Source organism: Sinohyriopsis cumingii, chromosome 5 (assembly GCF_028554795.1).
Source record: "Sinohyriopsis cumingii isolate HCF-2022 chromosome 5, ASM2855479v2, whole genome shotgun sequence".
NCBI classification, from domain to species: Eukaryota; Metazoa; Mollusca; class Bivalvia; order Unionida; family Unionidae; genus Sinohyriopsis; species Sinohyriopsis cumingii.
This window is the reverse complement of record NC_142965.1, coordinates 64,500,705-64,562,074: the sequence shown is the minus strand read 5'-3', so window position 1 is coordinate 64,562,074 and position 61,370 is coordinate 64,500,705. Positions and strand designations below refer to the sequence as shown.

General features: G+C 34.9%; 2 protein-coding genes across 6 annotated transcripts; both read right to left on the bottom strand.

The window, feature by feature from the left end:
- Positions 1–10,953: 10,953 nt before the first annotated feature.
- Positions 10,954–48,176, bottom strand: LOC149799324 (uncharacterized). 5 transcript variants are annotated; one of them, XM_089958633.1, is made up of 2 exons: positions 48,150–48,176; positions 10,954–11,947 (listed from the first exon to the last, which is right to left on the bottom strand). In XM_089958633.1, the coding sequence occupies exon 2, from the start codon at positions 11,939–11,941 to the stop codon at positions 11,057–11,059; it is 885 nt and encodes a 294-aa protein (XP_089814759.1). In that variant the 5' UTR covers positions 11,942–11,947; positions 48,150–48,176; the 3' UTR covers positions 10,954–11,056. The 5 variants fall into 5 exon arrangements, with proteins under 5 accessions (XP_089814759.1, XP_089814762.1, XP_089814763.1 ...); XM_089958636.1 differs by lacking the exon at positions 48,150–48,176 and adding an exon at positions 19,996–20,427; XM_089958637.1 differs by lacking the exon at positions 48,150–48,176 and adding an exon at positions 18,852–18,876.
- Positions 38,792–39,673, bottom strand: LOC149799325 (uncharacterized). The gene has a single exon (XM_089958181.1). It carries the CDS (start codon positions 39,671–39,673, stop codon positions 38,792–38,794), a length of 882 nt encoding a protein of 293 aa, XP_089814307.1.
- Positions 48,177–61,370: the final 13,194 nt, after the last annotated feature.

Below are 61,370 nucleotides of genomic sequence, written 5' to 3'. Positions count from 1 at the left end.
ATTGTCTGTTGATACATTCATGATCTCCGATCGGATTGAAATTCCAGGACAGCCATCGCAGTATCATTTTGGACGCTGGAACCGTCCCGGGGACAAACCAACACGTTGATTATTTGTATGGGAGGAATTGCAATTTATGCACGCGAGTACACACTTACCATCATGATTTATGTTGTGAACTTCGCCTGTCAGTACGGATAAATAATGATTCCATCATTTGGTATCTAGCGGGGACAAAGTCACCTTGATGCAATTGTATATATCGATACTATGTTTCTTTGATCAAATAAGTTTGGATGGGTATGTAAATTTACATCGTTGCTGAAGAAAATCCTCCATGTACATGTCGTTCTTGCACAACAACCCGAGGGACCTCTTAAGCTTTCTTTATAGTTTTGCTACTCTGCTATCTGAACACAATCGAGTACCTTTTGGGTTGCAGTTCCAAGTATTTCTCAATAGACCTAGCGTACTAATCTTTAGATTTCCCTACGACTTTCTTGTTGGTGTTGGTATTCGATACTCGCTGGTTTCTAATTAGTTTAAAGTGATGTTACGCCCTTGCTCGCACATAAATCGCATGTTTTAAGGTGCACCAGCAACGAGTCTGTGTCCGTGTATAGTACTTTGATGTTGTCGCCGTACCGTGGATTGATTCTCTCATAATAAAATTCGTACACGAGTACCTCTGACAGATCCAACACGGACGCACGAATGTAACTAGGTTTTCTCAACTTCAGCTTAGCTTTCTTGCTATGTTTAGCAATGAGCCCCTATTGAATATCTTTCGTGAGTCAAATGCTGGGTCGGCAATAAGCTATGAAGAGTCTGTTGATTCCTGTCAAGGACGTCAACACGAATTCATTGTAGCAAATTCATTGTAGCAAATTCTCCATGGTTATGAGTCTATCTTTCTCGAACTCGTTTATGACGGCCTTTCTCTAATCCGTATTCATCTGGATGTATGTAGCTATCAATGCAAAAAGACGAAATCGTAGCACCTGGAGAACTTTACACACACGTACTCCTATCCGTAGAAAGATCTTAATTTGTGTTCGTGGACGAGATAGTGACTTTGGGTGTGAAATTGGAGGTGTGATTTCATAGGTAGAGCTGCTATCTTGGATGCATAATTGTAGGTCTTGGTAGGGATTTGTATAATCAGTGTGATGCTGTCCGGGGTGACGTTGGCTCTAGGAAAATAGTGGTTTTCTCGTGGTGAAGGACCAAAGTTTCTGGAACAACTGGTCTGAAGTGAACAAGCAAGCTCTTGAGAAATCCTTCGGCAGACTAGTAGGGACGGAACATGCGTGGTGGTGGCTCCTTGATCATTCGATAGAGCGGTGTGACTGAAGTTACTCTGAGATCTTCAACTGGAAGTCACTAGCTGTATATTTTGTATCTGAATTTACCAGTGTTTTTTTTTAAAGTTGGCTATCACTATCTGTGTGAGAAACATATCCATTAGCACATAATATACTTGTGGATGAAAAATCATTCGTATTTGTACAAAATTCGTACTTTATTTGAGTTTGGTGAATAATCACAAAACATTCATAGTTATATAAATCTATACTTTTGATACCCTTGCTGGTAAATGGAACATTGCTCTTTTTTAATTTCTACAATTTTGATCATTCATAGTGATAGATCCAAAGGTTATATTTGTTTATAATCTCCATCACTTGATTCTTGTTGATTACTAATTTAACATACATGCTATTATTTGTTCCAGTTCCTTATATCATTTGCCTTATATTGATTGTTTAATTCAGTTCGGATCATTTTGTTCAATGCATTGCTAGATTTTATGAGCATAAGTAGTTTGGTGTCAGATTTAAACATTCTTCAATCACATTATAAATAATTCACGAAATTGCTTTTAGTGTCTTTACTATAATATAATCCCAACCCGGATCATCTGGTTACACGCATATGTAAAGCGTTTGATATGCAACATTTGTATTATTCAATGAACGATATTCGCCCCTATTATGATGCTTAGTGTTCAAAACAGGAAGGAACAGTGTCAGAACTCGTCACAGATCCTGTTAGATTGACATTGAATTACGACAAATCAAATTTTGAAATAATGTACATTTAGCTTGAATAGAGATGGAAGTCACACGTTTATCATCAAGACAACCTGTCTCAAGAAGAAACATTACAAGCATGTGTCTTTCATCATCTGTTTCATAATATTAAGTAACTTCAACCACAACAAGGGTTTTATGAACAACTCTCCTCAGTATTTTATGGAACTACATTGTTGTTTTAGCATTTTATACCGTTATTGATTCTTTGAATGACTGACCTTAGACTGATAACAAGTTTCGGAAGAGTGCACCGCTCTGAATATAATACCAGATATCTGGATTGGAGCCTTTATGGCAGCAAACTGACTTGATTAACAGTGATTATGTGTTGACAAACAAAATTAATGCCTTTGTTGTATAATTCTCTCTCTCTCTCATTCTCTCTTATGTTCAAATTAAATGTGTAAATAGGAGAAAATGATTGTTTTACCAACTATAAATTTGGTAGCGACTTTACACTTTATTTTGTAGAGTGTTTTGTAGAGTGTTTTGCATCAATCTCAAAACAAAGAATAGTATATAAAAAAAGTTAAAAGACCCTACATATCTAATTTAACCGAATCGATGCCCGTATGTATAGCTACGGCACTGACGATAGTGCAAGAGCCTAGACGTTCTGTAATTTCCAATATTAATTACATGGATCAAACTTATTTATAATAGTACATATATATGCAAACACGGCTATTACGGGCGGAGCAAATAGAAGAGTTTCTAGAGGACGCCTGTAAAGGGGATAAAGTTCTAATAATACTTGCAAACAGTTTGCTCCTTTGCATTGTTTTGATGCTAATAATAAAAACAAGCTTTAATATTAAACTTCTATAACAACTTACTTTTTCGGTCGCTTATTATATATTTGGTATTTCAAGGTATCTTGTAGAGGTGTTTTGTGATTCTGATTGCTACTGTACATTCAGCGCGAGGAAAGTTTTAAACAGTTGTCTCATACCCATGTGGCTTTCCGTGTAAAACTTACTTGAAAAAAGACTATTGGAGTATGATACCACAGTTTTGGTATGTAGGCTGGTCTGTTAGAATAATCTAGGTGTTGATTTGTTTCGTGTGTTTACATACTGACTATTGCTTTAATAAAATATAAGGAAAATGATATCGTCCCTACCTGTAACAAATATACCATATGTAATGTAAACTAGTTATCAATCAAGGGATGGAAAGTAGAAACAAATAGGACTTTAGTAGCTACAGCAATGGATAATCAATATTTTAGAAATGAATACAATTAGCAATAGTACATCTATCAACAAAGGAATCAAAATATGGCTTGACATAATTACGAATATGTTGTTATTATTCACCATGGTAAATAAAATATGATGCTTGTACAATATTTAATCCACAAGTAGGTTATATGCAAATATATATCTTGTTTACTCAAATAATGATACTGAACCTAAATGATAATAATGATAAGTTCAAAAACGGAACATACAACTAGTGGCATCCAGTTGACGACCACATAATATCTTCAGCCTCACTGCTCGGTCGGAAGATCGTGGAGCCGCCACGCATGGTTTGTCCCTACCAGTCTGCCGAATGATCCATCATGACACTGGTTATACAAAACCTCACCGAGTACTACGACTATGCATCTATAATATCAGCTCTACCTATGAAATTACACCACCAATTTCACACCTAAAATCACAATGAAATTGCTTGTTATATAAATCAGAACTTCTATTGAGATTATTATTATAATAATTATTTTCGTATATGAGTCTGTATCCGACAAGAATAATCTCACAAATCTATAAGAGCTCGAACATTATCTCATCCTCTAACACATGCAACATTTAAATGAATTCAATTCATCATTGAGCTGTAAAAAATTAACTTGAAAACAGACTATAGTGTATCTATTAACATTGTGATATAGGGGATATGTCAGACTACCTGTCAAATTTAAAATAAATATAGGAAAAACAAATATATCAAACAAGTACATCACATAATACGGATAGAAAAAGAGGATGCAATTGTATATTTCGCCTACCGCTACAGGTGAAGATTGCTCTCATAATGAAGACAGCTTTCTGACAAAATTTGTGTGTGACGTTACTGTATAATTCGAGTTTAAGTAATCCGGTTCTGGTGGAATCCACGGACAAAAGTTCATGTTATCGGTTTTTCATTGCAAGCACATTGCTTGTGTAATATTGGTTGAACCGAACTCAGTATTGTCAAATAACTTAGGACGTAAATAAACCACTCTCGGGTAAAGCTGAACATGGAAACGAAACCCGGGCACGTTTTAGTTCAGGTGAGTTGCGTTATTCTGCGAGGAATGAGCAGCACTCTCTTTTGTCCCGTAAGGGAGAGTGATTCACACTTCCACCCCGCACTTCATCTGTAAATTCCGCAATATCATCTTAGCGTGGATGTTCCAGAATCCGTCATGTATATGTAATGATATACTTTAAATAGAAACACCATGGACGGTTAAGTACCGTTTTGGGTAAATGTCGAGTCCTTCGAACTAAATTTAATCTCCGGTCACTAATGACCCGGTTTGTCGACACCTGCAATTGGTGACAAAAACAACAAGATGCCTCACGTAATTTTGTGACATTACCATCCTATCCAAAAGTGTTACTTCCGGTTAAGATAAATACATATGTTCAGGACTTGAGCATCGTTAACATGTGATATATAGGTCTATCAAAGTCAGTTCCAATGACGAGAAAAATGTCAGTTATTTGCTAAGATTATAACGTCGGTTTCTTTCTTTACTTCACTGGTAATACATCTTGAGGGTGGGTTCGTAAAATTACTGCGAGTATTAGCGAGGGAAGGGCTGATAGCACTTGGGCGACATTTCCATCCACGTATTGCTTCATACCCGCATTGACAACATGGATACAGTCTTTGATAAAAGTAACAAACGCATCAGAGACTTTGATTCCCTGGTTTTCATTGGTTTCAGCCAGGTTTGCAAACAATATTGTTAATGCCCCAGTTTTACAGCTTGATCACCAACAAAAATCTGACTGCTTAACTTAACCATCTCGGCTTTGGAAACAATCCTGGTCAGATTCATATGAGCACTCGTCTGTACATGCATACAATCCAGTGTTGTTTCTAGCTGACAATTCAAACTCAACAAGTAAATGAGATGTAGCTGAATGAACATTATTTCCTGAGTCCATGCAGTGCTATAAGAAGAAGATGTACATATACTGGATCGTTCATCCCGCAACTTAAAATAAAAAATGTTTCTAGGCGTTACCATGGATGCAACCCAGTTCCTTCCAGGTCTTGTTGTCGAATCCAAATTTACGATACGTTTCCTCACCTCCTCGCTTTTCAGCTTAGACTCCGATTGCATCCTCCATAAAGACACATATTAACGTGTTGACTGGCTCTGTCATGTTGAATAAATCAAACTTAGTAAATGGACGCACTTTCATAACTGTAGCGAGGCCACAACCGAAGAAGTTTGCCAGTGGTTCTTTTGCCAGTTGCCCAGGTAGCATATGACCTCTTCCCTTTCCAATGGTCCCTGGTAGACTAGCGATGGAGTTCATTACGCCGGCTCGGTAATATCAATCCGCGTATGAAACGCGATAACAAAAATAAATATATTTTCATATTCGTGTAAATATAGTCGATGTTGTGACAAAAGCACAATCTGAAGCGTGATATCACAAGCCAAATTTCTAAAAACATCGCTGTCTAAAATTATTGTAAAACGTAAGAACTTCTTTATATCGATGCAGTAATGCAACTTGTAAATGCTTTGGCACATAACACAGAAAACCATAAACATCTACTTTTTTGTGTTGACGAATATATAATAGAAAGACAATATACATTTTCTGAGTAAATATACTGAACTATTTTACTTGTGAGGTGGATACATTTTATATTGTTACTCTTGACATGGCGACTCGTGCCGATAGAATGTTTCTGCTTCAGTAATGAAATAATTCTGCATATCAAGTAAAACACGTAGATATCCTCCGTACATCTATTAATAGTTTCACCACTGCTGCATTATGTTGATTTAAGATAAAACAAAATAGTTCTTACATTGCTGAAATTAAATGATATCAATAAAAGGTAAAAACGAGAAAAGGATTGTCCGCACAGATCAAAATATCAGAAGACCCCAAATGTGCCTGTTGGTAAATGATATGGAAACGACAGATTAAATTCAATTTGAGAAATTTGTAGTTAAAGCAGAACACATATTCTTCATTCTAACATTTTTGCACACTCAATTTATTCTGACATAGTTCATTTGAGTGAAAAACTTTCACATTTGGTCTGTTCCGGAGTTGTTTTGTTTTTGTTTTGGTATTTAATATTGACCACTCTAATTACTTTGTGTTCCTTCAGGTTAAAAACCAGAATTAATCGTGAATTTACATATTGATACATTAAACATTTTGTTTTAAAAACATAACCTTCTGACACATTTTTAAAAGCCCTGTTATTGGAAACACATACTTTTGTTTTACTTAGCCTTAAAAAACTTTGGAATGGTTAGAATAAGAATCTCGAAGAACCATTGCTTTTCTGGTACAACTTCCTGTCATTTGGGTTAATTACATCTATAGTTGGTTTCAAATGACATCAAAAATTGTTCACGGAATTAGATCCAAAAAATAAAAATAAATGATTTCACCACAAGCGTTCCTGTTACAGGAACTGAATAATTTCACAACGTTCTTTTCACCGTTAACATGACCCCTGTTTTTCCTTTCAAATTTGCTGCCATGTTGGCAAATATTTATCAAGAGGTTGAGCTGACTCCGACCTCTCAGCTGATTTCCAGTCAATAATTATTTCATTGATTTCTCGTGAACATTTCCTTTAGTTTTATAATAAGTTTCTCTTCTCTCTTGAAGATTATGTTATTTAATTATTGATGAAAAAGCTTGCAAATTAAGTAACAGACTACAGTGGCATGTGATTATTATAGAGTGGTCACCTGTCTATGGTTAGATCGAACATTTAGCCACTCTTTCTCAATTGTCACAAAATTAGTTTGCTAAAGTTTTGAAAGGGTGAATGAGACATAACGCGTATGCTGTATTCTAAGAAGTGTTATTGCTGGATTATAATGCAATTGCATCATGTTGGGAAATCATGCCTTAATGTTTTACTACCCCGGCTCCATCTACTAAATATCAAACGTTCTCATACATACATTTCCAGTCTACAATCGATCATGATAGTGACCACCTTAAGGTTTGAGTGCCTTCATGGTCATTATTCAAGGTACTTTGAATTAATTGTAGTTAGTTCTATCTGATAGGACTACCTAGAATTCATTGTTGTAATTACAAATAATTAGAAATATTTAATCAACTGCCTCTAAAACCAGCAACTTGTTTTAACTTTTCGAAACTTTATAAAACATTGGCCAGGTGCAAAAGATCAAACTTTTGTTTTGAATTATCCCTGTAAACATGCAGTTTTAACGTTAAGACTAATCATTCATCAGTTATCAATCTGGTTTGAATAAATGAAAGTATGGTGTGACGACATCTATGCATGTGCTCTCATGTACAATCATTGGGGTTGTGTAGAAATTGTTTTCAAACGTTTTCGACTTGGTCATTTTTTGGTGCAGTATAAGAAACTAACAAAAAATAAATTGCATGTTTAAGTGGCAATTGATATAATAGGCTTACATTTTTGCATTTACAATGTAGGTACTTCAATCGGTAATATTAAGTACAATGTATGGTTTCCGACGTACACATTGAAAGTCATATGATCAAAGCATATGATGTAACGACAAAGCAGGGCACCTAAACCTTAATAAGGAAAAGAAAAGTAAAAAAAGAGATCCATTTTTCATGATATTTGCAGTAATATGTTGTCAGCTGCAGCACCAGTTACCATTCGAGAAGTTATTTAGTTATTTACTAGCACGTCGGAACAAGTTGCACTGTATTTATAGGTTACTGCATTTGTATGGGAAAATATGAACGAGTTTTGGGATGGAATACTTCACGACCTTGGGAGTGCAGTATATCCTTCCGACAAAACGAGTTCATATTTTCCCTTACAAATGCAGTAACCTTTTTATTAAATGCTCTTTTTTATTCTACCCAAGGTTTAATTATATAAACACAATACACTACAAGAAACAACGTAAATGAATGTATGCCGCATTCCAAACTAAATACACAAGCGCATATTCATCATTACTAAAATCAATATTATTACTGGGCACATAACTCCGCCTAGATAATTTTGAACTTAGTGGCGCGCTCGACATAACTTTCGAAAGAAAATGGCGTGTCCAGTTAAAACTGAAATTTGGAGTCATATTATGAATGAATGTGCATTGCAACAACTTTTCCATTTGATCTGGAATGAATAGATTTTGGTATTTTTCTCGATTCTAGGAACTTTTGTGATTATTGACTGGATTTGTAGGTGACGATTCCACATGAAATACATGAGATTTAATAAGCTAGGGAGAAGCGTGTTGACATCTGCAAATGTGTTTCTGTTTCTGTCATTGATTGTTTGAAATCATAATGTGAGAAAAATATGAAGTCTTTCAATTGCAATTATCAAAAAGACGCTATGGAATTTAATGCTTATTTCAATCTGAGTGCAGTAAGGAGGATGCAATTGCACTTATCATCGAAATTACAGCACAGTTTCAAAATATTTAATCCAGATCGAAAACCTATGACATGGCTCATGTAATTAGGATTTGCAGAATTAAGAAAATAGATTTTGATGAAATTCAGGATGTAACACTGCAAGTATATTTTATTTTGCCATTCTTATCACCAGCTAAAGAAGAGAGTATATGACTTGTCACTTGTATGCTATTTGTAAGGACATTATCTTATATAATGCAGCTAGCCTAAATCCGTTAACATTGTATCAACGCTGAATGTGCCAAAGCAGCTGGTATGTGGCAGTCCACGAAACATCTGTTTTAGTTCATTCAGAAATAAATTTAAACAACCAAAACGTAAAGAGCCTCTTACGCGAGTGTACATGAATCAATAGTGCTAGCATTTGCGTCCATTGTTTGTTTACAATAGAAAGTAGTTCCTTTATGCACGTGAATGCTATATGTGTATTGTCGCGCGAATTCAGTATCGGGGAATACTGAACAATTCTGACAATGTAAAGTTAACGGGAAAAAAAATGAGCATATAATAAAAACATTTAATGAAGTCTTTGTTTAAAATTGTCTGTTGAGACTGCTTAGTTAGCTCATGCTATTTCTCAGTTCGTTTCTTGACCTTTACCGTACAGTATCCTTGTGAGTAAACAACTTGGTCACCTTCAATTTGACAACATTTATTAATTTATTACCTGAAGTCAAACAGCAGTTGAATAAACATTAAATGGATATATTCTAAATGGGCGAAATATATTTGTTTTCGCGCAGGCTCCTCGTCTGCCATCTTCGCACTTCTTAACTGCGCATGCTCAGAAGACCAGTTGTTATTCTTGGGTCGATCGATTTTATGTAACAATCTCACCATTTCATAATCATTAAACATCGTTAACTCATTAAAATCTGAATATAACGCTTCATTCCACAGTAATAGAAGGGAATTTATTACATTGACATGTATATACATACGTCTTCTAGGACAAACATAAGTTAATTTATCCAGTATATCCATAACTCGTATTCTTCACATATAGAGATGGTAAGTCGTTCATTGAAAAAAACGGGTATAGAACGTTACATCTAAATTATACGAATTACTCATCTTCTGATCGAACGTTTATACGATCTGAACACACTATGTCAGGTTCTCGTATTAGATCACACCATTTTCAAACAAAGCCGTCTAAAGGAATCGTTATTTATATTATTAATTCCGGTTTTATTCCTCGAGTTATGCAGTTGACCGAGATATTATCTGATGTCATGAAGCACGTAAATTTGGCGATGAACACTACACAGTTCAAAACATAATCATATACCCCTACCATCATTAAACATACACGAGTAATATAAAAAGCTGATCTGGAAACACAGACATAAGTAAGCAGTGTTGATTACGGCGATTTGACTTCAATTTATCAATGTGGATTATCTTAAAGTTAGAAAGGACAGTTTCTCATGGTAAGGGTTCAACGTAAAGATTTGATGTATTAAAATAGCATTCTACCCCTGAATTGTAACTTAGTTTAAAGAATGTATGTTTTGCTACTCATTACCCTGTAGAATGATTGACTTACCACTCAAATCCAGCCAAATTATATGGTTAGTTTTTCGTTGCCTCGGATAAAGAGGGAATTGATTACCGTATCTACTCGTTTATAAATAGAGTCCAACAGCAAACAACATTTGTGCAGGTAGACCAGGGTCTATGTTTCTTGTTCCATTGATTATTCCTAGCAAACTGCATAGATCCAGACCTGCAAACTGCATAGATCCAGACCTAAGGGCGCATTTTGCTACGGCATGTCTAGATCTGTTAGAGATCACAAAAGTCACATTTTATGACTTCAAATAGGATAGTAATTGCACTTTTAAAAAAGTTTTATTTAAACGTGTCTTTACGGTCTTTTCAAAATATGGGCTAAATATCATTCTTATAAATTCAAATCATTGATGTGTGGAAAGTGATGTCATTAAATTTGGTGCATTATTAGCCGAAAGGTAATGAAACAGTCTCAGTTTCAATTATTTGGGATAAAATCATAATCGTGACACCCCGACATATGAAACATTAAGGTTTAGCCTCTTTTAAAAAAGCGCTGTTACCATATCCTGCACATTGCTTTCCGAATTTCTCAATAACCGGGCTACATCCTTGTTTTAAAGTAAAATCTTCGATGCAAGGAAAACAGATGACATTGAAATTGGTACATTTAAGAAAAAAACACCATGCAGATGTTACGTTTTATATTTGTAATGTATTTACATTTTTCTACGGTTGCTTTAGTAAAGAGAAGCTAATACTACATCCAAACACATATATTTACTTTCGGTGTCAGTCTTCGTTTTCATTCTTCAGTGCATTTTCGATATGTTCTGGTATGTTCTCCATCTCGTTGGATTCAACTTGTACATGTTGCTCTGTCCAGGACTCAATTTTACAAACCCCATGGCTCGTAAACTTGATGTTTTCTCTGATTCTATTGACATCTGTCAGATGCTCTTCCACAACATCAATGTTGTTTTTTCTCCTGAATTTTTCGTCAAAGATTACAGGCAGTTTAGTTATCCAAAAAACCCATACAATTTTATCGTCCTTCTTTCTTCGGATGGCAACTGGAAGATGTCCTCGTGGAAGCGATACTGTTGTTTTAACTTCAAAATCGTACACCTTGTTTAACTCGTACACACATAGGGATGCTATGGCCTTATGCCAAGGTTTGACTCTGACTTCAGTGTTGACTTCCCATGTCAGTGCTTTCTCGAAGGTTTCACCCGAAGTTTTAGTGACGGAAAGCGATTGGCTGAATCCACCACCGAGTGTTCCAAACGCACCAAGGTTAATCTCCAGATTCATGGAGCCTTCCAGAGTGTAATTATCCTGTACTTCTACGGAAGCCGATGAACGAGTCTCACGAGTGGCGGAAAATGTGTATTGTTGAGTAATTGATGTTTTATTTTCATAATCAGATTTATAAAGATTCACCGCTTGTGTTTTAGGAACTCCTGATGTCGTTTCATCCCTTAGATGAAAATGGGTGGTTTCATGTTTGAACTGTAGGTACCCCCAACGGACGTCGACATAATGCTTCTTTTTTGAAACTAGGAGACTTCTGAAGCATCCCCTATTCTCCCTGAATCTCTTCCAGGTATATTGCTCTATACAGTTCTTAAGATCAATCGAATACAACTTTTGGTTACTGTCACTAGAGGACGACATTGTGATCTGGAAAAGAAGATTGAAGTTAGATTATAATAATTCTCGTAAACAAGAAAGCTATAAAAGAATACATGCTAATTTTCACTTGCTTACTCTCGCGAGCGTATATAGTGTATGTACACTCTTTTGTGCATAAAATTAGGCTCATCAAAAATTATATTCTTTCCAAAGTTTACGCATAAACGAAAACTTCGCAAAATGCAGACAATGAATAGTCATATATAATAGACTTGATTTGATTCAAATGTCAGATAAAGTACAACGTTTGACGTAGTTTTGGACGTGTAAACATGTTAATATGTCAGTGCATCATTTTGTGTCTCTGCTTTTTAAAGGTGAAGCTTAGAATATATACCACCTTTATTATATAAGCTCATAGGACTGTGAATGTTTTATTTTTGTTATTATGTAATTCACTGAACAATAAAGCCTACATAGCGTCCCTTTACACGGTACTTTACCCAAAACTGAATCGGGAGATTTCGTTTAATTTGGCTAATGCTTCTTCTCCATATTATAACAAATACTTACATTACAGTGAATCATTTCCACTAAAACGTACTGAAAGGAAAGTTTTACACTTCTTATTTTAGTTTTATTAACATGGTTGAGTCTGATTGACTACAGCTGAGCATATTTGCATGTAACACAGGGTCAGAGATAGATTGTATAGATATTATAAGTCTTAATACTTCCTTATGCCGTGGAAGACGTTTGGCATGATTTACTTTCTGAAACAATGGATGTGTTTGGTTTTTGAAAAGAAAACTAATCAGGTGTTGTTTATGTATTTTGTTTAAAATTTTTTATTTCAAAACACGCGGTTTTGGATTACATGCATTCGATTTGTAGTAGCTACCTACATTTGTTGTTTTTTTTTTTTTGGGGGGGGGGGCATAAAACCATATTGTATGGACCCCATGCATGATCTTTATGATTCAGCAATTATAGAAAAATTGAAACAAACTTTTCGATAGTATCCGGCCATACCTAAAAATCACACCAGTTGCTTTTGATTAACAGGCACGGGAAATTCAGAGATAGCCTTGACTTTAGCATATATAGGTTTAACTTGTCCATGTCCCACGATATGTCCTAGAAAAGTTACACTAGCACGACAGAGCTCACGTTTAGATAAATTAATTGTCAAACTTGCATCTGTGAGTCTGACAAAGAATTTCCGGATTGTTGCTAAATGTTCTTTCCAGGAGTCGTTGTAGATGATGACATCATCGATGTAAGCATCACAATTGTCTAGACCAGAGGTAATCATATTCATGAGACGTTGAAATATACTTGGCGACCTTTCATCCCAATCGGCATTACTTTATATTGGTAAAGTCCATCTCGAGTCACGAATGCCAACATTTCCATTGCTCCTTCCGTTAGTGGAATTTGCCGAAATCCTTTCAGAAGTTCAAATTTGGTGACATACTTGGCATTCCCGATCTTATAAATACAGTCATTAATTCTTGGTAAAGAATATGAATCTGTTTTTGTCACACTGTTCACCTTTCTGTAATCATTTTACATCCGGAAAGTTGTATCTGGTCTTGGAACAAGCATGCATGGATAACTCCTGTCACTTTTACTGGGCTCTATAAAATCATTCTCAATCAAATATTGAATTTCTTTTTTTCAAGTATTCCTGTTTGAGTGGGTTCATCCTGTGCGGGTGTTGTTCGACATGTTTAGAATTTACAATTTTAAAGTCATGGAAAAGTTTGTTAGTTCATGTATGAAGATCTGGAAATAAGTGCTCATATTCATATAATAACTGTTTAAGTTCATTTCTTACTTGCTCTTGCAAATGTCAAAGTTTCTTGTCCAGATCTTTCATAATTGTTTAATTCCAAAGATTTGTCACTCCAATATCAGTAGAATCCGATGACATTCATTCATTTAAATCTTCACTGAGCGGGACAGGTACAACTAAATTAATTGTATGTTTTACCTGGCTATCTCTTTCAATATACCCTTTTAGCATGTTTATGTGACAGAGTTGTTTTCGTTTACGCCTCGCAGGTGTATTTATGATGTAATTTAACTCAATTACTTAATGGTCTACAGGTATTGGTTACCTGACTTGGTCTCAGGTAAGGGAGCAACACAATCTACCATAATTCTACTAAATGGTTTGTCAAAGGCAGGAATAGGTTGTAGATGAGCCTTAGGTATTTTCTGAGTGGGTTTTCCTACTATTGGACAGGTATGACAAGATCTACAGTATTTACCAACATCACTTTTGAATTTTGTCCAGTACAAGTGAGTCAAGATCTTGTAATACGTTTTATTGATCCCAAAATCACCAGCCAAACTAATTTCATGGGCCAGACTAAGTATGTTCTGTCTGTAAGGTTTTAGAACTACACTTTGATAATTCATTGACAATTTGTTATCGGCAGGGAGTTCGGAAGGTCTCAATTTTCTCATACCAATTCCATTTTTAATGAAATAGCAGTCAGGAACTTCACTAGCATCAGTTTCACTACTGGCCCTTTGAAACATAAAGGAGATCTCAGGATCTTTTTCCTGATCGACGACAAGTGATTGTCGTTTAAAATAAAGAGAATGAGTTGTTAAAAGAGGATAACTGTGATCAATACCTTCTGATTCCTCCAACAAGGAGTGAAAGTGACCTCATCAAAAGCCTGACCAATACATGTGTCAGCTAAAGGAATACGTTCCTTATCTACATCATTCTCTAGAGCTTTCTTTGCCATAGCTCTGGTAACTGCACAAGCTGGAAAAATTCAGGGAATACTTTTCAATTGGATCGAATTTCTGATCCAAGCAAGGCTCGTCAATAACAAGTGGATTAACTACAACCTTGTCTCCAGCTAGGTCGTTGCCTAGTAATAAATGATTGCCCACAACGGATAAAACAGAGACTGTTCCGACCGTCACGGGTCCTCAGATTAAGTCTGATGACACATTTACACAATGGAGAGGAACTTGAACAAAGTCTCACTCTACTCCCTGAATAAGAACACTCTCATTAGAAGAAGACTTCTCAGAAAAAGGCAAAGTACATGTCAATAAAAGACTCTGAGAAGTTCCTCTGTCCCTTAAAATTTTAACAGGGAAAGGATTGGCCGAATCACCCATGAGTGATATAGAACCCTTCGATATGAATGGTTCATAATTCTCCATAATAAAATCAGACTGGGGTTTATTAGACCCAACAAATGTATTGCTTTCAATACATGACCGTGACCTTGACCTCTTAGAAATAAGAGCATTTGAAATAGGTCTGTCTTGATTCTGATGCCTATGTTTCAATTTGTAGCAAGCATAATTAACGTGTCCTTTTTCTTGCAATAGGTAAACGTAGGAAGAGACAATGATCTTGAATCAAGCTTATCAGAAGCTTGATTTTTAAAAATTGTGCCAGTTTGAATTTTAAAAGGGTTGTATTAGGGTGAAATACTTTTCTGCCAGAAGACTGTTGAGTAGAAGTCTTATTTACCAAAGAAACTTTATGAGTTAAAGAATACTCGTCAGCAGCTCGAGGAGCATTTTCAATGATTTCAATCTGATGCTCGTCAAGAGAAAACTTAATGTCACTATGGACACATTTTTTGAAGTCTTCAGGTAATACAAGTTGTTTGAGACTTTCATAATCTCGTTCGTATTTCTTGGGTAAGGATCATCTATCAAATAACTGCTCTTTTTCTCTAGCAAATTCGACATGAGTTTGTCCAGCTTCTTTTCTATAGTTTCTGAATTTTTGCCGATAAACTTCAGGGACTAACTCATAACCCATTAGGATACATTCTTTAACCACATCATAGTTACCACTTTGGTGAACTGACAGTGAATTGTAAATATCACTAGCCTTACCAGAGAGTACACATTGTAATAACTGAGTCCAATGATCCCTTGCCATTTAAAATTTTCAGCAACTTTTTCAAAACGAGTAAAGTATTTGTCTACTTCTTTTTCTTTGAAAGGGGGCACTAATCTAATATTATTTGCAAGATCAAAAGCTTATTTTTGGATTTGAAGTGTGAATATCCTTTTCACTTGCCAGCTCATTGCTTTCATTCTAAATTGATATCCCCTCTCTTTCTCTTGTTCTTCCTTATCTAATTGCATTTGGATTTGTTCTTTTGTAATTACATTTTTCTTTCTTTCTCTTTTTCTTCAGCTTGAAAATGCATTTATTTTTCTTTCTCTGTTTCTTGTCTCTGTCTCTTCTTTCCCATATTGTAACTAAATATGTCAATCTTTCTCTTTTGCTTCTGCTTGTATATGCATTTATTTTTCTCTTTCTTCTTTCTGAAGTTCCAGCTTCCTTAACTCCAATTCCATCTTGTATTTTAATTCTAATTCCTTTACTTTTGTGTCAGAGTCTGATACAGACTTATTGATCGAAACCAAAGCACTTTCATCCAAAACATTCTTTTCTACCAAGTACTGAACCAAAATATTTCTTATTTCCTGTTTTGCTAAGTAAGCCTTTACCTCGCAATGATCGTATTTTCCGGCAAGTTGAATCAATTCATCTTTTTTGAAAAGATCCAATTGTTCCTGGGTAGGATTTGAAAGAAAGATTTCCACTTTTGATGAGATTTTAGAAAAAGCTTGACAATTTCACTAAAGATTTCAAAAACTTGTGGAATTCAAATTTCAAAAAACAAAGTTTTCTGAAATATTCTATCCAAAATTCAAAATTATCCTTAGGACGAGCTACCCAACTCTTATGTTACATGTTTATAATCGAATAAACAGTAACATAAGAAAGAGTTAAAACAACAAGCTTTGAAAACTATAAGAATTTATTTCCCTGGAAAAAACTCTGTAAAAATGAAAACAATATGAACTTACGGTTTTAAGAATCAAATAAAAATATAATCCAAGAATAATGTTAGAAGTCCTAATAATAAAATGTTCTATTGATTTATAGTTCAAGTCCCGACGAAAAATCCAAGGTTGAAGACGATAACATATGTTGTATCTTATAGTGTGTTGGAGTCTACCGTTCCTTGTAGAGACAAGAAATATCACTCCGGTTTTGGAAATCCGAATAAATTTTTATAAGAGCTGTCTTTGATTCAAGTCCCTTCATGACCTCCACAACAACCAATCATTTTAAAATAAAAATAGAACTTATTTACGTGGCTGCTACTAATTTTGAATCAAGGTCAAGATCTAGGTCAACATTTGGTGTTTATTAAAATGAACAGTCAAGTCAAACTATTTTTAAAAAAAATGTACAAGTTCCTAGCAAGCAGAACTACATTATTTTGATATATAAATAAATTTTAAAAAAAATAAAAAGATTTTCAAACTTACAAACAATTCAATTAGGTATAATTAAATCAAATGTACATAACAATGTAAATAGGTATTGCCATTCAAGTTTTATGCTGTATGTTGATAAGTATTTCCTTTTAAAATTTTATGCTGTACCTCTATAAGTATTTCCTTTTCAACGTTTATGCTGTATGTCAATAACTATTGCCTTTTCAACGTTTATGCTGTATGTCAATAAGCATTGCCTTTTCAACGTTTATGCTGTATGTCAATAACTATTGCCTTTTCAACGTTTATGCTGTATGTCAATAAGTATTGCATTTTCAAATTGTATGATGTATGCCTTTTCCAAACAGCACTATTGTCTTTATCTGTTTTGGACAATTAATTCATAAAATACGGGTTTTCTACGGAAGCATTTTATTTCTGCCTTAACAATATTCTTTTCCGTTTTGCCATCCTCTGCCACATTTTAAGGTACCATATGCTTCCTATCACTTCGGGCTAGTATATTTCTACCAGATGTTTCTTTTATTTATTAACTCAAAGGCATATAATTCTACTTTTCCTTTGTATATACTAAGAATTTAGTTTAACCAACTTAGAAATTATAGCAATTTCGTTGACTGCTATTTTTGACTTTACGCCACCTCTTATTTCGTGTCTTCACAGCTTGTACATTCGTATTCATCTCATTCTTGTCCGTGCTGTAGCAGATAGTGTCTTTTAATTTGCATTATTCGACCATGTGTTTAACCTTCCATGCAGACCCATGCGTGCGTATACATATATACACATATGGTCCCTAACTTACGAACGAACTATATATATATATATATATATATATATATATATATATATATATATATATATATATATATATATATATATATATATATGTGTGTGTGTGTGTAAGTGCATTTTTTTGCAGTTTTACATCGCACTGATATTTGATACTCCGACGACTATGAACCTATTATTATATCGTACATGCCCTTCCTACAAAAGCACTGGCCACGTTTGTGTTGTGTAAACGCTTATATACACCACAGATAAAACTTTGAGATAAATATAACCATAATTGCTGAGTCGTAAGGCTGCTTATTGTGTGGTTTAAGTCTTTCTTTGACGGGTGAGACACTATTCATTTCAAGTGTATGCAGACTTATTCTCCAACCTTCATGATAAATCACATGATACTATTTCTACCAGCGATATACAACTAATGAATCAGTTGGGTAAATCTGAATAGCAGTATAATATGTAAACTAAATGTATATCATAAGATTCTGTTTTGATTTGTGTACTGGAATATAATAGATGATACAATTTCTTTCTTACATGTACCAATCCGTAAAATAAAGAAAGATCTCAGATCTAATGTGCAATAGAAAATGTTAACACTCTGTACAGATACAAATAAACAAACGTCAATTTAATGTCATATTAAAGTTATACTTACCTCGAATAGATAATAATCATGAAATGCTTATATTTCCTCACACTCTCTCAGTCCTGTTTTCATGTATCGTATAAACCACCTTTTTTCTGGTATCAGGGAACATTAATTAGTTATTCCTAACTTATTGGCCGTTCAGATCATGTGACCTGATGTGACACTAATGGAAAATTGTCAGATCAATATGCTTACCGTTTATGTATAGTCCCTTTATGTAAGGTAGATAGACGGTTGGAATTTACGGGCGGGAACATAGTGTACTGTATAGACATGAAAGGGAGTAAGCGTGTTAGTCAAATATCTAGAAGACTATGATTTGAAAGAGAAAAAAATATTTGACCTAAACATAAAATATAATCATATATATGGTTCTGGTTTATTTGACAACAAAGATGGCACACGATCGGTACTTTCATATCATTTAAAAGTTGTTGCTGTCATGGATCACATTATTTACTAGCGACAGCACTCTTACCGGTATTATGTATTTGGAACCTAACGTGCCCTAATTTTCGACGTAAGTAACCACATACACTTGGTGGTAATATTACTTGTATGCATAAATGTCGACTGTAGCAGGGAATACCAAATATAAATTTTTATTCTAACTTCGCTTGGGTTTTAAGTTTTCATTACTCCTACTTCGTGATAAGTGAACTGTCATTCTAAAAAGATTTGATGAGTGTACTGTTTCAGACAATTGTACATTGTTTTTCAGCTACCGGGCTTCTGCAACACCAAACTGAGCACCCAGAGTAAATGAGAGTGTCTTGTTTTTATGTTGTGCAAGCACATCTTGTGGGAGTGTTTCTTTCCGTAAGAGGAACCCGTGGATTGATACACACTTTAAAATTAAAATCACATTTAATCCACATACCGTTAGCTTCGCTTGCATACCATGCTAATTGTAAAGGTACAAGTGACACATGATAATAACTATACCTTTAAATATGACTGTAATGTGATATCAGTTAGACAGATGGGGTATGCTGCCGTTAGACCAGAGAGAGAGAGAGAGAGAGAGAGAGAGATGATGATGATGATGATGATGATAACTGATGGAAGATCTAACGACCAAAATGGTCAAACCTATAGACACTTTTTTTTTGTCTTAAAGTACTCTTTCAATAAACGTTCTTAATTGAAGACCATAGTTAACACGAACTTTCCAATCAGGTCGGCAAGAGAATGTTAGTCGTTACAGTTACGTTGTGATCACCAGTAAATTGTTTACATGCTAAGTTTTTAATTCTTTTCGCCACCCAAACAACATTTAAAATTTTAAAATTGTCTCTAAATACTGCAAAGTTATATTTTCAGCTATTACAGTACTCACCTGACTTGTGCAATCCACAATCAGTTTCTTGCGGCCGCCATAAAGAAAGAAAACAGTTGCACATTTGTATTGTGGGAACTAAAGAGAGCCATGCCCCTCTAGCACGCTAACTAGCTTAATTACTTTGTTAAGTCCTGCAGGTGTATGACCCATAGAATTTTGAGATCCAAACCTGGTTGGCTGGCCAGGCAAAGGTCTGCGACAAAACGGATCGCTGCCAGCTAATGCGATACATGTTCATACATAGGCACTATTGTTTCTTTAGTTTTTGGATGATGCCGCAAAAGTTTTCACACTGACAGGCCATTTGGTGTCAAATTACCCATGACGGTTATATTACTTTTCTCAATGAATTCAGGGTAATTTCTAATCCCATTACATCATATTGTGGACTATTTGACAAGGCTGAAACTCGTCTCTTTTGCGCAAATCAAATAATTTACTCTTGTAAAACTACAAACTAACGTGGAATGCCTTTGCAATATGCGTATCGAATATGCCTTTATGCCTAACTAAATTGCTTTCTATGGTTCTACATAATATTTTTTTATTTTCATTTTAGACGTGTTACCTGTACCTTGAAATCGTTAATGTTTCAGTTGCAATCCGATGCTTGATCAAAACAAACCGACATATTATATTATCTTTCTAGTTCCGGTCTTATTCTTTCGGGCAGGGAAATAAAATTTGAAGAAATAATTCTGAAGTTATTTACATAAATTCTGAATATTTTTGCAAAACTTTTATTAAACGTCTTGAAATTTTGAAAGAAAGATAACTCTTCGAGAAACAAAGGGACGTAATTCTTATACTTTATTAAAGTCGGTTATCTTTAAAGAAAAGATGTATTTTGGAAACAAAGGGATGCAATTTGTACGTTATTTTAAAATTTTGATTGAATATTTGTTATTTTGAAAGAAAAATGTTTGGAAAGTGGACACAATTCTGATATTTTAAATACTTTTAATACTGTTTTTAAAGAATGTAATTATTTTGTCATAAATTTGTTATTAAAATTGTTGATATTTTTAATATAAAGAAGAAAATAAATATGAATAGTAGTTTAAGGAGAATATAACAGATTTCAAGCGTAAACATTTAGCAAAATGAGAAATTTAAAGAATGCACGGATGGCAATATTGCATTTGATGTATCATATATCTAATGTATGCAGATTTATTTGAATTTAAATGTGTGTGTATTTTTAATGTAGCTTTAACAATCTGAATCATATCGCTACGATGTCTGCAGTGCCTGTCTTGCATTAGAGGCGGACGCGCTAACCACTTAGGCCATCGGTTAAGTGATTTAATTTTTTCTCTCTGGTAATATGACTTTATATTAATTTTTGTTGCTGAAAGAAAAAAATCAGTATATGTAGCTACTTAAGTATATCATATATGTAATGTATTAGTGTTCATTTTATTATTTAAATGAGAAGATAGCATGCTTATAAGATATTGTATTTAATGGAAACTATATCATACTCCATATCACATATAACTAAATCATGCATTTCATTAATGCACCAAGGATACTATTTTATTTTATAGATCGTACATTTTATTATGCACAACTATTTAAAGAAAAGGTTCTGTCGGCTGTTATTTTATATCAATATGATTCAATTATTTTCTTCTTATATATAAAACGAAACGCTGTTCTTTCTGATTAGATAAATACAATATTTGTTCACAATAAACCGATCTAAAAGTAATATTTCATTGATTGGGTGAAGATGCTTTTTGCAACAACGGGATGAAATATATCCATTATTCACTCGTAGCAAGCAAATTTTCTTTTATTTTATGCTTAAAAACGTATTCGCTAGCAATATTTATAACAAACGTCAGTATAAGATTTATTTATGTATCCCTCGCGATTATGTCAGCGGGTTACAGTTTTCTGTTGTGTAATGTGAACATTAGCACACAAAACATATGTTGTAAGTTATTTCTCCTTCCCAATTCAAGGCAAACAGTAGGATACATATAAAAAAGAATTAAAAAAATAAAAAATCACTTTGTTGGACGTGAATCGAGATCGTCAGTATGCATAGCGGGATTATTCTTTTTAACCAGTTGAACAATTTCAAATTTCTTGGTTATAATTTTATAAATGTATATTGATGGGCAATGAGCACAGTTGTTTTTGCATTTCAGAGATTATTTTTCTCCGAAAATCCATTTATTTAGTTCTTAGGGAGCAAGGGACAGTTTTGCACAACTTTAATGTTGCATTGATAACACTATCTCTACAAATATTATTAAAATGCAACTAATGATTTGAAGAGCAGAGCAAAAGGGACAGATAACACTTGTTTTTCGTTAAGTACAGAAGCGGAGTTCATCAAATGGAAAAGTTGAAAAATTGCACATTTTATAAATTTAATAAGTTATTAAGTTGAAGAAAAACAACAATAAATAAAGCCTTAACCATGTCGCGACATCTCAGAATTACTATATATGATCCTTGGGGCGACTTCTCCAGGCGAAGTGGGGCGACTTCTCCGAACCGTTGCGAAATTTGTAAATATATACAATAGCCGAGTCGATATCGACAGAAGCATCTTTTCGGAGGAAAATGGCGGACGTAAACAGTGCCAATTATTTGCCTATTGAGCTATTCAGTCACCTTGACGAAACAAATATGCCCTTGTTGTGCCATTGATGAGAAAATCAAGTTCAGCGAAGTATAAAACTTCAGTACTCGTCATATCTGGTGATGGCTCAGGAAGCCAAACTTGCTTCGTAGTTAGTGTTATCAATATTTTTTATTACATTTACATCTAAAAATGAAACATGCGTACTAGATGTAGTATAAGTAAATTATTATTTAGGCGATCAATAATTTTTCAGTTCAGTTGAATGCTTCCAGATCATAAATATGTCACCTAAAAATCTGAACCAAAGAGATGGATTAAACTTTTCGTTTTGAATAAAATCCTTTTCTAATTCACCCATGAAAGGGAAGACCCATTATCTGTATGTAATTCGTATTATTAAATTGAAAATAATTATTATCCAAGATAAGTTTTTATTATTTGACAAATATCTTCGCTAGATAGTCTGCTGTTATTAGGATTGTTATCAAGAAAATATTTGCACGCTTCAATACCATCTGCATGCGGAATGTTGGTACATAGCGATGTTACATCTAATGATACCAGGATTGAAATTATCAGATAGATGTAGAATAGACTTCGACTTTTATTGAAAGTAGTTGTATCTTTAATGTATGAAGGAAGTGATTTCATTAAAGGTTGTAAAATACTATCAATAAATTTTGATAGGTTTTCAGTATATGAATTACAACCTGATATAATGGGTCGTCCTAGAAAATTTAAAGGTAAATTATGGTCAGGATTTTTATGAGTTTTGGGTAATATGTAGAATTGAGGTGTACGTATGTTATGAGGGAAAGTATCAAATTCCTCATATACGGAATTTTTATTTTTGAGGTGTACGTATGCTAATAGGGAAAGTATCAAATTCCTCACATACGGAAATATTATTTTTAGCGATCTCATTAATGCATGTTGACATTTTTTATTTAATTTCTAATTGACGTTCAGCTTCTAAAACATAATCATTTTGATTCACAATAATAATAGTGTTTGACTTATCATCCTTTTTAATCACTATACTGCCGTCATTCATCAGATTATATACAGACTTAATTTCGTCCTTATAAATATTACTATGATATTGCTTTAATTTAGTGAATGTCTCTTTTGTGATCGCGCATATATATATATATATATATATATATATATATATATATATATATATATATATATATGAATCACGTAAAAGATGATTTAATTCTGTTATAAAAAGGTTATTTGGGTGACAAGTTTTGGGATGACTTCTCCAACCAATTGGGGCGACTTTTCCATCCACTCTGGGGCGACTTCTCCAGATACGGGGAGGCGAGTTCTCCATGGGGCGAGTTCTCCGCATACCGACGTAACTTAAAGATGTGAAAGCAATGGATAAATGCTCTCGTTTTCTGTATCTGTCTCAACGTTGTTTCATATAGCAAATATTGCTCACCAATATCGTCTGGCATATATTTTAATGTTATCACGCCCGCCATTTTCACAGAATGTTTGTCGGAGGTTAAGAGGTTGTCAAGTTCGGTAGGCGGAGCGATCTACCTTCTGGCGTAAGGTCAATACCTACAGCGATAAGGAATCTCCACAATACACCCATTAAAGCGTATCGGTGCTCGCTTATGTAAGTATTAACTTGGTATCGATGATTAATAGATATCCGATAGTGGCAGGCAAGGCTGTTGCCTTAAAGTTGCAACGGATTCAACTTACATTGATATAAATTTGCAACCAAATCTCGATATACTTCCTGTGTTAAAACTGACTGAACATTCATTATCAAACTCAACAACACCGTATGAATTTGTTCCATGTGGCCACTGGAGAAGTAAAGAAGAAACGATACGATCTCCGCAACATCCTACTAAGTATCATGCAGCGCAAGAATATTTTCGCAACGATAATTTAGCTAAAATATCAAAGGCGCTTTCGGTTAACGATCCGGTTGATCGTCATGAACTCGTGTATCTGAATGGAGGTAAAACAATACCGGTCATTGAGCAGCTTTCAAATTTCGCTGATAATGTTGTAGTTACAATCACGCACATATCGCAAGAAATAAAGAAAATAAACAGGTTAAATCACAAACTTATAACTGTTTCTTCAGATGGCCATGTGACTCTGACTGAGATGTAGCGAAAATGGGAAATATATATAGTCCTCGTGTGATAACATGGGACGAAATCTATAATGCGAAAGAGGCCATGCTGAAAATGTTTCTGACATGAATGAACACCAGGCCGGTTTGTGTGTGGGAATAAAAGACAACCACATCCGATTGCTGGCGAATCTCCACATGATTGGCTCCGAGATAATGCAGATTATTACGAAGCAGCATTTGATGATTTTCGCTCCGAAGAAGAACCGCTAAAACAACTAAAGGTCAGAATGCGTTTTAAATCTTCATGAGTGCAGTTTCGAAGATTTGCGTATAGCAATCACCGAGATATCTTAAAACAATTGTTTCGCCACGTGATCGTCTGATGATTTAATCGTGGTCCCGCGTAAACTAATTTGTGACAAGCTTCAGCAAGAATTATTTGAAATTCATGCGAATATATTTCCAAACAAACTTGCCCCGTTGATATATCGTCTATCGGATACTCGTCTTCAAAACAATTTAGGAAAATACCTGGATGCTGGCGACCCCAATGAGACACTAAAACTGGTTTTTAAAGAGATAGTTTATATTTCGCTTTGTAAAGTTGATCACGCGTTGCGTCCAGGAGATGGCAAGTCACATTGTTGTCTTGAATACGAAATGACGGTTCATAGTTCACAAGGATTTTCGATAAAAATAATCCCAAATTTGTCTGACTTATCGATGGTCACATCGAATGGTCAAATCTTGCATAGCTCGTCGTATGACAATTCGAATACATATCACAACTGTTAAGAGTGGCTTTTGACGAAGACATCAATGACCACAAAATTTCACCACAACAAAGCACACTGATGGCAATAAATATAGTATCATACGACCTTTTTGACGAAAACAACGGCGTAAGTGTAGATAACATTTTTGAGTTATACAATAAGGAAAACAATCGATGTGTAAATGTAACGTCGGAATGTTATACGATTATCCTGCTGATGATTCCTGACAATTTATTGTAGATCGTATTGATAATCAATTTTATCTTCTACGTGGTAACGTCATGCTGACGTGCCCTGAGTGCATCCGTGGTTGAGGCGCTAGCGCTTAAGCGCTGCTTCATGACCCACGCTTGCAATTTCTCCCGGACAAACCCAAGTTTAGGTGCTGGTCCTCCAAGATAATATATTGCAATTGCGTTGCTGAGACGGTCAAAAGTGAAATTTTATGCGTGATCAAACTCCAGATAGGATCAGTAGGTCTTCTTGTTCCACCTTATATTTCTCCGGACGCGTATACAGACATAAAACACAATTAAGTTTACTATATGTTCCCTACATTTGTCTCTCAATACTGGCCTTTCCACTGTGTGAAAATCAATACAAATCATATGTTAATCTAAAATACCTTCAAAGTTGACTTTCACGGTGAAGTTCTTGTCAAAGGTTGAGCTGCATTTTTTTGAGAGGCTGGACTGTCAACAAAGCAGCATGTAAACAGGACACATATTTCACTTCCGGATCATCACCAAGGCTTTATTACTCACTGTGCAATGTCGCCGAAATACACACAGGAAACCAAACCCTGTACTCATATTCTCAAGAACAAACAATTACCTTTAAATCCCTACCAAAAAAGGTATAAATATAACTCTTTTGTCACCAACAAAATGAGAGAGGATTTGTTTTCTAAAAATAGATTAGAACTAGATTCGTTAGTACTGAACTGGAAGTACTAATTGTGACCCGATTCCTGACAGGGTTAGAGAATTTCACCTCCATATACAAAACTTCCATCCATGATAAAGTCAGTGTTACTTAAATACTGCTGCAAAGTTTTAAGTAATTTCATCCATGAACAGGACAGTTACAGGCTTTTAGATGACACCACTATAACACAAGCACAAGCCAATTCCAAATGGCCGAATGTCACAAATGCACAAAACGTAAAATTTAATTGTGATTTTGCTAATCAAGATTAACACTTCAAATAAACTGTAATTAGGTTTTAGCCCCAACACCAATCTGTAAACTACTAGAAATTAAACTTGGCTGTTCAACTTTCCTAGAAAATTCAATTTAAAAACAATGATATATATTTTTGTATGAAAATTTAAATTTAACTTAAATTTTAATGAGCATTTAAAACCCGAAGTTTACAAATTGTGTTCTGTGGCAAAGTCTCTCCATTCCTTTGTCATGAACATCAACGGTTTTCCTTATCAGGTGTGAAGCAATTAAACCAGAGCCTGTCAATCAAAGGTAACACCTGAAATCTGGTAGCATCTAAATACGCTAGCCAGTGGTACTAACCAAGTACATGACATTATTTCCACCCATGAAGGGGAGGAGTCCTCATATGTTAGGCTTCCAATAGTACTGAAGAGTTGGTGTAGTTCTCTGAAACCAAGGTAGCATGCCTTTTCCTAATTATATAAGTGCGAGAGAGAAAAAACTTCTTATATTTTACATACAGTTATTGTAACTGAAACCATGAAAGGATTACAAGAAGAGGAAGTCAACTTTTCTAAAACCTGGATATATTCCACATAACAAAGGAGTCACATATGTGACTGATAATACTCTACCAAATTCCAGTGCTGCATATGTTCCAGTGACCATAATAATGGATGCAGATAAGCTCTCTCTCATAGCAGTGACAAAGCCGACAAATGGCGGTCTCCAGTCAGTTCAGGCAACAGACTGTAATGGCACACCTGGGTCTGCAAAAATTCTACGACCATCATCCAAATCAAAACTGGACCTGAAAGAGACAGAATTGAATGAGCACGATGGGACACGTATGATATATTTGAAAACAAATGTTGAAATGTGGAATGATATCATTCATTGCCATGGTAATCAAGTCAACATATGTGGCAGACCGGAGTTCCAAATTGCTAATGAGAGAAAATGGGGACTTGCTTGGAAGCATACTATGATGTGTAAAAGCTGCAGCTTTAAGTTACCAAAGTATAAGTTGTATGAGGAAATAAAAAACAAATAAACCTGGGCCAAATCATGCTGCTGTAAATATGATGTTTCAAGATGTACAAGATGTACCAATGGGCAACACCAGGGCTAGATACTTGCTTGCAGCCACTGACATTACGCCACCTAGCAGAACATCTGTGCAACATTGTAGGCAAAGCAACTGTGGAGGTGAATGAAATAGATATGACAGACAAGCTGAAACTTGTCAGACAGGTTAATGTCATGCGTGGTGTTCAGCATCCTGAGCAAATAAATGTTGCTTTTGATGCAAGATACAATGCCATTAGCTTTGGAAATGAAATGAAACCTGGTCAAAGTTCATCACAAGCTGTTGGAATTGCCTGTGAAACTGTTACAGAGAAGTAATACATTGTGGGGACTACAGTAGAAAACAAGCTGTGTTGGACTGGAGCATGACTGAAGGGGAAAGGTTTTGATGTGCCATGTCCAGGAGGCCATGTTGACTGTACAGCAAATATATCACCAGTTGCACCACATTCAGAGTATGAAATGTCAAGGAAAATGGGAAAAAAGTTTGTGCTGCAAGAGATTTTCATTAGAAATACAACAATATATGGAGATGCACAGGCTGCTGCTGGCTTCCAAGATGCTTACAACATGCTGCAACCAATGTGGGAAGTAGAGAGTCTGTAGAACTCCGTCCATTTGGGTAGTTTACAGTTCAAACGGTGTAATTCTACAACCTTTAGTGAAAACATGTTTCCAGGAATAAGAACCAGAGAAGTAAAAAGGCTCAAACAAAAAATTGTCAGCCAAGACATTAAAGTACGTTGCGGTTTGATCTTCAAGCAACTGATGGAGTACATAGTGGTGATGTTACAAAAATTAAATGTCAACTTCCTCAAAGGTCTGTGGGGGAGGAAGTACTAACAGCTGGTGAATGCGATCAGCATACCTGGGCCCTCATCAAGTGACTCATCTTAACTTGACAGAAAATGATAAAAATATCATGCTAGAAGTTCTGAAAATGAAACTCTCCTGTGATGTTGTAGAAAGACTGCGACTGGAAACAAACACACAGAAATGTGAGGCTGTGAACAAATCAGTCAGTGTTTCATTACCTGAAAATGTGAACTATCCCCGAATCTTTGAGGCAAGAGTGCATTCAGCAATACACAGACTCAATAACAGATTGGGATCATCACTGAAAATAAAAGTGACACACTTTAGAGCTAAGCGTTCAACAAGGACTCAGATCACAGGAGACAATCGATAAAGACTGCACTTACCATCATTTGTATCAAAATTATCCACAAACCAGACAACGTATTTTAGCAAGACGAGGAAATATGATACAGGCCAATCTGAGGTACAGGATACAGCAAGAAAATAGGAAGTCTGACTACTGCAAAGGACTGTTAGACCCCAAGGGCGATCACTCCAATGCACAGGATTAGCAGGAGCCTATAGACACTGCGGATAGAAAAGATTATTTTAATTCCATGTGCAAAATGACAGTGCTCAAAGTCATAATGAAGAACACAAGGTACATAGGGGAAAACTGTAGTGGGAAAATCCGTAGTTGTGTTACTTACATCATCTCACTCGCCTGTTCGATATATGTATGATTACGTCATTGCTGACAATATATACTTATGGACAATTTAGACTCGAATGTCGTTGCACAATTCAGTAACTTTAATATGGTTTTTATTTTCAGCGACAGCCCCCCACCCATCAAATGCCACGCTGTGTTGCTTAAAGACTCACGGTACTAATTCAGTTCCCATAGCAAACCTATACATACACCATGATCCTAAAACTTCAATAACTTAAAATGTTTGAGTGCTCATGATCAAGACTATATTTATCAGTATAGATGAAACCTGGATGTCAGTTTCTGTGTTGAGGAAAAGATATGAGCCACGACGTTTTCTGGACCTGCATGTGTTTGAAACATGTGCTTTCAATTCCGCACCCAAGAGTCTGGTGCTAATTTTAATAATGAGTGTTCCAAACTCAAGATTGTTAAATTACTGAAATTCCATCAATAAAACAATGTCTGTATTTTTGTTTCATTTACAACTAGGATATGCTCTCAAAAGATTCTTTTTCCTGAAACAAAATTTACGTTATTAACCAATTCTGGTCAGGCAAACCCATTTATACTCTATTTTATGTTCACCCATTTCCAGGCTGGTTCCCATTCTTCCATGTCATTAGTACCGTGTGTCCTTAATTCGACAAGTGCAATTATTACCGTATACGTCGATGCCATGCTGGTAAACATCAAATCCGGCATTTTTTTCTCTGGATGACACAAAAACTCCGACGCAATTATACACAAAATCCCTAAAGTTATCTGGGAAAATGCTAACGCGTTAATGGTGTTCACGGGGATTGACGAACACACACCCAGAAATATTGATACAACATGGTGTTCTGGCTATATGGATCACAGTCGTATTCTGGGTTTCATTCGCACTCTCAGGTGTATCCTTACGGATTCGTCACCATCTCTTTTTTGTTTGCTATTAATATTTTGCCGCAAATATTCATCTGGAATTTAAAACAAAAGTAAATTTGGTCGCTAAGTATACTAGGTATAAAGGTAAGTCACATGCATTTGATACATGGTCTCATGCAACTAACAAGTCCGATAATGGTCTGCTTACTACTTTTCCTAAATCAATAGCCAGCATACACTACGGGAAGAAAATAGCAATTCTGAAACAGTGAAGCCATATAAAAATACCTTAAGGTAACATTAAATGTTCCTACTAGCAGACAAGTAAAACGGAAGAGAATATAAGGCATGAGACGATGGAAAGCTGCGGGTTAAAATTTGCCTCCGATTTCTAAAAGCAGATGTGATCACAGTCTTGTGAAGAGATTATTAAAATAAATTAAGGTACCTGGATATGGTCACGATGAAAACAACAATATACATTGAGATTTCACTATTGCTCTTTGGGAAGGGAAAAACTTATACAGAGAGAGGTGCGTAATGGCTTCCATCAGGTCAAGTTAGATGTTACTGTATTTCACCAGCATTTATCCTCAAAATATAGCGAACTTCAACTAGGTCTATAAAGACTTACTAAATGTACGGACAAAATTAGTGCTTCAGTAACTGTTCAAGTTCGGAAATGAAGCTGCATCACAATTTTAAAAATAAACATATAAATAAGTTTGATGTTGAATATTATCTTGTAAAATGAAAGATAATGGAGGCAGCAACCAAGGTAGACTCACCATTTTTTAAAGGTTTACGCGGGTGGATGGAGCGGGTAAGGGTGCAAACTCACTTTGGGAGTGTGCAGTTCCAGTTCGAGAGAGCGTGTATTAAACGGATACGTTGGGTTTAAATGCAAGTTGCATGAATGTTAGGTGCGCATGTGGAGTTTTCTGGCGGAAATTCAAATTAGAAACGTTTCACATTATGTATAGAATGCCAAATGCAGATAGTTCAAACGACTGATGATCCAGTTGATGAAAAATGTGAAGAGCGAAATAACAAGCGACAACGTACTCAGCAACTTGAGGTCAGGTGTGGCTGAAATGGCCGAACAAGAATCGACGCATATGAAAACTTAACTCCACTCCTTCAGTAAAATATACCGTTGCATAATTATTGTTGTCAAAGGTAATCGATTTAAGTCAAAACCGATGTGGATACACTTAAGATCATTGGATTAATCCCCGAATAAAAAAAGAAAAGAAAAACAAAGAGGGTATGTAACTTACAACTAAGGAATTATACAGACTATCCACTATTACCTCAAAAATCAAGAGGCACCATCTGGCCGAGTGGTCTAAAGTGCTCGCCTTTACCGATCACTTCCATATCACCTCTGTCCGTATGGATTCCTTTGCCTCGGCCAAAATGTGTATGTGAGAAATGTTGCTGGTAGATTCCCGTGGATTGATGGCGCTTACCGGCTTTTTCCGGATTATTCCTCCACCAAGTTAATTTACTAAAACAACCGACATAAACCACAAGGGAACTGTTGTTATCGCATGTTTATCTACATCGGTCTTGATGGGTTTGATTGATCCATGAACTTCCTTGCTGATCGTGTTCGTGAGCATGGTTGTCCAATTCAATGGGACAAAATGTGGGGTTGGTTTGCATTGAAAGTCACCATATTGAAAACCTAACATGTCAAGTAACAAGCTCGCTGATGATTCTATTAATTTATCTTTGAGAGTAGCTTTTTATTCGATAGAGGGAAGTTGTTTAAAACAGTGTTCTGGCTATCTACAGGTCGAGGTTGAACGAAGTGGATCGATGACCCACGGCTAACGAAAATCTGACCGCAAGCTGGTGCGAAATGCATAGGATTTGTTTAGTTGTAACACAGTCAATCAAAGTTTCAGGTGATTCTTAGAGTAATAGAAACTGGAATGACTAGAAACAACAAATCCATATATCAAAAGTAAAGGTATCCACCATGTTAAGTGTGATCTGATTTGCATATTGAAATATGTGACCTTAACTCCTATGACTTGTAACCATTCGAATGTATGTATGCATGTACTCTCCGTGTACATGATAATACCCTTATAGAGACAAAGCAATCACTCTTGCTAAATCATAAAATAATCGTGGTAAGGTTTTGTCTTTCTTAGAATCCTGTGCTTTTTCAATAAAATTATTATCATTAGGTAAGTATTAATTATTATATTTATTTTCATGACTATTGATTATGTCGTGAATAATGTACAAAAGTATTTTGAAAATGTCCGTTCCTTTAAACCATCCGCTTTCGTTATGCCATTGCGTTCATCATCATGCCTTCTTGTCTTGCATTATCATGAAGAACCTTTAGCAAGCTGCTTTCGTTATTCCATTGCGTTTATCATCATGCCTCCTTCTCTTGCTTTATCATACAGAACATATAACAATCTGCTTTCGTTATGCTACTGCGTTCATCATCATGCCTTCTTCACTTGCTTATCTTACAGAACCTTTTATAATCTGCTTTAATGATCATTCATTCTTCTCTTGCATTATGATTCAGAACCTTTAACCATCCACATTCGTTATGCCACTGCGTTCATCATCATGCCTTCTTCTTTTGCATTATCATGCAGTATAGTAACAACGTGCTAATATATTATCCCACATTATGATATGGTACAGAAATCTTGCATACTCCAAATATTTTTTAACCCTTGTCAGATATTGGTCTTTCTCTCCTAGTTTGAATCTCCCTCCATTTACTTTGATCACTCATGTCAACTTGATAGGAAAGTTACACTAGTTACATTGATGGGTAAATCTAAATGCAGATAAATTGTTCATGGTTCAATTTGGAAATGCTTTAGTTACATGTAAGCATTGATATTAGATACACATTTATATGCCAAAAAGGAGGGGATGCATTCTTGAATCCGACAGGAAACTTCGTGTCAATATAAGTGAAAATACATAGAAAATCTTTATTATCTCTATGAACTATGCTTGAGAGTTATAATTTGTCGCCTACCTCGAATGTAACTATGAAATCTAGCTCCAAGTTATGGTAACTCCTCTCTGTTTGTTAATGTCTGTCTGTCTGTCGCATGCGCTCACCTCTGTTTATGTTCAGTGTGACTTTTTATACGTATATAAATATGCAGATTTTCATATTACAGGTGAGACGGCAATTCTTCCTTCTTAATAATCTAGTAATTTTCCTATTCATACGAGTGTTTTGCTCACGTTGACATTTAGGAATACATAATACTTTTCAACCTATGCACGTAAAACAAGATTTCTAATCCATCAGTGACTACTATAGCTATGTTATTTGTAACATCAGTGACTACTATGGTTGTCTTATTTGTAACATCAGTGACTACCATAGCTATGTTAATTGTAACATCAATGACTACAATGGTTTTCTAATTCGTTTTATTAGTGACTACTATGGCTATCTTATTCCTAACATCAGTGACTGCTATGACTATCTTATTCATAATTGTCAGTGCTGAATAAGGCTATCTTATTCGTAACATCAGTGACCACTGTGGTGCTATCACACCCGTGCATGGATTGGGTCAAAATAGTTTTGACATATTTTAGGCATGCTTATTTTCAGGAGAAATATTAGTAACTAATAAAATTAATTTGCTTGTTTATGTTGATTAAGCATGTTTACTTTTTTTAATTACAACATAATGCAGGTGCTTCTATTAGTTCGACTCAATTATAACGTATAATTTCTGCGTGTTCCCTAGACAAAATATATGGTGTAATGAGCTAGAAGGGCAACGAAACCTTCATGAGGAAAATTCAGTAAAATAAGAGATAGCTTTATTCGTTGTTCATTTACATTTGCATAAATATCTTGTCCGTTGCAGCACAAGTTATCGTTCACAATGCCATGCTGAAAGAACTATATTTAACGTTCTTCATAATATGACTTGTACTGGACCTTCTGTCTCTAAAAGTATTTACCTGGCATAATTATGTATTCCCTATATAACGTGCAGATTTCAAAACAAACTTTCCTCCATCCAAGCAAACTGTTTCAAGTTGGTAAAACACAGTTATGAAAAGAAATTACAATACGAAAATTATTCTCTTTATGGAGAAGGGTCACCTTAATGTACATGATGAGATAAAGGGGAAGAGATCACATGGACCCTTGAGGAGGCAAACATATCAGCACATATAGAGTCCATAAAGTGTTGCACTTGGGATCCTAACGGCACAGGCTACAGTGTCTCCCACTCTTCACATTTGGGGGACACAACATTTGTATAGGACAAAAAGTGAAATATTAGTCCATAATGCACTATAAGTGTACAGATGAGTCGAGATAATCTTATTTGCATTTGAAAGTTCTGCAGCCTAAACTTTGTGGTTTGCACTGTACTATCAAATTTCATATGACCACTTACATTATCGTTTTTAAATTCATGCTTTGTTAAAATAACTAATATTTCAATGTAAATGAAATATATCGTTATGAAAGGAGTGTATGGTGTGCAGAGGTTAGTGTTTAAGTGCATATAAACCGAGGACTGTTAGTCCCGACCAACATAAATACTTCAGCTTAACAAAAATACTTTTTGTCACTATTTAGTAACCCCTAACCAGACAAATATACCCGCGAGATCAATATCGTAGGTCACAGAAAGGCACTTTCACTTATGTTCTACAAGATATCAATCTGAAAGGGTTAGACGTTAAGCTTAGCCAAGGTAATGTATTGACTCTGTACAAGAATGTTTGCTACAGCACCTATTTTTCATCCTGACAGAATTTAATGCTAGAAAAATATTGGCCTAACACAGGTCTTCCACAGTAAACAGCTACATTTAGGCTATTTCCAAAAAATCTGTTGCATTTAGTTTGTACGGAACAGTAGAAATTGCTAATATTTGGCTTGTTCAATTTGCAAAATTCTATTTTCTATAAAGTAACCAAGATCATCATCCCACCAGGCCTAAAAATGGCATAGTGGCTACCTTTCTAAGATGGCTAATTTGAAAGAATTATTTAGGTATATATTAGCAAGTCTGATCAGCTCGCACTGTAGATGCATTTAATAATGTCTTCTTATACAATTACGTCTTGCGCTCAATCAACATTTTCTTTCTCTTGAGAATTAGTCTTTGTTACTCGTCTATTCGTTTCTTGACCTTGAGTGTCAAACGAACTTGAGCCTTACCATGCAATATCCTAGCAAACATCTTAAATTTGACAACAACATTTATTAACTGAAGTCGAAGACCAGCTGTATAAGCATTACCTGGACGTTTGGTGTAAAAGACGGTATATATATATATATATATATATATATATATATATATATATATATATATATATATATATATATATATATATATATCTTCAGGCTAGTAAGAAAAACGTAATGAATACATATTTGAACAGGCTCATCGTCCGCATACCTAAAATTAAGCTGTCGCGATTCTCTGGTCGATCGAGTTTATGAGACAAACTTACCGACTCAAAATCATACAGGACCGTTACCTTAATCTAATATGAATAAAACACATCATTATTCCACAACATTAGCAGGGAATCCGTTACTTTGTCATGTATATACATATATCTCCTGGACCCAATAGAAGTTAAATTATTCATTGTCTCCATAAATAAGTCTTCTATTTCAAAACGAGGTTTATTTGAAAAACTGATATATAACGTTACATTTATATACTAAGAATAACTCATCTTCCAATCTTAATTTTGCACTATCTGTAAATTATGGCGAATTTTATCACATCTTTAACTATGTTAAGTTTCAGGTTAGCTTCATTAAATGTAGCTAAAAATATTTAATTCTTCAAACTTTGGCAAACACTCCCAAGCAGCCCCAGTTGAATCAAAGATTGTAAACAAACGTAAACGTAAGAGTAACGCTTGCCATATTTCCAGGACAGAACATATCCAAGAATATCATGCATATAAATCTCTCCACAGTCATTACACACTTCATTAGACTGATCTGTGTACTTTACCATACCGTTGCCTACCATAGAACCTGTTTCAAATTTGAACTGCTTAAAAGTTAAAAGCTAACCGTATAAATAATATTAATTTCTCAATGTTATTTTCACATGACATCCATCGATTAAAGAATGTGATAATACAGTAATACTATCAAATGATTCTGTTTGTATTTTCTCATGCGTAGAACGTGGGGTTTTAGAGTCAACTGGGCTCTCCATTGCCCTCATTAACATTATTGATGCTCATGATGCAATACTTGCAACAGGTAACAATTATATTATTTTTTCTTTCTTGATTATTTGCTGTGCAAAACCTGATGACCATTATATAGAATGAGAGTCAATAATATCACCTGATGAATACTGTGTTTTGAATCTGCTAAATATATTGCAAAAGAGCAGAGAAATTTTAATTGAAATGGAACAAATTGGGCGAGAAAATAATCTATGTCGGTGTTTGTACCGAGACAAGAAAATCCCAGTCGAAGGGTTGCATTTTTTCGGCCCCCTGGGCGGAGCCTCGTGGGCAGTCAAATGATGTAATCTCTTCACTGGGATTTCCTTGTCTCGGTCAAAACCCCAACACAGATTCTATTAATCTCAAATCATGAAGAGGATAAACGTTGAGATGGACTGCACAAATATCAAAATATAATAAGGTACCTCTACCTCGATTAAACATACACGAGTAATTAATAAAGTTTACCTAAAATACGGAAATGGCGTTGGGATACAGTGATTTGACTTCCATTTATTAACACCAGTCGATAAATAATTCTAAAACTAATTGACCTATTCACTGAAGCGTTCCTTCAGAAATTTCACTTGTGTAGATCGTACATATTCTTTAATTGTAAAGTTCCTCTGGGTTTCTGAAATATTTATTATTGTTACAATACATTAAGCAATTAATATTATTCGTATTATTAGCAGTAAACAATTCGCACTATAACTGATGAAAACTGCATGGATAATTTCCATTATCACAGAGCAACATGAATATAAGCCTTTCTCCAGAAATATTCCCTTTCGCTTTCCTTTCACTTAATTTCCTGTACGTGTGCAAGTATGAGCCACGTGACTGCGCTGCACTGGGGCAATACATCGAACATACGTTGATTGTCATTGAGGTTTTCTTTTCTGTTTTTATGTAACTCCTGCTTAAAGTCCTCCTGAATAATGAGATGATGATGTGTAGGTATACAATACGGTCTAACCAAATCTTCTTAGAGATCTCTCGTCTTCAGAGACTGCATGTATTCAGAGAGCACACAACTGTATTTTAGATTTGTTCCTTTAGATGTTTAAATAACATATATTAAATGACCTTTACTGCATAAACCACAATGTTTGGCCCCATATGTGGTCTCTTAAGAACTTTTAACTACAAGTTTTCATCTCCCTTTGGTTGTCTTCTTGATTGTTGATGTTTGTAGTGAAATTGTTATTGTTGCAACTCGAGCCTTAAGAAAGACATTCCAAAATTCTAATTTGAGAAAGAACATTTTAGACCTTCAGTGACATTTCAGCCTTAAGACGAAATATAAGGTAAAATTCTTCGTTATTAGGTTTATGAGAGTGCGGTTTTAGGTCTTCGCTCTTTACTTTTTTCTATATCAAGAAAACTAAACAAAGTCAAAATATCTCCTTCAGTGTTCAAAGATTGCAGTTTGGTTTCCGGAGAACTGATTTGTAATTTACATAGGATCTCACAATGAGTAAATCAAAACACAACAAATAATGGAAGCTAAGTGACAACGTAAGTTATCTGAAGCTAGAAAAGGTCAGTTTCTCATGATAAGGGTCCAAAAGTATAGACTTGATGCAAGCCGCATTCTCTCCAAAAATTAATTGTGAATTATGTATAGAACCTACGCGTTGTTACTAATTACAATGTAGTACGATGGACTTACCAGATCGTCTAGTTAGTTTCGTTTATGTCGCAGACTAAAATAAAAGTACTTACCTATATTGTTGCTTGTAAGAAGAGTCCAACATCAATCTGCATAATGTGCAGGTAGATCAGTGTCTATATTGTATTTCGCACTGATCATCCTAACAAACTGCGTAAAGAAATGTCTGCGCATTATGGTACGGTTTAGCTGGGTCCATAAGGGAAACAACCCTAAGAGTCACCTGACTCAAAACAAAGCTAATAATGGTGCTTTAAAAATATATCAATTTATCTCATACATTTATCCACAGCCATTTAAATAAATGGGCTAAATCACTTTAGAATATTCAAATCATGGATGTAGAGAAAACAGATGGAGTTAAATTTGGTGCATCATTGGAGAACGCGTAAAGGAACAGGTCTTCATTTCAATTATTTACGACAAAAGCATAATCCTGACATCCATCCAGACACATGACATGTTTGGTTGTGCCTCTTTAAAAATGCTATCACTATATCCTGCCCATTTCTTTCCAGGCTTTTCTATAACTAGGCTAAATCAGCGTTGTAAATTCAAATCATATATATACGGAAAACAGATGACAATAAATAGGTACGTGAAAATAGAAACACCCATAGCAAACAGTATGCAGAGAAAACGTTTTTTCTATTTCAGTTTTTTAGTTTGTTCACATGTTTCCATGTTTTGTCTTTTAGCTTCTATCCAGAGAAGCTATGTTGCATCGAAACACCTATAACCGATATCATTGTCAGCCTTCTTCGTTCTCATTCTTCAATGCATGTTTGATATGTTCTGGTATGTTCTCCATCTCCTTGGATTCCACTTTTACATGTTGCTCTGTCCAGAAAACAATTGTACAAACCCCAGGTGTCGTAAACACGATGTTTAGTCTGGTTCTGTTGACGTCTTTCAGAGTCTCCGGCACAACAGCAATGTTGTGTTTACTCTTACATTTATCAAGTATTACGGGCAGGTTTGTTATCCAGAAAACCCATATAATTTTATCATCTGCTTTTCTTCGGATGGCGACTGGAAGGTGTCCTTGTGGAAGCGATACTGTTGTTTTGACTTCAAAATTGTACACCCTTTTTAACTCGGAGACACATAGGGATGCTATGGCCTTATGCCAAGGTTTGACTCTGACTTCAGTGTTGACTTCCCATGTCATCGATTTCTCGAAGGTTTCGCCCGACGTTTTAGTGACGGAAAGCGATGGGCTGAATCCACCACCGAGTTTCGCAATCCCACCAAGGTCAATCTCCAGATTCATGGAGCCTTCCAGAGTGTAAGTATCATGGACTTCGACAGACGCCGATGAACGCGTCTCACGGGTAGCGGAAAATGTGTATTGTTGAGTAAGTGAAGTTTTATTTTCATAATCAGAGACATAAAGATTCACCTCTTGTTTTTTCTGAACTCCTGCTGTCGTTTCACGCCGTCGTTCAAATTGAGTTTTGTGTTCGAAGTGTAGGTACCCCCACCGGACGTCGACATAATGCTTCTTCTTTGAAATTAGGAGACTTCTACAGCATCCCCTATTCTCCCTGAATCTCTTCCAGGTATATTGCTCTACGCAGTTCTTAAGCTCAATCGGGTACAACTTCTGGTTACTGTCGCTTGACGAAGACATTGTGATCTGGGAAAGAAGATAAAAATTAGATTATAATAATTCTCGTAAAAGATTCGCATCAAATAAAGAAATCGACGAAAAGCATATGATAAAATTTAACTGGATTAATATAAATTTTTTATCGTTATTCGGAACTATAAAATCCTTTAGTAAATCAGTTGTACATTATGCATTCTGAGCATATTGATAGCTGGTACTGTATCATATTTAGGTCCTAAATACACAGTATTTTTAAGTTGCCAAAATTGAGAAATTATGCCGACAATCTTATGGAAATGTTGAATGACTGGAGGGTATTATTTAAAGAAAACTTAAGAGAAGTGCTGGCTCACTTGTTCATTTAAGTTGTTTGATACTGTGTGTGTGTGTGTTTCTCCTATGTACAATAATAAATGATCATTTCATAAATTCCAAATTCCTGCATTTCCAATATACAAAACTACTCCAGCACAGTTGTTTAATTGTTACCATCGCACATTTTAAAATATTACCATCTTTTCTTCGCAATACATAAAACGAGTTAGTATGTAGATATTCTAATTTGTTTTATTTAGTTTTTTACTGATATCCGCGCCATCGCTAATGCACACAAAGGTCATACACAGCTATCACAAAGGACATGAAAGACAATGAATGAAGCATCACTAGGACACATTATTGCTGTGTTACTGGGTGATTCATTTACATAGCATGTTACATAAATGTTTTTAATGTAAGTGTTCTCAAACTAGATGCACGCATGAAGTGATACAATACATCAAACATCTCTTTAAATGTTATCATGAAATCATTTTTCTTGATTAAATCGGTGCATGCTAGATTTAGTCTATGAGCGATACAATGTATTTGGATGTATAATGGTGAATACTTGCTCTGTATTTGTTTTCCAACACCTGTATGTTTGACTATCACTGCCGATGCTTCAACAGTATCCAGATTAATGCTTGTTACAATTCCAATGCCCATGTTATCATATATATGTGCAACAGACTTAAGAATAGTAGGGGAGCAACTCTTATCACTTGAAACATTGCACAACATTTTGATTATTGGTTTCAATGTTTGGCATATCAAGCACAAATAGTGAGCCTTTTAGCGAAGTGACGTCAGAACTATCATCAAGGATAATAGAAAATCCTAGAGGGGAATTAATGGCAGCATTAAAGTCATTTGTTAAAATGTGGACTATGGAATTCTACATCTCTGTAATGGTGCCCCAGCTTAAGTTTAACACAATTAACACAAAAAACATTCTTAATCTGTAGCTCGAGAACACCATTAATCGTGTTTACAAAGGCAGTTCAAATTTTGCAGTGAAAAGCACAGTGTTGAAAACGATTTTGTCTTCTTTAGTGACAATGAAAGGGTCATCATCATCATCAGGATCAGAAATCAGAGCAGCGTCTCCCATTTCTATATAACCCTAGTTTCAAATCATTTTAATCTTTCTCAAACGTTTCAATTTTATCTATGATTCATAAACACTGCTTTGTACGATGCCTTAATTACTAGTAGCATCTCAAGCAACATATTCTTTCGTATCTGTTTTAGACTTTTACACGTATGTCGTTTTCAACGTCAGCGTGTTTCTTTCACAACCTCAACGTGTTATATATTATTAAACTCAGTGAGTTAATTTCTTTCTCAACGTCAGCGTGTTATTTATTGTTCAACTTCAACGTGTACTTTCTTGTTCAACATCAACGTGTAATTTCTTGTTCAACTTTAGTGCGTAATTTCTTGTTCAGTTTCAGTGTGTAAAAATGTGTTCCTCAATCTCAGATTGTAAATTCCTTGCTCAATCATAGCGTGCTATTTCTTCCTCAATACACGCGTGTTATTTCTTATCAAATTCGCTGAACACATCATTTTATCGTTTTGATCTTGTCATTCAAACAGTTTGAAAATACTATACCCTTTCCTAACATCCAAAGTGGAATCTGTCTTTAATTGTGTTCATTGTACATATACAATTTATATTGCTTGTTGGCTTTGTTCTTGACAATATGGTATATATTTTTAATCTGTATTGTGCGATTGATCATTATCCACACCTGAGGCTAGGATTTGGGCCTAACTGACTAAAGTCTTGTTATTTTATAAAGAATATATCAATACCTAACTTTTACTATGATATTAGATTATATATTAATATATTAATTATCATGATTATTTGAAGGCAAACATGTTCACCTGTATCTAAATTCATGACACTAGTATTTACATGGGAGAAAACATTGTCTATCTGCCCCTTCCCATGTAGCTTGCTAAAATCTAAGTAAAGAGATCTGTCGTTGTTTACGAATGTGATGGAAAATTCCATTAATATGAGAATTTTTTGTATAAATGTTTCATTAGAATTACAAAGTTCTCATTAATTCGTTTCGGACTAAATCAATATTTTGGGAATATTGTGAATTCATTCAAGGACATTTTGGATTACATCATTGTGATACGTCAAGCCTGTTGGCACATTAGCATATTCAAAGCTTCTGGTACATCAACACTGTCAAGATTGGAATTCACTCAGAATGCCACTGGAATGTATTCGGAATACTCTATATTCTTGCCCGTGTGACATAACTTTAGGGACTATTTGGGATTTAATTCAAAATACTTTAAGTTCTTTAAATTTTCACTTTTTATTCTAGGGAAATAAATTATTTGTTGAAATCACAAAACTTGTTGGTTTTCATTATTTTTGTTACTTTGTTTAAGACTATAGAGTAGTAACACTGAATACCAATTAATTTACTTTAATATAATTTGTATTATCTTCTATCATATTCTTGTACAGAATCTACTAGATTGGCAAAAGGGTTATTATCGAGGTACGTCAGTTTTTGTTTCAATGTTTAATAGATCATAACGAGGACCATAAGAGACATTTATAAACTCATTACATATATGGTCTACTGAATTTCCTTGAAACATACTTAACAGGCTGACACTGTCGATCTGATACTGATCCTAAATCTATTTATACTAATCCTCTGCAATAGGTTTTAAAACACCATCAAAATCGTATAAACAAAGGCTGCGTGAGGAAACATTAATAGGTAAAGACTAGAGTAAACACGAATAACAGCCCTAACAGTAATTACTGGTGATTTCGTCGAGCAAAATATGTAATTTTGTCGGCTTAAAAACCTCAGTACTAAGTTGGAGTCAGAAGATGCCCGTATAGTTCCCTAGCTATTGAATCCTAACAATTTAGCATTGTAGCTGGTGATAGTCAATGTGTAATTGCTACTCGTAACAAGTCCCCGTGCATTCAGTGAAAGAAACTTGTAGTGTAAAGAAATGGGTAGTATCTATCAAAGCAAATAACAGTTAGACGTTATTTATGAAGTCCTTTGTATTTTCTTCAGTGTTGCAACTTCAATAATAGCATAGTGATTGTTCATGTGTAAATAGTCATAATGGTGGACGCCTTAGCACTTAATAAAAACCACTTTGAGTGATTTCGTTGTAGCGAAAATAACAGAACGGACATATTGCGTAAGTTTGTGTGTATGTGTGTGTGTGTGTGTGTGTGTGGTAAAGGGAGCTATAAAAAAACATGCTAATTTTCACTTGTTTACTCTCGCGAGCGTATACAGTGTATGTAGACTCTTTCTTGCATAAAATTAGGGTCATCACAAATTTAAATCTTTCCAAAGTTTAGGCAGAATGAAAACTTCGCAAAACGTAGACAATAAAATGTCAGATATAACAGACTTGATTTGATTCCAGTGTCACATAAAGTACAACGTTTTACGTAATTATGGACGTGTAAACATGTTAATATGTCAGTGGATCATTTTGTATCTCCGCTTTTTAAAGGTGAAGCTTAGTGTATATACCACCTTTATTATATAAGCTCATAGGACTGTGAATATTTTATTTTTGTTATGATGTAATTCATTGAACAGTAAAGCCTACATAGCGTCCCTTTACACGGTACTTTACCCTAAACTGAGTCGGGAGATTTCGTTTACATTACAGTGAGTCAGTTGAACAACAACTTGCTTAAATGAAAGTTTTATAATTCTTATTTTGTTCTTATTAACATGGTTGAGTCAGATTGACTACAGTTGAGTATATTTGCATATATCACAGAGTCAGAGATAGATTACATAGGTATTATAAATCTTAATACTTCCTTATTCCGTGGGAGACATTTGGTATGATTTATTTTATGAAACAATGGGTGTGTTTGGTTTCTGAAGAAATACAAACGAATCACGGATTGTTTATGTGTTTACTTCGTCACTTCTGTTTCAAATTTTTTTAATTTAAAAACACGTGCTTTTGGATTATATGCATTTGATTTGTAGTGGCTTGTTACATTTTAAATCGACCGGTATTTTTTTTTTTTTTTTTTTGGGGTGGGGGGGCATGAAACCATATTGTTTGGAACCGATGCATTAACATTTGAGTGGTAAGCTCAGCATCATACAACAAAAATACTCAAGTACACGATCAAAGGTCCTTTATGGAAAACAAAGGCTCCGACAATTGGTGTAAGTCACCAATTTGTATAAAGAAAATTCTAAATTCTGATGTATAGTTTCTTTCCTTCTTTCCTTTCTTCCCAAGAGCGCACACCTTTGCAAGTGTACGTGAAAAATTGGATACATTTCTTGTCTGGCGTATCGATTTCTGCTGCTTTGTGAGACAGACTTATTTTTATAGTAAACTTATATCATTTGCAGGTCCAGGAAGCTCGGCTAGTGGGTCTTTTTATAAATATAAACATGCAAACTGTCACAGTACTAAATTAACTATTCCAAGCCTCTTTACTATGGTCATCACCCACTTCATCCACTCAAAAATGACTTCTACCCCACGTTTGTTATCAAATTCAACAGTGACATATTCAACCTTAACTATCAAAATATTACATAAACTTCTCTGAGCCAGTTTACCATGGCCATCACCCACCTCATCCGAGCTTCCATAGCTCCTGTCCTACGTCTGTTACCAAATGTAAGAGTCATGTATTTGCTATAACTGTTCGCATTAGGCTCAACAGAGAGAAACAGCTTGCAAAGACCTTTCATGAACCGCATCTAAAACAAGGCTACGTACGTCCAGTAAAGCTATAGCGAAATACGTCACAGATGGAAGTTCCAGATGGTAAACCATAGCTGTTGTTTCTTTCACCAATAACGACCCTCTTCCACGCTATCTTAAGGACACATTTTGACGGTCATGTTATAAAGTTTGTCTAATTTCACATATTGCCACCATTCAAGTCTAAACGCAATAAAAGAACGACCATAGATGCAACACGTGCGGCCTTATCTGGCATACAGAGCATGGGTTTCTGGAAATGTTCAGCTTTCAATAAATATGTTTTATTCACAAATTACATTCAGCACTGTCCGAAAAAGACTTTTCTTTGTATTCCGATATTCTCCAGCCAAGTCCATTGCACTGAGTTCATACTATTACCCTTAGCTGGAAATTATGTGCAGGGTCCGAAAATTGTTTCCCTCTAAATAAACCTGCTCATCATAAGCCATCATGTGCAGCAAACGCCGGATCCGCTGCAAACAAACGTAATTTCCGCTCGAGCTTTCGAGGATTTGAACATTGTCACCGCGTTACATTTAGATTGCTATAGTGTGCTTTAAGCTTCTCTGTTCGCACCTGGGTGACGTATTACCCCATTTTCCATATCATTTGCCTTTCACTTACTTAGATGCTTTTTAAAATAATATGTTCATGATGTATTTTTTCTCCTGCTGCTGGTTTATGCTATCTTTCAATAGGTATTTCCTTTTCCAGATCAATGTTATATGTCAGTAAGTATTGCCTTTTCCACTTTTATACTATCTGTCAGTAAGTATTGCCTTTCAAGTTTTTATTTTATCTGTCAATAAGTATTGTCTTTTCCAAACGGCAGTATTGTCTTTATATGGTTTGGACTATTAATTCATGAAATAAGGGCTTTCTACCGGAGCATTGTATTATCTGCATTAACTACAATTGGTTTGTTTCCGTTTTGTACCATATGCTTCGCATCTCTTTGGCTAGTATATGTTCTGTTACTTATTAGCTCAAAAGCATATAATTCCACTTTTTCTTTTGTATATCTTAAGGATTTAGTTTTAGCAACTTAGAAATTATAGCAATTTTTCATTTTACATCTTCTGTTGTGTCCTCACAGCTTGCACGTTCATATTTACCTGGTTCTGGTCCAGTGTTTTTGCAGATAGTTTCTTTTAATTTGCAGTTTTCGATCGTGTTTTTAACCTTCCTTTCAGGCCCATATGTGAGTATACATATATAAATATATGCTAATTAACTAGCTAACGAACTAACTTGTGTAGTTTTACAATGCACGGATATTTGTCACTCAGACTACACTGACCGTATTGTTATATCGTACATGCCTTTCCTACAAAAGCGCTGGCCACGTTTGTGTTGTGTAAACGCTTAAATAAACCACGGACACAATTTTGACTTTAATATAACCATAACTGCTGAATCATAAAGTGTATGCAGACTTATTCTCCAAATTCCATGTTAAATTACATGATATCATTTCTGCCAGCGATCTACAAGTAATGAGTCAGTTGGGTAAATCTGAATAGCAGTATACTATGTAAACTAATAAACGTATATCATAAGATACTGAAATTTGTGTATTGGAGTAAAATGGATGATGCAACTTATTTCTTACCTGTACCAATCTGTAAATTAAAGAAACAGTTCAGATCTAATGTGCAATAGAAAATGTATACACTCTGTACTAAGACAAATAAAACAAACGTCAATTCAATATGTCATATACGAGTTAAACTTACCTCGAATGGAAATCAATCCTTAAGTACGCCTATTTACTCTCGCTCTATGAATCCTGTTTTCATGTATTGTATAAACCGCTCTGGTCTTCTGGTGTCAGGGAACATTTACTAGTTATTCGGAACTTATTGGCTTTTCAGGTCATGCTGTCCGGTGTGACTCTAATGGAAAATATTCAGATCAATATGCTCATCATTTATGTATAGTCCCTTTATGTAAGGTAGATAGACGGTTGGAATTTACAGGCGGGAACATAGTGCACTGTATAGACATGAAAGAGAGTGAGCGTGTTAGTCAAATATCTAGAAGACTATGATTTGAAAGAGAAAAAAAAATATTTGATCTAAACATAAAATATTATCATATATATCACATGTGTCAAACTTAAGGCCCGCGGGCCACATCAGGCCCGGCGTACAATTATATCCGGCCCGAGAGAGAATTTTAGGCAAAAATATTTTTAATGGCCCTGCGATATAAAGTGCAAATCAAATTCCCTATTAGCAGCCTTGCCAAACATCCAGCTCTGACAAATTGGCATAAGAGCGAAAATGGGTATGCCAATGATTTTTTATTATTAAAACTTTTTTTCTGTTTTAATTTATATTAATGTTTAAAAAAAGGTTTAATTTTCCGCTTATTGAATGTTTATCCTGTTCGGCCCGCAACGTTACGTGTGATTTGAGTTTTGGCCCGCTGAGCGATTGAGTTTGACACCCCTGATATATATGGTTCTGGTTTATTTAACAACAAAGATGGCACACGATTGGTACTTTCGTATTATTTTAAAGTTTTTTCTGTCATGGATCACATTATTTACTAATGACAGCACTCTTACCGGTATTATGTACTTGGAACCTAACGTGCCCTAATTTTCGACGTAGGTAACCACATACACTTGGTGGTAATATTACTTTTATGCATAAATGTCGACTGTAACAGGGAATACCAAATATAAATTTTTATTCTAACTTCGCTTGGGTTTTAAGTTTTCGTTACTCCTACTTCGTGATAAGTGAACTGTCATTGTAAAATGTTTTAATGAGTGTACTGTTTCAGACAATTGTATAGTTTTTTTTTCCTGACGCCGGGCTGTTGCAACACCAAACTGAGAACATAGAGTAAATGAGAGTGTGCTGTTTTTATTCTGTGTAAGCACATCTTGTGGGAGTGTTTCTTACCGATGGATTGATACACACTTTAAAATTAAAATCACATTTAATCCTGATACCGTTAGCTTCGCTTGCATATCATGCTAATTGTAAAGGTACAAATGACACATGATAATAACTATACCTTTAAATATGACTATAATGTGATATCAGACTGATGTGGTATACTGCCGTTAGACCAGAGAGAGAGAGAGAGAGAGAGAGAGAGAGAGATGACGATGATGATGATGATTGATGGAATATATAACGACCACAATGGTCAAACCCTTGGACACTTTTTTGTCTTAAAGTACTCTCTCAGTAAACGTTCTTAATCGAAGAGTATAGTTAACACAATCATTCCAATCAGGCCGGCAAGATAATGCTAGTCGTTGAAGGTACAGTTGTGATCACAGAAAATTGTTTACATGCTTAGTTTTTAATTCTTTTCGCCACCCAAACAACATTTAAAATTTTAAAATTGTCTCTAAATACTGCAGAGTTATATTTTTAGCTATTACAGTACTCACCTGATTTGTGCAATCCACAATCAGTTTCTTGCGGCCGCCATGAAGAAAGAAAATAGTCGCACATTTGTATTGTGGGAACTTTAGAGAGTCCTGCCCCTCTGGCACACTAACTAACTTAATTACTTTGTTAAGTCCTGCAGGTGTATGACCCATATAATATTAAGATCAAAACCTGATTGGCTGGCATGGCAAAGATCTGCGATAAAACGTATCGTGTTAACTAGTACAATACATGTTCATACATAGGCACTATTTTATTTCTTTAGTTTTTGGATGATGCCGCATATTGATCACATTTACACGTCATTTGGTTTCAAATCACCCATGAGGGTTATATTTGTACTTTTCTCAATGAATTCAGGGTAATTTCCAATCCCATTACATCATATTGTGGACTATTTGACAAGGATGAAAATCGTCTTTTTTTGCGCGAATAAAATAATTTACTCTTGTAAAACCACAAACTGCCGTGGAATGCCTTTGCAATATGGGTATCGAATATGCCTTTATGCCTAACTAAACTGCTTTGTATGGTTCTACATAATAGTTTATATTTTCATTTTAGACGCGTTCCTGTACCTTGAAATCAGCTGCACTCTGATGCTTGATAAAAACAATCCAACATATCCTTTATTGTTCTTGTTCCGGTATTCCTTTCTCGGGCAGGGAAAGAACGTTTGAAGAAATAGTTCTGAAATTATTTACGTAAATTTTAAATATTTTTGCAAAATGATTATTGAACGTCTTGAAATTTTAAAAGAAAGCACTCTTTGAGAAACACAGTGACGTAATTCTTATACTTTATTAAAGTCGGTTAGTTTTAAAGAAAAGATGTCTTTTGTAAAAAAGGGATACAATTCGTATATTATTTAAAACTTTTGATTGAATGTTGGTTATTTTCAAAGAAAAAGTATTGGAAAAATGGACACAATTCTGATATTTTAAATACTTTTAATAGAGTTTTTAAATTTTTTAATTATTTTGTCATAAATTTGTTATTAAAATTGTTGATATTTTAAAAATGAACAAGAAAAGCAATATTAATAGTAGTTTAAGGAGAATATAACAGATTTCAAGGATTTTCTCATTTAGCTGAATGTTAAAGAATGCGCGGAGTGTCAGTCTTGCATTAAATGTGGACGCTCTAACCACTTAGACCACTGGATCGGTTAAGTGATTTAAAATGTTTTTGTTTTTGTTCTCTGTTAATATGATTTTATATAATTTTTTGTTGTTGAAAGAAAAAATCAGTATATGTAGCTACTTAACGTATATCATATATTTAATGTATTAGTGTTCATTTTATTATTTAAAGGAGAACATAGCATGCTTATAAGATATTCTTTTTAATGGAAACTATATCATACTCCATATCACATATAACTAAATCATGCATTTCATTAATGTACCAAGGATACTATTTTAATTTATAGATCTTACATTTTATTATGCACAACTATTTAAAGAAAAGATTATATTGGCTGTTATTTTATATCGCTATAATTCAGTTATTTTTTTTCTTAAATATTAAACGAAACGCTGTTTTTTCTCATCAGATAAATACAATATTTGTTCACCATAAACCGATTTAAAAGTCGAAAGAAAAATATCCAAATAATATTAATCTTTTCCCATTGAATTTTTTTATAAAGTTTCTATACTTTTTCACCTGTTTTCAATATGTCAAACGTATGTTTAATTTTCAGTCCGAAATTTATAATATAGTTCAACAATACATTTCAAAGATATCCGATATTATACGATCCGAGGATATCGGAAATTGAAAATATGACACTGATACTGTCTGAGAATAATTAAGTTAAAATAATTAAACGATAAAATCAGAGATATTCAAAATGCATAATATGACGTAACGATAAAACCCGAACACATCCAAAATTTATTCTCTGACTTAATGATAAAATTTGAATAATTCGGAAATTTATAATACCAGTTAACAACAAAAATTAGATGATTTCCAAAATATACATGATTTTATGATAAAATCCGAGGATAGAGAGGTTACTTCCTGCTCGGAGTGAAGAAAGGTAATATTTCATTGATTGGGTGAAGATGCTTTTTGCACCTATGGGATGAAATATATCTGCTATTCATTCGTAGCAAGCACTTTTTCGTTTTATGCTCTAAAATGTATTCGTTAGCAATATTTATAACACACTTAAATGTAAGATTTATTTATGTATCCCGCGCGATTATGTCAGCCGCTAACCGTTTGTTTTCTGTAGTGTTGTGTGTACATTAGCACACAAAACATATGTTATAACTTATTTCTCCTTCCCAATTCAAAGCAAACAGTACGCAAAAAGTGAAGACAAAAAAGAAATACAACAAAAATGAAGAAAAAAGCGGGATTTTTCTTTTTACCCAGCTGAACAGTTTCAAATTTCTTGGTTATAATTTTATAAATGTATATTGATGGGCAATGATTACATGTTTTTCGCATTTCCAGCCAATGAAATATGAAGATTATTTCTCTCCGAAAATCCATTAATTCCGTTCTTAGGGAACAACGGACAGTTTTTATGTACCAATGTGATGTTGCATACCTGCCTAATAAAAAAGTCATAAAAATCGAATACATAAGTGAGGTAAAAAAAAGTCCATATTTTTGGATAGGTATAATAAATCCAAACATAAAAATATCATTCTCTTGACCTGACAAGTCAGTGGAAATTCATATAATAAAAGGTTAATGTACCCTACCCCCAAATTTTAACATGCATTTGTCATTTCCAAAGGCCAGTTTTGAGAACACATGATGCATACACTACAAACTCAAGCCCTTTACCTGGGTGATAATTTTGAAAAACACTGTGTACTTAATAGCTTGATGCAATACAAAATAGTTGTCATCAAGGCAGGTTTTGAGATATTATACTTGCCTTGAACCAACGTGTCTACTGCCATTAGTGTCTAGCTCTGCTTTCTAGCCGACGATTGGTATTTCACTCGCTACATACTGTACGGTGACTATAGGAGGTGTACATGCCTCACATTAGCTTCATGAACAGCACAAGCGGGAAAGAACAAATTCATAAATATATCCATATCTTTAATTATTACACAATAATTGCTCAAAAAGTCACACTCCAGCCTTAAGTTAAGAAATTTGCCAGCAGCCAATTTACAAAACTGTCCCCTGCTACCATAGCATAAAATAAATTCTAAAACCTCGAGACTTAACGATATAAAGGCCTTCTAACAGCAAATCCAATTTGGCGGCCTCCATTGGAAAACAATCAAACTCAGACAACGTATTGCGGCAGGTTATGCCCCCTTGTTATCAAACATCAACTGACACGCAAAGAACTCGGATTTTAGCTTCAATAGGTTAAATTACTTTAGAACAAAGAGGATGAACAACAAACAATATAGGGGACTTCGTGTATTCTTAACAGACCCTAAAGGAACCTTTGGTACAATTAACTGTGTAGCCGCTCCTGTGGCTCAGCATTTTGCGGGTAGCCTGTTTAACTGAAAGCTAAGCGGGAAGCTAAGTGGGAAGCATTTGTGAGAAGAGATGGTGCTAAACTCGAAGTAGATACCGTGTTGGAGCGCACATTGAAAAGTCCAATGCTTATCATGACAATAACTGGCAAAGGTCTTCGTTATTCTGGTAAAATAGTAGTAGTAGTAGTAGACTCACTAAGCATAACTCACACGCTTGGTCTCCTGATTTAGTTTCTGCTCCGACTCACGATACAATTTTATTCCGGCGACATTTACCCGGTAATTGAAGTAATTGAAGGATTTTCACAATAATCTAGTATCAATCGCGTCCAAATACACCGATAACATAAAAAATATTACCAGTCTATGGGTTGCTTTGTATTTTGCACTGAAAAAGAAACAATTTGAGGACAACACCAAAACGTTTTATCGAAGATATCCTGCGATCCTGCGTGGAATATGGACACGTTTCTTTCCCGTTTTCTTTTAAAACACAGATTACTGCCAGTACGACATTGTTAGTATCGTTATAGCCTCGTGCTGCTCTGCCAGTTTTCTTGGACGTGGCGATTGCCAACCATACTTTGAGTGATTTTTTCATCCCACACATGAACTCACGCTCCTATCAATCAATAGGGCACATCCTGACATTGATTTGACTGGATTTGTCGAGATTATCAGTCATTACAGCGTGTTTGGTAGACATTGTAATGCACCAAGTTATCATGAAAATTCTAGAAACGTGCGTGGGCGGACCCCAAATGTTATACTGCATTGTATGCTTGACGTGTACATACTGAAAATTAAACTGTTTCTGAAGCAATTATCACACACTAGCTAAAAGCAAGTCTGGCTTCCTGAGCCATCACAAAATATGACGAGTACTGAAGTTTTAGACTTAGCTGAACTTGATTTTCTCATCAACGGCACAACAAGGGTATATTTGTTTCGCGAGCCGCCGTCAAGTTTACGGAAGATCTCAACGGGCAAATAATACCTACAACGACAAGGAATCTCCACAATGACTCATTAAAGCGTATTGGTGCTCGCTTATGTAAGCATTAACTTGGTATCGATGACTAATAGATATCCACCAGTGACTGGCAAGGCTGTTGCCTTAGAGTTGCCACGGATTCAACTTTCATTGATATAAATCTCCAACCAAATATCGATATACTTCCTGTGTTGAAATTGACTGAACATTCACGATCAAATTCAACAACACCGTATGAATTTGTTCAATATGGCCACTGGAGAATTAAGGAAGAAACGATACGAACTCCGCAAGAATCTGCTAAGTATCATGCAACGCAAGAAGATTTTCGCAACGATAATTTAGCTAAAATGTCAACGGCGCTATCGCTAAACGATCCTGTTGTTCGTCATAAACTCGTTTATCTGAAAAGAGGTAAAACAATATTGGTCATTGATTAGCTTACAAAATTTCGCCGATAATGTTGTTGTAACAATCAGGCATATGTCGCAGGAAATAAGAAAGAAAATAAACAGGTTAAATCACAAACTTATCACTGTTTCTTCAGATGGCTATGTGTTTCTGACTGAGATCCAGCGAACGTGGGAAATATATATATTCCTCGTGTGATAATATGGGACGAAATATGTAATGAGCCAAAGGTCACGCTGGAAATGTTTCTGACATGGATGAACACAACAGGCCAGTTTGTGCGTGCGTATCAAAGTAAACCACATCCGATTGCTGGCGAATCTCCACATGATTGGCTCCGTGAACAAGCCTATTATTACGAAGCAGGTTTTGATGATTTTCGTGCCGCAGAAGAACCGCTAAACCAACTAAAGGTCATAGTGCGTTTGAAATCCTCCCGAGTGGAGTTACGAAGATTTGCGTATAGCAATCACCGATACATTTTATAACAACTTTTGCGCCGTTTGATCTTCTGATGATTTAATCGTCGTGCCGCGAAAACAAATTTGTGAAAAGCTTCACCAAGAATTATTTGAAATTCATGCGAATGCATTTCCAAACAAACTTGCCCAGTTGACATATCGTCTATCGGATACACGTCTTCAAAATAATCTAGGAAAATACCTGGTTGCTGGCGACAACAATGAGAAACTCAGGCTGGTTTTTAAAGAGATACTTTATGTTTCGCTGTGTGAAGTTGATCGCGCGTTGCGTCCAGAAGATAGCAAATCACATTGGTGTCTTGAATACGAAATGACGGTTTATAGTTCACAAGGATGTTTGTTAAAAATAATCCCAAATATGTCTGGACTATCGATGGTCGCATCGGATGGTCAAATCTTGCATAGCTCGTCGTGTGATGATTCGAATACATGTCACAGTTGTCAAGAGTGGCTTTTGACGAAGACATCAATGACCAAAAAATTTCACGAGAACAAAGCAAAGTCATAGCAAAAATTATAGTATCATACCACCTTTGTAACGAAAACAACCCCGTAACTGTAGATAACATTCTAGATCTAAACAATAAGGAAAACAATTGATGTGTAAATGTAACGTCGGAATTTTATACTATTATCCTGCTGGTGATTCCTGACAATTTATCGTAGATCGTATTGATAATTAATTTTATCTTCTACGTGGTAACGTCATGTTTAGATGCGTCCAAATGCACCTGCGAGCTTCTTGGCCATTTCGAACGTTAACGGTTTGGCTTCTTTGTATCGATCGATGACTATTTGCATGTGTCAGTGTAAGTGCCACGTATAGTTTTAGTTACAAAGGTGTCATGTGACAGAAACAAAATATCTTCCTGATTAACTTTGTTCAGTGTTCTAACGTTATACTTTCCTCTTGGAATTTATTTTGGTGGCGGTAAATAAATCTGGCATAATGTTTGTCGCACCACCTGATCGTTGGTCTTTTTATCAGCACCAGCGACACTTTACTGATCAGAGCGGTGCCCTTGCAATAAACCGATTCATATATAATACGTGACCACCTACCAATATCTTGCCACGCATCGAGGTTGCTATTAAACATCGTGCAAGTTGTTATCACATCGTTGGTGAGCTGATTGCGTTTAGCGCGCGGATTAATTTTACATCGGTGATATGACGTTGCTCCAGGTTTGTGTGATAACATATGCAATGTCTATCTGATCCTAATTAATCGGTTTCTTGCCATGTTGAGCGATACAGTTTGATGTCAAGTCGGATTCCAGGCCCTCAAAAATTATAGGCTGGTGAATGTTTTTCACCTTGGTATTTTGCCTTCGGATCCCCTGGTAGAGACCTCAACACAGATATAATATCTCTGCCCAGCAAGGTGATGGCCCGCTGGCTGACTGACATTAAAATTTCCATTTGTTTCTGGCTACATCGTGCACGAATGCCTCGTTTTTCGTCGTCAAGTTACTAGCCTGTTCGGTATCTGTTTTACTGCGTCATCGCAGACAATATATATTTATATACATTTTAGATTAACTTTGACATTGTTGATTTTCAGCGACAGCTTCCCTACCCTATATATATATATATATATATATATATATATATATATATATATATATATATATATATATATATATATATATTCAGGCATTGTATTTGCTGATAATGAAGGATTATTAATGATATCACAGACAGCAAAACCCGCTATATGAACCCCATGCATATACGTTCCACGTGAATATAAAGGCAGAGGACAATAGGTCCCATGTATACACTAAACCAACATATGAATTATTATGTATGTTTTATTTATTTTGTGCTATTGACCTTTTGTCCAAGAATAAAGATATAATTTTAGTGCGTAACTCTTTTTAGTCTTGTTTTGTAAGTTATAAATACGTTCTTTGCTGATGTTTAAGGTCTAGTTTTGTGACGTTTAGATGGCTACCGAGGGTGTATTGAGCGGATACGATAATTTTAAATGCGATTGGCATGAATATTAAGTGCGAATGTGGAGGCGTCTGGCGGAAATTAAAATTATAAACATTTCAAATTATGTATAGAATGCCCAACGCAGAAACCTACGACAGAAAATACAGAAACGGATAGTTCAAACGACTGATGACCCAGTTGCGGAAGAATGTGTCAGATGATCCTCGAGCGCAAAAGAAATTTGATATCCATAGGAAATACCAGGATAGCTTGCGTGAGTTGGTTAACAAGTCTGAATTCGGACATGATGATGCTATACGTGACTGGGTTAAACATTGGCGTGAAAGGTATTGCAACTCGCGCGAGTGGTTGAACATGTCAGATCTGCACTGTCACACGAATGAGAACAGCGAAATAACAAGCGACAACGTGCTCAGCAGCAACTGAAGAAGTCAGGTGTGGCTGAAATGGCCTAACAAGAATCATTTGCGGGCTGACGGAATCACCTTGTGAACATTGCGTTATTCTCCGAATAAAAAAAAAACCACAAAAAAATCAAAATAAAAAAACCTGGGTATGTAATTTCCAACTAAGGAATTATACAGACTATCCAGTATTACGTCTCTTTAACCATCCGTTTTCGTTAAGACATTGAGTTCATCATTTTGACTTCTTTTCTCTAATTAAATAAAGACCTATTAACCATCATTTTTCATAATGCCATTGCTGTCATCATCATGCATTCGTATCTTTCATTATCATGCAGAATCGTAATAAAATGATAATATATGATCTCATGTTATGATATAGTTCGGAAATCTTGCATGCGCCAAATAATTTTGACCTTTGTCAAACCTTCGTCTTTCTCAACTAGTTTGAATCTCCCTCCATTTACTTGGGTCACTCATATCAACTTGACAGCAAAGTTACACTAGTTACTTTGATGGATAAATCTAAATGCAGAAACATTTTCCATGATTCCTTTTGGAAATGGTTTAGTTACACGTGAAAAATTGATGACAGATACACATTTTAATCCCAAAAGGAGGGGATAAATCCTTGAATCCCACAGGAAAAACGTGTTAACATAAGTGAAACTACATAAAAATCTTCATTATCTCTATGAAATATGCTTGAGAGTTATAATTTGTCGCCAACCGCGAATGTAACTATGAAATGAAGCTCCCATTTATGGTAACTCCCCTCTGATTTGTATGTCTGTCTGTCTGTCTGTCTGTCTTATGCACTCAACCCTGTTCATGCTCAGTGTGACATTTTAGACGTACGTAAATATGTTCATTTTCGTATTACAGGTGAGTCGGAGAATCTTCCTTCTTAATAATCTAGTAATTTTCCTATTCCTACGAGTGTTTTGCTCACGTTGAAGTTTTGGAATACATAATACTTTTCAATCTATGCACGTATGACAAGATATCTAATCCATCAGTGACTACTATAGCTATGTTATTTGTTACATCAGTGACTACTATGGTTGTCTTATTTGTAACATCAGTGACTACAATGGCTTTCTTATTCGTTGTATTAGTGACTACTATGGATATCTTATTCCTAATATCAGTGACTGCTATGACTTTCTTATTCATTTCTTAAATTCCGACTAAGGCTATCTTATTCGTAACATAAATGACCACTATGGTGCTATGACACCCGTGCATGGGGTTGTATCAAAATAGTTTTGGCATATTTTAGGCATGGTTATTTTCAGGTGGAAGCTGATTCAGCATGTTTCATTTAAAACATTTGACAGTTCTGCAACCTAAACTTTGTGGTTTGCACTGTGCTATCATATTTCATATGACCACTTCTATTATCGTTTTTAAATTCACGCTTTGCTAAAATAACTAATATTTCAATGTAAATGAAATCTATCGTTTTTAAAGGAGTGTAAGGTGTGCAGAGGTTAAAGTTAGTGTTTAAGTGCACAAAAAACCGATGTATGTAGTTATGTATGTATGTATGCTTATATATATTATATATATATATATATATATATATATATATATATATATATATATATATATATATATATATATATATATATATATATATATATATATATATATATATATATATATATATATAAAGCGCTCTTCGTTACGGATCACTGCCATCTCACCTCTGTCTGCGGCGGTTCGAGTCTAGGATTCAGCCAATGTGGGTATGTGAGAAAGCTTGCCAGTAGCTTCTCGTGGGTCGGTGGTTCTTTCCGGGGTTTTCTCGGGTTCTTCCTCCACCATTAATACTGGCCGCCATGTATAGCCTATCGTGTGCTGAAAAATGGCGTTATATATATAGTTATGTACATTTTACTTAATTATTTAATTATATCTGATCTAATTTATATTTATTTCAATTTAATTATTTGTAAGCTTTAAGTTTGTTTCATTACATGCTATTGTAATGTAAATATATTAGCTAGAGATAATACTTTTTCCAGAAAATAGTTTGACCTTGACTGTTCGTTTTAGTAAATACCAGGTGTTGACCTAGATCCTGACCTTGATTCAAAATTAGTAGCAACCACGTAAATAAGTTCTACTTTTATTTTGAAATGATTGGATTTATCGAGGTCATGATGGTACTAATGATTTAAGATGTAAACGAGTTTTCAAATTTTTGTTTCTTAGAATAAACTGGGCCACGTGATTTAAAAAGTAAATAATTTAGACGAGGTTCTGGAACACTGTCACTGACCACCTTTTTGCTTTTTAGTGTACGATATAAACTTTTTTTTTTGAGTGATATTCTCAGTAGCTGGGCTCATACACTGCAAGTTGTATGTTGTGCTGTTTGGAGTTATTTCAAATTGCTTGGATTCAGACGGATTCATTCCTTGTTTTTCCTGGAAAATACATGTGCTCATATGAAAGTGTTGAACAATAAAAATTCATTCAGTTTTCCAAAACTGAAGTGATATTTCCTGTTTCTACAAGGAACTATAGACTTCAACACTACAGATTACAGCATACGTTATAGTCTTCCATCTAGGATTCTTCGTCGGGACTTTAACTTGAAATCATTAGAAGATTGTGTTATTAGGACTTCAAAAATTTTATTCTTGGATTATTTTTGAATTAATTTTGGATTTGATTCTTAAACCTGTAAGTCCATATTTTTCATTTTTACAGAATTTTCCAGGGAAATAAATTATTGTATATTTTCAAAGCATGTTGTTTACACTGTTTCTTGTGTTACTGTTTTTTCGAGCCTAAACACGTAACAATATATATATATATATATATATATATATATATATATATATATATATATATATATATATATATATATATATATATATATATATATATATATATATATATATATATATATATATATACATATATATATATATATATATATATATATATATATATATATATATATATATATATATATATACTTGCAACATGTAACAATTATAAGTTATTTTTTCTTCTACTTATATAATTAATCAGATTTTCATAAAACAGTGCAAAACCTGATGACCGTTATACAGAGTGAGAGGCGATAATAGCACCTGATGAATACTGTGTTTTGAATCTGCTAACTATATTGCAAAAGTGCAGGGTAATTTAAAAGGAAATAAATTGGGCGAGAAAATAATCTATGTCTGTGTTTGTGCTGAGACAAGAAAATCCTAGTCGCACTATTGCATTTTTTCGGCCCCCTGGGCGGAGCCTCGTGGGGAGTCAAATGATGTATCTCTTCACAGCGATTTCCTTGTCTCGGTCCAAACCCCAACACAGATTCTATTAGTCTCGTGTCACGAAGAGGATAAAGGTTGAGATGGACTATAATAATGTACCTCTACCTTGATTAAACATACACGAGTAATTAATAAAGTTTACTACATAGAATACGGGATACAGAGATTCGACTTCCATTTATGAACACCAGTCGATAAATAATTCTAAAACTAATAGATATATTGACTGAAGCGTTCCTCTTGAAAGTTCAGTTGTGTAGATCGAAACGTATTCTTTAATTGTAAAGTTCCTCTGAGTTTCTGAATTATTTATTATTGTTCAAATACATTAAGCAAGTAATATTATTTGCAATATAAGCAATGCACCATTCGTGCACTATAACTGATGCAAACTGCAAGGATAAGTTCCATTTTCACCGGGTAACAGGAATATAAACCTTTCTCCAGAAATATTCCCTTTCGTTTTCCTTTCACTTAATTCCCTGTACGTGTGCATATATTAGCCACGTGACTGCGCTGCACTGGGGCAACACATCGAACATATGTTGATTGTCATTGAGGTTTTCTTTTCTGTTTTTATGTACTTCCTGCTTAATGACCTCGTCAATAATGAGATGATGATGTGTAGGTACACAATATGGTCTAACCAAAACGTCTTAGAGATCTCTCGTCTTCAGAGACTGCATGTATTCAGAGCGCACACAACTGTATTTTAGATTTGTTCCTTTAGATGTTTAAATAACATATATTAAGGGACCTGAACTGTATGAACCGCAATGTTTGGCTGCATATGTGGTCTAGTACGAACTTTTAACTCTAAAAGTTTTGATCTCTGTTTGTTTGTCCTCTTGATTGTTGATGCTTGTACAGTGAAATTGTTATTGTTGCAACTCGAACCATAAGCAAGACATTCCAAAATTTTAATTTGATGATGAACATTTTAAACCTTCAGTGACATTTCGGCCTTAAGATGAAATATAAGATTAATTTCTTTGTTATTAGGTTTTATGAGTGTGCGTTTTTAGGTCTTCGCTCTATACTTTTTCTATATCAGGAAAACTAAAGAAAGTCAAAACATATCTTCAGTGTTCAAAGATTGCAGTTTCGTTCCCAGAGAACTGTTTAATCTATTAAAGACCTCACAATGAGTAAATCAAAACACAACAAATAATGGAAGCTAAGTGACCAGTTTTCTGAAAGCTAGAAAATGGCAGTTTTTCATGATAAGGGTTCAAAAGCAAAGACTTGATGTAAACCGCATTCTCTCCAAAAATTAATTGTGACTTAGTATAAAGAATCTGCGTGTTATTACTAATTACCAGCCAGATCGTCTAGTTAGTTTCCTTTATGTTGCAGACTCAAGTAAAATTGGTTACTTTAGAAGCTCAAAGCGCTTTACAACTTTAGATAACACCTATAAGATAAGAAACATAATAATATTATTACAAAAACAAACAACATGAAATTAGAAAAAGGTTTAAAAAAATAAAAAAACATGCTGAGAATATGAAGTGACACAATACATGAAACATCTCTTAAATGTTATTATGACATAATTTTTCTGGATTAAATCGGTGAATGCTAGATTGACTCTATCAGCGATACAATGTATTTGGATGTAGAATGGCGAATACTTGCTCTGTATTTCTTCCAGCACCTTATGTTTACCCATCAGAGCAGGTGCTTCAACAGTATCTATATTAATGTTTTTTCCAATTCCAATGCCCATTTTACCAAATCCATGTGCAACAGACTTAACAATAGTATGTGAGCAAATGTCATCACTTGGAACATTGCACAACATACTGGTGATTGATTCCCCTGTTTTGACATATCAATCACATATAGTGAGCCTTTCTCGACTGTGACGTCAGAACTATTATCAAGCATGATAGAAAATAGTAGAGCGAAATTTATGGCAGCATTAAGTTCGTTTGTTAAACTATGGGCTATTGAATTCTGCATCTCTGTAATGGTGTCCCAGCTTAGATTTCTGCATTTAACACAAAGGTCATTCTTAATTTGTGACTCAAGCAAACCATTAATAGTCAGCTGTTGCAGTGAAAATCACTGTGTTGTAACAATTTTGTCTTCTTTAGTGACAATGACCTCATCATCATCAGCATCAGAAATCAGAGCAGCTTCTCCCATTTATATCTCTAATAAAGAACATGTGTTTTATGCTCGATTCTAAT

Coding starts and splice junctions, on each gene's coding strand:
- LOC149799325 (XM_089958181.1), bottom strand. CDS start 39,673: ATGTCTTCGTCAAGCGACAGTAACCAGAAGTTGTACCCGATTGAGCTT.
- LOC149799324 (XM_089958633.1), bottom strand. CDS start 11,941: ATGTCGTCCTCTAGTGACAGTAACCAAAAGTTGTATTCGATTGATCTT.